At 38.0% G+C, this 72089-nt stretch overlaps 4 protein-coding genes across 5 annotated transcripts in view; 2 read left to right on the top strand and 2 right to left on the bottom strand.

The window, feature by feature from the left end:
* The first annotated feature begins 3484 nt into the window (after nucleotides 1–3484).
* Nucleotides 3485–5590, top strand: LOC128260267 (palmitoyl-protein thioesterase 1). The gene is made up of 4 exons (XM_052993086.1): nucleotides 3485–4125; nucleotides 4671–4820; nucleotides 4947–5073; nucleotides 5278–5590. The coding sequence occupies exons 1-4, from the start codon at nucleotides 3599–3601 to the stop codon at nucleotides 5398–5400; spliced, it is 927 nt and encodes a 308-aa protein (XP_052849046.1). The 5' UTR covers nucleotides 3485–3598; the 3' UTR covers nucleotides 5401–5590.
* LOC128260268 (carbonic anhydrase 2) lies at nucleotides 5534–14974 on the bottom strand. Its single transcript, XM_052993087.1, has 5 exons — nucleotides 14674–14974; nucleotides 7781–8183; nucleotides 6691–7203; nucleotides 6251–6387; nucleotides 5534–6190 (listed from the first exon to the last, which is right to left on the bottom strand). Exons 3-5 carry the CDS (start codon nucleotides 7163–7165, stop codon nucleotides 6050–6052), a joined length of 753 nt encoding a protein of 250 aa, XP_052849047.1. The 5' UTR covers nucleotides 7166–7203; nucleotides 7781–8183; nucleotides 14674–14974; the 3' UTR covers nucleotides 5534–6049.
* A 620-nt stretch (nucleotides 14975–15594) lies between these two features.
* Nucleotides 15595–20529, bottom strand: LOC128260266 (uncharacterized). Its single transcript, XM_052993084.1, has 4 exons — nucleotides 20137–20529; nucleotides 17277–19186; nucleotides 16531–16684; nucleotides 15595–16470 (listed from the first exon to the last, which is right to left on the bottom strand). The coding sequence occupies exons 1-4, from the start codon at nucleotides 20407–20409 to the stop codon at nucleotides 16276–16278; spliced, it is 2532 nt and encodes an 843-aa protein (XP_052849044.1). The 5' UTR covers nucleotides 20410–20529; the 3' UTR covers nucleotides 15595–16275.
* A 30886-nt stretch (nucleotides 20530–51415) lies between these two features.
* Nucleotides 51416–72089, top strand: part of LOC128260349 (homeotic protein ocelliless) — a 21017-nt gene continuing 343 nt past the window's right edge. Inside the window, exons 1-4 of one of the 2 annotated variants that reach the window (XM_052993281.1) lie at nucleotides 51416–51882; nucleotides 60606–60969; nucleotides 63320–63474; nucleotides 71112–72089. The exon at nucleotides 71112–72089 is cut by the window's right edge and continues 343 nt beyond it. In XM_052993281.1, coding sequence (XP_052849241.1) covers nucleotides 60789–60969; nucleotides 63320–63474; nucleotides 71112–72089 — 1314 coding nt within the window. In that variant the 5' untranslated portion in view covers nucleotides 51416–51882; nucleotides 60606–60788. The remainder of the gene's footprint in view (nucleotides 51883–60605; nucleotides 60970–63319; nucleotides 63475–71111) is intronic. The other variant, XM_052993282.1, reaches the window with a different exon arrangement.

A 72089-nucleotide genomic window follows, 5' to 3' on the forward strand; every position in this document is an offset into this window, starting at 1 on the left:
ATTTGATAATCTGAAAAAATTTTAACTGTGAATGCCATTCGATTGGAAATTTTATTACGAATTCAACGGTGTATGACATTCCACCATTTGACCATTATTTCCCAGGGTTTTGACACGAAAACCAAGTTTTTAATGTGTTTTTTGGGATTTTTGATGATTTTTCAAACAAAATTATTTCTGAAGAGTCTTTTTGTTGTAACTTTGCCAAAATAAGACCCAAAGTCAAAAGAGTTGCTATTTTGAACAGCTGGCAACCCATACCATCCATCCCTGATCGATTGAAAACAATTAATTTAGTTTTGACACAAAAACCGAATTTTGAAAAGCGTGTTTTTGAAAAATTAAGATATGTCCAATTTTTTGACTTTTTTGTAAGGGGGTACATCATCATTTTTTGCAGAAATTTTAAAATCTGAAAAAATTTTAACTGTGAATGCCATTCGATTGGAAATTTTATAACGAATTCAACGGTGTATGACATTCCACCATTTGACCATTATTTCCCAGGGTTTTGACACGAAAACCAAGTTTTTAATGTGTTTTTTTGGATTTTTGACGATTTTTCAAACAAAATTATTTCTTTTTGTTGTAACTTTGCCAAAATAAGACCCAAAGTGAAAATAGTTGCTATTTTGAACAGCTGGCAACCCATACCATCCATCCCTGATCGGTTGAAAACAATTAATTTTGTTTTGACACAAAAGACGAATTTTGAAAAGCGTGTTTTTGAAAAATTAAGATATGCCCAATTTTCTGACTTTTTTGTAAGGGGGTACATCATCATTTTTTGCAGAAATTTGAAAATCTGAAAAAATTTTAACTGTGAATGCCATTCGACTGGAAATTTTATTACGAATTCAACGGTGTATGACATTCCACCATTTGACCATTATTTCCCAGGGTTTTGACACGAAAATCAAGTTTTTTATGTGTTATTTGGGATTTTTGAGGATTTTTCAAACAAAATTATTTCCTTAGGGTCTTTTTGTTTTATCTTTGCCAAAATAAGACCCAAAGTCAAAAGAGTTTCTATTTTGAACAGCTGGCAACCCATACCATCCATCCCTGATCGGTTGAAAACAACTAATTTAGTTTTGACACAAAAACCGAATTTTGAAAAGCGTGTTTTTGGAAAATTAAGATATGTCCAATTTTCGGACTTTTTTGTAAGGGGGTACATCATCATTTTTTGCAGAAATTTCAAAATCTGAAAAAATTTTAACTGTGAATGCCATTCGACTGGAAATTTTATTACGAATTCAACGGTGTATGACATTCCACCATTTGACCATTATTTCCCAGGGTTTTGACACGAAAATCAAGTTTTTTATGTGTTATTTGGGATTTTTGAGGATTTTTCAAACAAAATTATTTCCTTAGAGTCTTTTTGTTTTAACTTTGCCAAAATAAGACCCAAAGTCAAAAGAGTTGCTATTTTGAACAGCTGGCAACCTATGCCGTTCATCCCTGATCGATTGAAAACAATTAATTTAGTTTTGACACAAAAACCGAATTTTGAAAAGCGTGTTTTTGAAAAATTAAGATATGTCCAATTTTTTGACTTTTTTGTAAGGGGGTACATCATCATTTTTTGCAGAAATTTGATAATCTGAAAAAATTTTAACTGTGAATGCCATTCGATTGGAAATTTTATTACGAATTCAACGGTGTATGACATTCCACCATTTGACCATTATTTCCCAGGGTTTTGACACGAAAACCAAGTTTTTAATGTGTTTTTTTGGGATTTTTGAGGATTTTTCAAACAAAATTATTTCTGAAGAGTCTTTTTGTTGTAACTTTGCCAAAATAAGACCCAAAGTCAAAAGAGTTGCTATTTTGAACAGCTGGCAACCCATACCATCCATCCCTGATCGATTGAAAACAATGAATTTTGTTTTGACACAAAAACCGAATTTTGAAAAGCGTGTTTTTGGAAAATTAAGATATGTCCAATTTTCTGACTTTTTTGTAAGGGGGTACATCATCATTTTTTGCAGAAATTTGAAAATCTGAAAAAATTTTAACTGTGAATGCCATTCGATTGGAAATTTTATAACGAATTCAACGGTGTATGACATTCCACCATTTGACCATTATTTCCCAGGGTTTTGACACGAAAACCAAGTTTTTAATGTGTTTTTTTGGATTTTTGACGATTTTTCAAACAAAATTATTTCTTTTTGTTGTAACTTTGCCAAAATAAGACCCAAAGTCAAAAGAGTTGCTATTTTGAACAGCTGGCAACCCATACCATCCATCCCTGATCGATTGAAAACAATGAATTTTGTTTTGACACAAAAACCGAATTTTGAAAAGCGTGTTTTTGAAAAATTAAGATATGTCCAATTTTCTGACTTTTTTGTAAGGGGGTACATCATCATTTTTTGCAGAAATTTGAAAATCTGAAAAAATTTTAACTGTGAATGCCATTCGATTGGAAATTTTATTACGAATTCAACGGTGTATGACATTCCAGCATTTGACCAATTTTTCCCAGGGTTTTGACACGAAAATAAAGTTTTTAATGTGTTTTTTTGGATTTTTGAAGATTTTTCAAACAAAATTATTTCTGAAGAGTCTTTTTGTTTTAACTTTGCCAAAATAAGACCCAAAGTCAAAAGAGTTGCTATTTTGAACAGCTGGCAACCCATACCATCCATCCCTGATCGATTGAAAACAATTAATTTAGTTTTGACACAAAAACCGAATTTTGAAAAGCGTGTTTTTGGAAAATTAAGATATGTCCAATTTTTTGACTTTTTTGTAAGGGGGTACATCATCATTTTTTGCAGAAATTTGAAAATCTGAAAAAATTTTAACTGTGAATGCCATTCGATTGGAAATTTGATTACGAATTCAACGGTGTATGACATTCCAGCATTTGACCAATTTTTCCCAGGGTTTTGACACGAAAATCAAGTTTTTTATGTGTTTTTTGGGATTTTTGAAGATTTTTCAAACAAAATTATTTCTGAAGAGTCTTTTTGTTTTAACTTTGCCAAAATAAGACCCAAAGTCAAAAGAGTTGCTATTTTGAACAGCTGGCAACCCATACCATCCATCCCTGATCGATTGAAAACAATTAATTTAGTTTTGACACAAAAACCGAAATTTGAAAAGCGTGTTTTTGGAAAATTAAGATATGTCCAATTTTTTGACTTTTTTGTAAGGGGGTACATCATCATTTTTTGGAGATATTTGAAAATCTGAAAAAATTTTAACTGTGAATGCCATTCGATTGGAAATTTTATTACGAATTCAACAGTGTATTGCCTTCCAACAATAAAAATATCGATATGAAAAATCTTGAAATCATTAATGTATATAATATTAAATAAAATATTAATTCTGCAAATAAATAAATAAATATTCAAGTACCTAGGCGGGGTTAAGTGCGGAAATTAGGTTAGTTTTTAGGTACAGTTAGCTAGGTACATGCTGACCAAAGTAGAGGAATACCCTCATTATTTTAGACAGCTGTTTATCCGCCACCGTCTCTTTTTGTTATTTCTTACAAACAGTCGATAACGCTTTCTTCTGCGATTAAACTAATTAATAATTGTTGTGTTTTCTTGCGGTCCATACACGTAGTACAATGTCCCTGTCCAGGACTTTAATACTACTGCTCCTGATCGGGCTGCTGGTCCTTCGCTACATCTGGTGGAAGCCGACGGCCGGCGGCACCAATCCGGATGTCCTGCCCACGGTCCTGTGGCACGGCATGGGCGACTCCTGCTGTGTGCCCTTAAGCCTGGGCGCAATTATGAAGCTGATCGTGGAGGAGACCAAGGGCGGCTACGTCCGCTCCATGGAGATCGGCGGCAATCCGGTGATTGACTGGCAGAGCGGCTTCTTCATCCATCCCAACGAGCAGGTGGAGTACGTCTGCAAGCAGCTGCTGCTGGACGAGCGCCTGGCCAAGGGATACAACGCCATTGGGTTCTCGCAGGGAGGCCAGTTCCTGCGAGCGGTGGCCCAGCGCTGTCCCACTCCACCGATGAGGACCCTCGTCACCCTGGGCGGACAGCATCAGGGCGTCTTCGGGCTGCCCATGTGCCTGACCCTCTCCAACAGCGCCTGCGAATACATCAGCCGCCTCCTCAACTCGGTGGCCTACTCAGAGTGAGTCCTGGTGCTCCTGAATATTCAGCACAAGTCCATTATCATCGGGGCTTAGGTGATTTCAGGTCTGTGATAATAGTAAGATACAGTGAGTTTCGAAAGATCCCTTATAAGATCTGATGCAATTATTGTTTCAGTTAGAGTGTGTAAGTTCTGGTGCCCAAAAATATTCAACATAAGACCACAATCGTGGGGAAAATATGATATCAGGTCTGTGATAATAGTAAGAGTCTATTAGTTATAAGGTCTCATATAAATATTGTATCATTTCTTTAAGAGTTCCTTTATCTTTCCGATTTCGATATTTAGAAGGATAAATTTTTATTTATTCATCTTTCTCGAATGTATTTCCAGCCATCAACAAGCGGGAGTCGGGTTTATAAAACAAAGAACCTTAAAAGCAGCTTAGGTCAGTAAAATTGTGGGGTGGCAGAATTTGAGTGTTCGGTTTCTTCACAAGTTGTTTATGCTACTCAAAATGTTTACTGGATATATGCATGTCTTCATCTCTTTCTAAACTGTGTTTTTCTCCCTTTTTCTTGCAGAATGACCCAACGTAATTTGGTGCAGGCCACCTACTGGCACGATCCGATAATGGAGAACCATTATCGTCTGGGCAGCACATTTCTAGCGGACATTAACAATGAGCTGTATCTCAACGAGTTCTACATAGAGAACCTCCATAAGTTGAAGAAGTAAATATAGACGAAAGTCCACTGGGTCCAAACTCTAAACTGGAAATATATTGAATTCCGAACCCTTACAGTTTTATTACTAATATACAAAACAATGCTAATATATATAAACATTTTGTCTTGCAGATTTGTGATGGTGAAGTTCCTGAACGACACCATTGTCCAGCCGAAAGAGTCCCAGTGGTTTCAATTCTACACCAGCGGGCAGGACAAAGTCATTCAGCCCTTAAACGAGAGTAAAGTCTTTCAAGATGTATGTAAATAATTAGTACTTCTTTTATATATACAACTGCAATTTGGTAAACTAATTATTCAGTGTTGTTATTTTACTAATTCTGCAAATGGCAAGACTTAAGATTTGCCTTTTAATATATAGACTTTTAAATTTTGATGTTCCCCAAAAAAAAATACCCTTTCACGTTCTAAATATATTTTCATATTTTCCTCCTCTCCACAGTTGCGCTTGATGAAGATGGAAAAGGAGGGAAAACTTGTTTTCCTTGGCGTTGAAGGTGATCACTTGGCCATTTCCAAGGCTTGGTTTATCAAAAACATAGTGCCTCTGCTACTCGAAAAATAAGATAATATGGGTCTCAAATTAAAAAAAAAAAAATATGTGATGTTCTATTTGACAAAGGAGGGATTATTACCTTCGATAAAGGCCAATGTTCCAGACTGAAACTCGCAACGAGCCCATGTTTTGATACAATACATTTACTTTTATACATGTTTAATTAGATATTTAATAAATTCAGTTGGGACATACAAAATGTGTTGGTTTGCTTTTCTCGCTTCTCTCGTTTTCTCGCTTTAACTGTGTAACTAATTAACTTAAACGTTAGAACTACGTCTCTTGTAGATGTCTTAAGTAGTTGTGCCCGATATTTCTCTGAAATATTCAATGCAAGGCAACCGCGTGTTCCGTCCGACTAAAATGATTCCATACACGTAACCATATGGTAATTACTCCGTATATATGTATATGTTTGTTAGTTATATATAACGCTATGTACATGAGGCAAATAACAAAAGCAACTTACAGACAACCATAGACAGATATAAGTTTACATATAGAAATAGTTTAGTTAGGATTCACATTTCACAGAGAATTGGGCGGAGGAAATTTTGTGGGCGGTAGGATGGAAAAGGAAAGGATACGAAGGAAAGGAGCGGCGCTGAGTTTAGAGTTTGAAGATAGGACCCCAGCCATATGCAATATGGCAAGCAGATCATAACTTGGACTTTGGATTGGTGTTGCGGGCGAAGAAGATCTCTGGGTCCTTGTGCGGACGCTGGATCTCGCGATAATTGTTGACTATCTTTTTGGACTCATCTTTGGGACACGATTGCAAATTGCGAAACACCTGAACCTGCAATATAATAGAGGAATAAGTTTATTTGAATTCAGTCCCAAGGGGATCCAAACTCACCTGGCCGCGCGACACGTATATGGGGGTGCGGTATATGATCCAGGTGACACTTTCAAAGTACGGCGCCGTTGTTAGAGAGCCCTTGTACGTGTAATAATGTTTGCTCAGCTCCTGCAGTCCTATCCACGATAGGCAATCTTAATAGAGGGATAGTAAAAATTCAATTACTTATTATTTGGTTAAAAGATTATGGCAGTTGGGGACTGTAAGCTGTCCATCTTTGAATCTTTACTTTCTTGCGGAATTTTGATATAATTAATCAAAATTCTTAAAGAAACATTCCTTTTTCGGCTATACAAGCGAAAATCAATGATTCGTTCTTTGAGTGGTTTTGAATGTAATTTGAAAGCAAAAAAATACTACAGATTTTTGAAAATTTAAATTAAAAGGAGGAAAGGATATGGCTGCATTCCCACAAGGCAGCGAAAGCTTAAACGCACCGGAATCCAACGACGCACTCGTGTGGATCTTCTGAACGATGCGGATGCCCTCGGTGATCTTCTTGAACTCCGGACAGTCCTTCTCGCCGCAGGCCTGGATGAAGAAGGCGACAACGGCCAGACCGTCGGGCTTGTTCTTGGCCTCCGCGAAGTCCTTGTACTTGGCGTTGTAGTGGACCGCGTGGGCCTCCATGGAGTACTTCATGCCCTCCAGTGTGTGCTCGCAGCCGGACTCGTCGCAGTCCGACCAGTGGAAGTGCAGCTGCTCGAACACGTACATGTCCGTGTCCAGGGCACCTCCGATAATGTATGGCTGCTGCTTTCGCTTGCTGAAAGTGACCATCGCGGAGGTGCCTGTGTTCTGGACCCGGGCCACGCCCACCGGCTCCCAGTGGCCGTGGTACTCCAGCGGATCCACATCGTCGATGTGCTCGATGGCACGGTTGCTGATCTCGATGGGGGATTGAACGGGCATTGCTATCTCTCGCTGATTCCTCCTGGGATTTAATTATGCTGAAAAGAGGAACAAAATAATCAAAATAATACAAATTTAAGGCATTTGATACATTTTTAGTTGACGATATTTAAATGAGATCAAAATCTTGGCTTTCTACTAAGCTAACACAACCCTAGATCAGGGAAATGTTTACTGGTTTTTGATAATTAAAATCAATACTCACAAATATTAATCGCATATCTTGTACAATTAATTGGTATATTCATTTGTTTCAAATGTAAGTTAATTTTAATTAATTGATCATTTAATTTTTAAAATTTTTCTTCATGAATAGTTTTGTACTTTTTGTTATGTTATCAAAACATATCTTTTAAAAATTATATGAGAAAAAAACATGTTTGAGAGATCCATTTGGCTTATAGGATCAAATAGGGAATCATGTGATAAATTTTGACTGTCAAAATGTAGCTTTTGTTTATACTTTAAAGAAAATCAAAATATTTATGTACTTATAATTCAATGCCTTATTATTGCTCTTGTGTTTATAATTATTTTTGAAAGATCAAAATGATATGATTGGAACATATGGATTTAAATTTTTGATCTCATTGTCATTGTCATCTGCATAGCCACCTTATTCCAGTTTTGAACTCCTAATCCTAACTCCTAGCACCGATTCTTAGCACCCGGATCCGTATCCGTATGCGCACCGATTCCGATTCCGATTCCGATTCCGACACCAATTGCAATTTTCCACCTCCTCCGACGACTCCCTATGTTATGTGTGCTGCGTCCAGGTATTTCTTCTTCCGGAGCTTGTAGACACGCCCGCGATCGTCGGCGCTGGCGTCCAAATGCTCGGCTGGTGACAGCAGCGCGGCTCGCGGCGGCGGCGGCGAAGTCGACGTCGTGGTGGCGACTGCTCCGCTGGGCGCTCGCGTCTCGGAAAAGTACTCTATGCCGGCGCCTCCAACGACCGACGCCTGCTCCTCCTCTTCAGATCCGCGGATTAGCTAAATCCGATTGGATTGGGCACCTGGAAGAGGTAGAGAAAATTCGATATTAGTCGAAAAGTTAAGCTTTACATTGATCGGCTTTGAAAGTGTTCAAAAGAGATTGCTCTACATTTTAGGAGGAATTGAAAATAGAGTAAGTCCGCGAGTTCTTGAGATTCTTATTGCAACTAAACAGAAATTAAAACAATAAAAGATATTTTGCAAGCTTTGGTTGTCTTATTTAAGCCCAGAACAAAAATATATATGCAAGAAGACTTGTTAAATTTACTATATAAACTCCTTATACCCATATAGAGTATATAAATTAAATTAAAATGCTTCATATTGCATTTATCCAGAAATAAAAAAAAAAAGAGAAAATGTTCAAGGAATTTTAGCTTTATTCGTGGTTATGGGGATAATCTCTAAACTTTACGCAGAACACAATTTTATACAATTTGTTAAAATGCTTAATAAACTTCGCTCGTAGTGTAAAGATTTCAAGGTCTTTTAGCTTTGAAGTTCCCTAAATTGCTTAATATTTTCAACACTTGCAATGTTGCTTGCCAACAGATCCATACATATATCAGCTGCTTGCCCTATTTATACGCTTGAAATATCTAGTAATATCGAGTTTCTAAAAGCGGTAATTTCCTGAATCGAGAGGGAAACGGGAGTCGGCAATTCAGGGCCACGGAATCAATTAAATGTTTAGCAATTTGCGTGCTGGGGATCCGCCCATCGCCTCCCACTGGAAAATTGACACCGCCGCAAATGCATTTTCCCCGCCCATCAACATTTGATTCACAATTACTGTAATTAAAGTGCGTTGGCCGCTGGCGGACATAGATGTGTCTTTATATTCAATGGTAACTTCTTCCTTTTCCACTGCTTAAATATTCTGGCTACTCAATAGTCCCCGCAAAGTTGTCACCCTTGTTTGCACAATTTTCCTCGTTATGAAGCAATTTTGATCTATTGATTTTCACTTTATTTCCACTTTTAATAAAACGAAATTGAAACGAGACTACGAATGGAAAAGGTTGGCGCAATTAAATATTGATTGGCAGGGAAATTCTTGCAATTGACGCAACAAAAAAGTGTTATAACATTAAAACAGGGCAACATATCCCCACAATCAGAAGGTCAAATATCTCGTTATTAATCTAATCAATTTGATTAGATTTAACGGCAGGATTGGAGAAGAACAAGTATTTAAAGATCATAATACATACTCAGTTTGTATGTTTTCTTGGCAGTTATAAAGTGAAATAATCATAAGCTAAATTGTCTAAATAACATTATATATGTTAAGTCTTATAAAAATCGTAAAAACCACTGAATTATACATACAAACAATTCAAATCTTAAATATAAAATTAAATATTTAAAACTAGTTTATATGATTCAAGTACCATACTAATTATAGTCTATAATAAACTAAATCGCCCATTGACGTCTGTAATTCCCATTAAGCATTAAATAACGCTGTCTTGGCTTTAAAGCCCTATATAAATAAGCAAAAATTCATTTCCAGGCAGGTGTCGAAAAGTAATTAAGATAAGAACTTGGAAACCTGGCACATAGGGTAAGAAAATTACACATTTAATAATAATTCACTGGTTTTGGGTCAATGACAGCTATTTTCTTTTTTTTGGCTTGCAACTTAAAGCTCACTTTATGTACTTGCTGATTGACTTTTGATTGGATCGAGTAGAAACCCAGACGAGAGGGCCATAAAGTAAATTATATTCCTATCGATTTATGAACCGCCTAATGCCAAATTAACACTAGTAATGTTTAATATTTGGCAACAATAAACCCAAATATGATTTTAATTGACAGTTTTATAATCCGCCAACCGACGCACTCAGAGATATAGCAGGTTGTAGTAGTAGTTGTAGGCAGACACACAGGTGCAAGTGTCAATAAGTCGAGCGGCAGACGTGTGATGGGGAGCTTATCGCCAACCGATAGGAACTCGAGCTATATATTTACGACAGACATAATGGGGCGGACTCAAATAAACGAATCGATCATAACGAAAGCATTTCCAGATAACTCCCATTCCCAATCCGATCCAAGGCTGGCCTAAAAACTTTCGGCCCCGATTCGATCCACTCAAAATGTGAACCAGAATCTTCCAGAACACTACTTGACTCAGCTGAAATTGGAATTTAAATTGCATTGGTCATTGGCCTTTTCACCACATAGAAGTGCGAAAAATATACATATGATAGCTTATCTTGTATATGATTACTTGACTCCAAATTTTGCTTTCGACGTCACGGATATATATTTCATACACACAACAAACTCTTTCCTCCGATCTCTATATTTTCTCACGTAATTTTTGATTTTGTGTGTGCCAAGATCGATCAGTAGTGGACAACAAACAGTTTTCAATTAAGGGGTTTCTTTCATATCTTATCAAGCATTTTTAATAGATTTTTACTCTTCTTTGGTCGTCAGATGATTCTATTATCTTAGTTAAGAACTTATTATTAGACCTACATTTAATTGGGCTTTCTAAAAAAGATTATTTTAGTTTAGCGCTGCATTTTATCTTAACTGTCCATTTGTTATTTAAGCGTTTCAGTTATATTTTAATGTGGCGTGCTAAGGCCATTTGATAACATCTTTTTTAACGATATGACATATAGGAGCACCTGATGTTATTGTCCTTATCTTATCCAAGATATATATGATGTTTTTGTATTTCTCTGACATCCATTTTCATTTATCTTGTATTTGTATGATATTTTTAACGAGACACAAGTGTCTACGAATCTTTTAAAACTTTTTAAACTGTTATAAAGCGTGATTTTTAAGCAATACGTTAAAGTTGTTAAATTATTACATGTTCAGATTTATTTTTGTTAATTTATTAAGTGGTTTTTTTAATCTTTAAATGAGTTTAAATCCATTTATAGCTGAGAGTATATGTAATGCAACTTTTGTTTTTGTTAATTTTAAGTTTATTTGAATTCATTCCAATTTATGAAACATTCATATCTATTTCATAGCTAAAATTTAATGTTTAGGCTTCTGTAGTTTTTAAATCCATTTAATAAATTGGCTATTTGTTTGTGCTTTTAATATTCTTTGATCCTTTTTTGCAAATTTCCATTTAATTTATCTTGGAATTTCTCAGTTTATCGCTATCCACACGTAGACGACAGGTACGACCTAAAATATGGCCAGATTATAAGTGGTTTATAGTTCGAGATACCTGCGCTTTCTTACCTTCCCAAATCGGGTTCCAAAGTCTGGCTCTCCTCCCGCTGCTGCAGTTAGACTGCTTACATGTCCGTTATCACACTCAACTTTTTTACTATCTGCATAAAATTACACGACTAATGGTGAGTAAACACACACACACACACACACACACATACGGATAATCGTATTTATAGACCGACCGGCCGGTATTTGTTATCATTATGATAGAATTTGCATAGAGTGGAGAGGATTTTTATTTTTTCGGCCATCGATAAGGTGGCAAGCGGATTGATTCGATGGGTGGAAAATTAACGGAGCCACATTCAAGTGCTGGACTGATTCAAGTGGCTTGAACACGTCAACGATGGCCTTGGAGGGGGTGCGATCTGGGCGCGGGATAAGGGGCGTGGCCGAGGGAGTGTTTGGAGTTTCTACCCAGATAAAAACGACATGACTGATTGTCATGTTTCCACTATCAAATGCCTTTTTGAGTTCCGATTCCAATCAAGTCTTGCAAATTAATTTTTTTGCGTTCAAACTTCGATAATGACATTGTGTCATAAAATAAATACAAATTCCCGACTCACATTTCTATCATCGATTTTAAAGAGCTAATTTTTAACCACTATCATAATCATTTTATTGTCATGTTCAAAAATGGAAACACATGAAGCAACTCATACATATGCGTATCCATGATTTATTAATTTATTATTAAGTTACATTTTAAAGCTTGTTTAGAATTTCCAAATTATAGGTGGACTATAAGTACAAACTTTATTTTTTATAAATTCTTGATAATAAATAAAATGTATAAACTTAAATTTAAATTGAATTTTGTGATATAATATGGATATTTTTTTCGCTGTGTAAATTCCCCTAATCGAGATAATGTTGAACCGAAAACGTCAGCAATTTCACTTAGTTGATATCGAATCGGGGCTTATCGCACCAGATGAACGACTTGTGCGTCCGGATCGGATCAATGTCTATGTCTGTGGGGTGGGCGTGTGGAATCAGCGGAATTTATGCAGTCGCAAGTGGCCGTGAAATGGGCATGTACTACATACATATAGTGAGCCGGCCAGACCGAAATACTCCGCAATAAATAAATGTAGTTAAGTAATTGCATTGACCGATGGCCCCAGTGAGTAAATAAGTCAACAAAACACCACACTTACTCAACGAAACACTTGAACATAGTCGCAATTTGGAAAAAAGATGGACCTCGCCATGAATTCAGAAGATTCCCACATGTGTTTAGGTAAAATACTCTTTAAAGCCACAATTTTTGGGCAGGAACAAAGCATTTAACTTATTTTTTAGAAAAAACAAGTTTAGGGAAGGGCGAAGCAATGGCGATCCACTCACAAAAATTAAAAATAATTTTGATAACTAAGCTAAGCCTGTGTTTTAGTCTAAAATTAAATGGAAGTCTCTTTCACCAATGAAAAACGTAGTTAAATTTGGATTTTTCTTTACTGTTAATTTGTTTGGATCTTTGGGTTTTGGGATTTTAAATTTCATTTTTAAGAGTGCTAGATTGCGGAACCAGAGTTTCTGGATCTCTGGTGGCGCACTTTTCCCAGCCACCTATGACCTCATCCATCCATCAAACGCGTTATCCACATGGCCGTCCAACTAGCATTATATATGGGCAAGTCAACTCTGACGAGGCGGCAGAAGGAGCAACAGGAGCAACAGCCAGCTATCGACCAAATAACAAATATCCTAACGACTCAAATCCACTGAAAGTCGGAGGAGGGAGTATATTTGGGTAGACAAGTGCGAAATATTGGAGTTGAAGTTCATTTTAGTTTGGGTAATTGTTTGGGAATACTTTTGCAGCAAATAACTTTTTGGTTTAATTAAATTCAGAATAATCTTCTTTTATTAAACAATCAATGCTTTTCGCAGAATTTTGTTTATTTATGTTTAAGTAATCCAAAATGTTATATTTGGTAGATCAAAATAAATTTCTGTTTTTAAATTTCGAAACTCTTCGAAAGAATCAAAAATTATATCTGTAATAAATATGATATACCTAAAGTTTATTGAAGTTTTTTTGCGCTTTAATATGGTTTTCTAATTTCCTTACAATTTATTTTTGGCATTTAAACATAAATGCATTTCTGAAGGCGTCTCAATTTGCAATTGATTTATTTTATTAACACACTGACACAAATAAAATATAAATAAACCACAAACAAAAAAAAAACAATAAAATCGGATCGTGAATACTCTCTTTTGGTTAAAGCTGGATTAATTATTCTCTTTTATAATTCCATTTAAAAACATGTTACATGATTTTTGAAGTCTTTATTATGATTCTAATAAAATATGTAAGAACATACATAAAAAAGAAATAAGGCAACACAAACCCAGATCACTCAAGTATACCATTTAATTTCATTAATGAAGGCGTTCCTTTTTTGGTATTGTTTAAGTTTATAAATTTGTTAAAAAAAAAGATTAAAAAATTAAATGGCCTAAATAATACTCTTTAAATTAGCTTCTGGGAACACTTTATTTTAAGTTTTGTGAATCTCATAAAAAAGTTTTTTTTTTGGAGAATAACTTTCAATTCTGCATCATTTGTGAGATTTTCTTTTTTTATAGATTGTTTACGTTTGTGCATGATTCTCCACCCAACAGATGGCGCTATTTCTCTTTTGTTTTCGGTTTCCGTTTATTGGCGCTTGTCACGCGACATTTATTATTGTATGTACTTTATTATTGCAGGGTATTTTAAGTTTAGTCACTGCATCAGCTGTTTTTTTTGCATTGGAATAGAAGCAGGAAAAGAAACAGCAAAAAAAAACGTAAAAAATGAAGTAAATCAATAAATTTGTTTTTTTTTTTTTGCCCCAAGTGCAGGGTCACACACACACACTCAAAGTTGACCTTCAAAGGGGAGAGAGGAGAGGGAGGAAGAGTGTGAAATTCACGTGAAAAATAGTGGGAGGGAGAGGGGTTGTAAAATTATGATTAACGGAATAGCAAATATAATATGTAATTATGGCGCTGTCTCGCTCGCTCTATGCCCACTCTATATGGTTTTTTGCCCTCTGCTCTGCTCATTCATTTGCATTTTTTTGTATTTTTGGGACGAGCGGCCGGCGTTGTTGCTTTTTTTTCCTTTTAAGTGTTTGTTTTTTTCCGTTGGCGGCGACAGACATTTTTAATAACTAACACACACACGTTCTCCTATTTTGCGCATGTTTGTGTGTGTGTGCGCGAGTGTGAAGAAGAGGAAGAGCGCGGAGTTTGGAAGTTTTTGTGTCATCTTATTTCGCTGACTTTATTTACCTGTTGATTGAGTTAGGCTTTTTTTAAACGGCCACCGCTTGCGATTTTCCAATCCGTTCGGCTAAATTAATTAGAAAACAATCGACATTGGCATTTATTTATGCTCGCAATTTCGCTTTTGCCGCACACCAACACACATTTACACACGCACTGCGCAAAAACAAGAACAAAAACCATGTACGAACCGTAAACACGAAAATTTAAAGCGAGTTTCGCAATTTCAGTACGTGAATTTCGATGCGCGCAGCGTGAATTGCGATTAGTAAATAAAAAAAATCATGCCTTACTGCTCGTTCAATTCAGTTCCGTTTGTTCTAGTTCCGAAGTTTATGCGTGCGCTATATCGCGACCAAGGTGTGGTTTTTCAAAAGTCTGCTTTCGGGATGTATGTACAGCATAATACGAAGGGGAAAGTAGTATAAATGGCTAAAATTTTCATAAAGTAGTGTTTTGGCTGCAATAAACTTTTCCCCCACAGCTTTAACTATATTCCAGAGTACTGAAATTCGCAAAATTGTGACGTGTACCCATTTTCTCACAGAAAGCACTAACGCATTCGATAAAATACCAATGAACAGGTTCCAGCGGAACGGAACTAGAATTTTAACTGAATTCAGGATTTTCAAATATGAATCCAAAAAGAATTTAAGTAAAATATAAACAAAAAATAGTTTGATTTATTAATTTAATTGCAGAAGAATCGGAAAACCTTTGAAGTTTAAAAAAAGTGCACTTGCAAGCCAATTTGTGTCATTTATGTATTTTCAGCAATACCACTAATCTCCAAGTAGCTTCACAGATACATACATATATGCATCCAAGAGGATCTTTAAGTAGTAGATAAATAAGTAACCGTTGTGGGATTTTTTTTGCCCTACCCTCCGTGACTCACAATATGATGCAATTGAGTTAATAAGCAAGTTAAGAAAATAAAATCTTTAATCATACAGTTTAGTATGCAATAAATATTCGTATCATAGTTGTTATATATGTATAAAATCAACATGGGTTCACATCTTTCGCTTGAGGTAAACGATTCTCGTAACAGTTTTGGTAATTTACATGGTTATGTACAGCAGTTGTAAAAATAATCGTAGTTGTTATGCAAATATATGAAATCACTGGAGGCGAAAAGTGTAATTTGGCCTTGGAAACTTTAGGTTAAATATCTGGTTTGGGCTTTCTCAAACACTTGTTTAATATTTGTTTCAATAATTATATGAGAAAAATAAAATAAAATGGGTATTTTAAAAGTTGAATATTTGTGGGTAAGAATATTTACTATTTTAAACTTATTATCTTCTCAGTTTGCATTTTCAGCTTGAAGAAATGCAAGAGAAATAAGGCTATATATTTGATCAAGCTGGTTTCCTTCGAAACCGGTACAATTTTTGAAAGGAAAATTGGTGATCTTTAAATAAGAATTTGAGACTCGTCGAACGCATGCCTAACCTTAAATATATCAACAAGACTATCATAACAAAATAATAACAACATGTTTAGAGTGGAAAAAAAAAGATCCAGTTAAAATAATATTTGACCCCTAGTTTCCAAGACTTTCTATCCACCCCTTCGATTTCTAGGCCGCACGTTGATCGGATGCTAGCTGGCCCGATTCTGGAGACGCGAGCACCTAGGACACGGATCGGCTTGGCTGCGACACCGACTCCGGATCTTCCAGCAGGCGTGATGGAAACAGGCTCCGCACCGATCGCACCGCTGGACTTTCCGCTGCCACGGATAGATGAGTTCGCCGCCCTTGCAGTGCTCGCAAAGGAAGGCACGACCCGTGCACAGCTGAAAAACAGGATCGACCATTACCATACTAATCGAAAACATCTCGATCTGACCACTCACCACGCAGTTGTGGACATGCTGTTCGCTCAGAGCGATCACCTCTTTGATGGAGCGATTCATGCTGCTGTTCTGGACGTCCACGAAATCGCACATGGACCACATGTCCGGATCCTGCGTGATGTGCACCGGAATGGCATTGAAAAACGACTGTTCTCTGCAAGTATAAAAGTAATTTTATTTAAATTCAAAAAGAAAAAGTGTACTTTTTTCAACATATATAAGGATTGCATATGTTTAAAGAGCTTTATCTTATATGCAGAGAAAAATGTAACACTACAAATGAATTTTGTATGTTTTATACACTTTGTTGTTTATTTAATTATGAGAAAACTTATTTATGGCATGCAAAAATAAAAGGAAAATACGAATACAAATCAAAAAACTAAGTCTATATTTTTTAAAGCTTTATCAATATGTAAAACAATTTTGTTATCTTTTAGTTTCTCATTTAATTATTAATGGCATATGTAAAAAAGGGAACCCTTGTATTTAAATCTAATAAAGCAAAGCACACATTTTGAAGAGGTTTATCAATATGTAAAAAATATTTAACAGTTTTGAAATAATTAATGTTATTTTGAATGTTTTATACCCTCAGTAATTTGCTTGTTTATGCCAATTCATTGTTATTCAATTCAAAATTCAAAATACATCTAATCTAATCACAAATCATATAAAATGAAATGAAATGAATGAGTACTGGATGGTTGCAATCCCTGCCACATGCCTCCCACCCTCCCGCTCACCTCGTTGCAAACCGACAGTTGGCAATGAATCCCTTGACCGCGTGCAACTGCAGCCGCTTCCTTCGGGCCTTGGCCAGCTCCTTGTGCTTGTACAGCTGGCCATTCAGATCGGGGACGTGGAACAGCGGAAAGGCGTACATCTGCTCGATGAGGCGGTAGGCAAAGGAGCAGACCGGATAGCAGCGGAAGTCCCAGGAGCGCAGGATGCGGGCTGGTATCGCCGATATCTGGTTGCGATGGCAGCCGGTGCACAGGTACTTGCCGAGGTAACTGCAGTAGCGAAAGTGCTGCTGCAGGTGCTTGGCCACCCGCATCCCGCAGCCGGCACAGCGGTGGTTCTGCTGCTGCAGCAGCTTGCCACGACTGTTCGCCGGATGTTCGGTGAATATGATCTGCTGGCGCGGCGGCGCCCAACTGGAGGTGCCCCGCGTCAGGCTGGCCTGCTCCTGATCCTGCTGCTTGGGCATGGGCAGCAGTTGCTGCGGCGCCTCCTGCTCGGAGACGAGCCATTTGAGGTGACCCAGTCGCGGCAATTGCTGCTCACTGAAGCGGGATATCAGCTGAAGACCCACCGCCTCGGCGCTATGATTCTGTACGCCGCCACCGCCGCCGCCGGGAATCTGCTCCACATAGGGCATGAGGTTGGGCTCCGAGGGATTTGTACTGGCGGCCGGTCCAACCGGTGGTCGGGCCAATCGGCGGCTCCACTTCACATGCTCTATGGCCGTGATGCAGGCCTCCGAAATCCGGAAGTGGGCGTTCTCTTTCTCAAGCTGCGTGTTGTTGTGCGTTTGCCGCGACATTTGCAGGAACGAGGCCAGCGATTGCTGGTCCATCTTGTCGCTGCTGCCCGGCGTAATGCTCACCGAGCTGGAGGCCGTTGTGGAGGTGGTGCTCGATCCCTGAATGTCCCAGGGCGCCGAGGACAGGCAGCTCCCGGTTGAGGAGGCAGCGGCCGCCTCGTCCAACATGCTGACGCCCTCGAAGAGCGTCGGTTGTCTGTTCTTCAGCTTTCGCCCGTTGACGGGCAGAAAGGTGTCCAGCATGCCGCCATCCCCGGTGGCATTCAGATGGTCCTCGCCCAGGCTGCGCTGGAACCAGCTGGTGTAGAGCGGCGGTGAGCCAAAGAAGCTGCCCAGATAGCTGCCCACCGATGCTCTGGGTGCTGCCGGCGGCACCTTCTTGTCCTGCTTGTCCTGCATCTCCTGCGGCAGCTGCTCTTGCGGCGTTTGATCGGTCCAGATCTTGATGTCGTCGCAGTTGATCAGCTGGATGCGCTTGGGACTGTCCTGCGACGAGCAGGAGCTGCTGGACGGGGCTGTCTCCAGGTAGTGCTGCCTCCTGCTCGAACTGCTGAACGTCTGACAGCGCCGCCTGGATGAGGTGCGCTCCTCCAGCTCCTCGTCCTCCGCACTGAGATTGGGCAGGCTCTTCAGGCGCCTGATAAAGCTGCGTTTCTGCAGCCGCTCCTCCGGTACAGCTTGCAACTTGGGTGAGATGCTAAAGTTCGGCTGCGAGCAGGTGCGTCGATGGCGCAGCTGATGCTTGACCTCCAGCTGGCCCAGCAGGCCACTCTGGTTCAGCTGGACGGCCGTGAGGCAGACGAACAAGGCGGTGGCGTCGCTGGAGCGTCGCAGAAAGGCCTCCGCGCTGGGATAGTAGAGCTCCATCAGCTCCGGATCGGAGACCAGCGTTTGCAGGCACTGCGACAGGCAGCGGGCGCCCAGGCAGCGTGTGGTCCACTCGCCTAGGAACTGCTCCACTCCGCCGGCCACCACTGAGGCACTTCCTCCCGAGGAGCCCCGATGACAGGGCTGGGCAGGCTTGGCCTGCGGATGCTGCTGATTGCCCGCACTCGCCAGCAGAAACTCAAAGTCGTCCGACAGTCGCTGAAGTTCCACGGGCTGCAGCTGATAAAGACGGAGAGTGAGGCGTTGCATAAATAAATAAATTATAAACACAATTGCTGATACAATTCGATTGCAAAACAATGGGGGAAGTCTAAGCAACAAGGGCAACGAATGGGTGATACCCTCTTGCTGCCTTTGGATTACTCATTTTAATTGGCTGGGACCTTTATAATGGTTATTAAAACTCGATATCATATCTGTCATATAGTTATGTTATGTTTATATTTAACTTAATTAAAATGCATTAAAAAAATCGAATAGGATCTATTTTACCTCTAATCTTTTCCACATTAAACAAAATATTTTAATATTAAATAATCTAATGTGTATTTATGGTTTCTTGGATTGCTTATATAATCGAATTACAATAACACAACTCTAAAATTTGTATTGATTTGTGCTTACTTGACTTTCTAGAAATCCAATTTTTTGTTTTAGAATAAATATTTTGAAAGTACAGTGTATGAAAATTGAGATGTGATAATATTATTCGCGTTTATTTTGCATGGGTGTGAGATTCTTGGGAAACTCATTGGTGACTCGTTTTTGATTGCTCTAAATATCTTTTACATTTATATTTATATAGCCCATATCACAACTGTTAAATACTGGGTATATAAAAGGCGATTAACGGGCAGGTATAAGTAACAATAGTTCAGAGAGTTTAAATGTATTATTATAATGGGAGTTTCTTCATATTTTGTATGTTTGATACGTACTATACTTTTAAATAAAGATAACTGACTTATTAAAAATGATATTTAGACCGGTTGATAAGCGTATCCATTAAAATAACACATTTATAAAACCTACTATTTGCATTATATTTATAAAACATAAAAAAAAAACAGCAATCTAAGTGATGATGAAAATGGTCATAGTTGTAGGGTGTGTGTGTGTGTGTGTTATTCTAAACGATTTAATTGATGTTTTTACGATGTATTACTAACCAGTCCGTGTTGCAGAATCCGGGTGCAACTTTGGGCCAATAGCTGCAGTCCGTCCGTCGATTTGGCCCGGAACCAGAAATTCGTGGATCTCCGCAAATCCGCCAGCAGGGAATTCCTCTCCAGCTGTTGTTGTTGCTGGCGCTGCTTCTGCTTCTGCTGCAGATTGTGATGCACTTCATCGTCAATTGCTGCGTCGCTAGCTGCGTCCACGGCGCCTTCTGCTGCTGCTGCTGCGTCTGCTGCGAAAGTGGACGGAGGCGGGGACGTGGCCATTGTCACAGCGGCGGGGGGCGTGGCTGTTGCATGTTAGCAGTGCGACTAAAATTGAAAATTCTGCGCTTGTTTTGGTTATTTTTAATACGTTTTTTTTTTGCGATTCTTGCACTGTGTGACCATTCGTTTGGGTGTGCGAAAATACCAAAGTGTCATACAAGATACTGAAAAACGATTCCGCAGCAAGAAAGTGACCAATAGGTGGCACTTTTAACAAAGTTTCAAACCACTGATATATCACAATGTATTTAACAATTTTTTATCTTTTATAACATTAGTTTTACAATATTTAATCTATGAAATTTCTAGTAAGGCTTGGAGAGTGCTAATAAGTTGCTGAAATTAAGTTCCTCTCTTAGGACTTATTCTAAATTTTGAGACATTTTGTTTGCTTACAATTTGATTAAATAGTTAATGAATTTTATAAATAATAATGTTTAATAGTCACACACTTCTTTTTCAGATGGCGCCACTAGGAAACCACTATTTAATAATGATAGGTTCGCAGGACAGTCGCCAGATGACGCCAGTGGTTGGCACCTGCTGTTCCCAGTATTAGCGTTAGTTGTGTGGGCGTTGCCTTCCACACACAATCCACACTTTTGATTGGCCCAAAATTTCTCTGGTCTGTGCGCAATGCAAATCGCGGATTTCAAAATGTCAAATCAATGGCCACGCCCCCAGGGTTTTGGGAACTGTTTCAACTCCTTTCTTTTTCGTCGACTGCGCTGCTTTTTCGGACCGCTCTTCTTCTTCTTTTTCTCCTTCTTCAACTTCTTCCTCCTGCTGTGTTTGTTTGTTTGTTTGTTTGTTTGTGCTTCGTTTGTCGTATAAGTGATGAGTCAATTAACCCAACATTCCTTTCCTGGAGGCCACATATTGCTTTAATTAAACAGACAAACAAAATTGCAGCAACAACAATTGCACTACTTTTGCCACCATTTTGTTGCTGTTGCTGTTGTTGTTTCTGCCATCGCCGCCCCCTTTCCACAAATTGTGACTTTTGCCAAATAAATATTTGCATTTATTTCCACACATAAGTACACAATTACACAAACACACGCACGCACACATGCAACCTTGAAACAAAAGCAAGATGTAGCATCGTACTGGGCTCTTAATTAAACTTTAATTACTTGTAATTAATAAAGTTGATTGATTTGCCGGCCATAAAATAAACGCACTTTATTTTTGCCTTTTTTTTTGTCTGGTAGTTGTATTGTGTTTTTCGCCCACACGTTGCCATGGAAGTAATGCACTTATAGATAATGAGTGAGTTTGCTATTTTTAGGTAATATTTTATTGGTTCAGGCTGGAAAATATTCGAGTGGTACGGCATTTCGCCCAAAAACCATATAGCTTTTAAGAGCTTAAATTTCCGATCTGTTGGTTGGGGCAGGACTTGTTCATTGCTTGTTATGAGAGAAGCTTAGTATTGTTTTTAAACGCTTTTACTACAATTTAAAACACAAAACTAGCAAACAAAAATACTTATTTTTTATATATGTAAGGTGAATGTAAGCCAATTGAATTGCCTAATAGGTGTTGTTATGCAAAAATGCCATTTTTTTTAATAAAACTAAGTGTTTATTATCAATTGTTTATTATCAATCAATTACTAAATAAATATATACTACGTATGTTTTAAGGTGCTAACACCCGATTCCCATTGTGAAAGCAATCCTTTTCTCGATTGTCTAGACATCTTTTCACATTCTTGCAATGAGATTCCCCAGCACTTTTCGAGATAAGCTCCTCTTTTCAGCAATTAAAATCCCTTGAGCCGGAATCATTCCGGTATCTTTCTGTAATTATTTCGATGTACCCAAAAAACCCCCCTTAAAATCTCCCTTTTCAAAATCCAAGGTGGCCCCCCGTGTGTATGCAGCAAATTTGCTTATTAGCTTATAAAAGTTTGTAAGCATTTTCAGGGATTTACTTGCTAAAAGCAGGAAGGAGCATTTCGGAAAGGATTAATTGAATTTTGTGTGGATTTTAGCAAGTAGAATTCTATAAGATAGTTTTTCTAAATGTGTTTTTTAATTATAAAAGGATATATTTGTTTGTTTTTCTTCATTTTATTTTATGATTTGATCAACATCTCAAAAAAATCTAAATAAAAAGCGGATGGTAAAATTGAAACAGTCTTAACCATTTTATAATGTTAGCTCAGCTAATAAATGTTATATAAGGGCATCTATTTCAATAATGGAACAATGAATGACTTGTTTAATAATGATATATTATTAACACGTTAAATCAGCTATCATTTCAGCTTATTTTTATTGATAAAACGAAGAGTTTGACATCAATTTGTGATGGCTTCCGTTTTGGGTTAATCTGAGCCAAATATTTGGACCTAAAGTGGCTCACTTCAGCCACTATTTGGCAGCCATAATTCTCCGGTTTTCCATCCAGACAAATTGCAGACTCGAGGGACACTCATTATCCCCCTTCCGCAAACATTTTGCTGTGACCATGATAATGATGATTGGATGGACAATGCCCGGAATGCGAACCGCAAAATATGCAGATTATAGGGATAGGGATAGGAATAGGAATAGGAATAGGGATATATACATATATATAGGGTCCTGGACGGGGCATGCAAATTGCTTCGGCCAAATGCAATAGAAAGGAAGCGAAACAAAGGCTACAAATCACATGTAGAAATAGAAACAGAAGCCGAGATATTCGCCTCCGCACAGTAGAACATTGACAATGGAGGACGAACAATGGGACAGATTCGAAAACATATTTAGCATGCAAAATGCAACAAACAAAAATACCAACTCTGGCATTTATAAAAACTGAGTAAAATTGGAATGGGAATGGGAATGGGAATCAGAATAGGAATAGGAATATCGCACTCAATAAAGGTTTTCCACTTGAATGTTTTTCGGGAAAAATACAATGGTTAAATAGAAAAACAAGGAAAACGGGAAAATGCCAAACAAATGGCAATGAAACGAAGCTGCAAAACGAATTTTCTCCCGTTTTTTTCTCTTTTGGTGGGTTGTATAAGCCGCAAACTTCAAATAAAGTGCGTTTCAAAAATGTAAATAATACCATTAGAAATCATCTAAAAAAAAATTCCATTACATGTTGATCATAGCTTCTAGATATTATAAATATTACATTAGTTCATATAAGATAACATATTACATTAGTTCGCTATAGAAGTGAAGTTAATGATAAAATGGCTTTTACTTATTCACAATGAAATCAAATAAACAAATTTATGATAATTTGATATTTTTATTATTTGGTTTTAAAATCAACGGCAAACAGCTTTAAAAAAGAGTACAACTTTTGTGACATTAAAAATCATCAATAATCTATTTCCTTAGGTCGTACAAACTACAGTTGCGAAACGCACTGTCGGCAACCTACAGATGCATAGGTACGGATTCGGATACATAGATGCAGATACATCTGCGCGACGCATCCACACTTGATCGACTTCTGACTTAACGCAGCTCGGGCGTTCAGAATGCAATTTAGCGAGCCTCGCAAAACAGAAAAACACAAACACAAAAAACGGAAAGATAAAGAAAATTGGGATATGAGAGGGCAATCGTCAAATAAATATGTGAGTGCCTCTCAAAGGTTCCGAGTCCTTTATTTTCCGCCCCGCCTCGCCAGTCGAAAGCGAATGTAAATAGAGGAGCTGAAGGACCAGCAACCAGACAAAGGCACAAAAAGAATGGAAAAAGATGAAAAATATGAAAAAGATGAACAAAATCGAGAGGCCCCGTCAAAGTCGAAGTCCTTTGAAGATATTTGATACAAATTGAAAGCGATGATCTGGAAACGTCGAGTTTCTGGAGATGCTATCTCCACAGCGACGACTGCCTCGATGATTGTTTATTTGAGGGAATTTAATTCGCCAGATCGATTGCGGTAGTTGATCTTTGGAACGTAATTTGTGCGATTTCCAAGGGTTCCATGCAGCTTCGATGGAATTGAATCGAGTTGAATCGAGTCGAATCGAGTTGCGTTGAGTTGAGTTGAGTTGAGTTAAGCTGCCCAAGCGAATGGAATCGTGGATGAATGAATTTGAATCAGAATGGGAATCAGAATCAGAAGCAGATTCAGAATCAGATTCAGAATCAGAATCAGAGAAGGTGGCAGCGGCATCCACGATTATGGATTCATTGATAGGAAACGAAGTTGTGAGAGTCGTGAATGAAAAAATACAAATATAAGTATGCCTACCGACAACGACTGATAAATAAGGGAAAATTTACTTTATAAAAAAATATTAAATCTATTTATAAGGCATTAAACCGCACAAACACATACATTTTATCAAAACACTACATAAAATTATAAGGCAAAAATTAATAAAACTTAATTCATAATTAAATAATTAAGAGGTAAATATTATTATCCAGTAACTGAAAATTAATTACAACTAAATAAGTCTCAAGAATCAGAAGAATTTTATTTTATAGCCCCCTTCACATTCCTTGTGCCAACTTCCTTTCCAAATAATATTTATGTGACTCCGATCAGGCATCACTAATACCAATAATGTGCCATCTGCGAGTCCTATTCCCGATTCTTTCCAACAAATGCCCCCTCCGAAAAGTGCACCTCTCATTTTTTATAACTTCCGCTCGTTGGCCGACAAAAAATTGCATTAGGAAAAATCATTTGGGCACGCATGTGTCCTGTGTCCTGTGTCCTGTGTGCTATGTCCTTTGACCCTCGCCCAACCCTCTTCCTCTAGGTTTTCCCTCGGACCCCCCCTCTGATTTTATTCGTTCCCGATTTGGTGTATCCCTTTGTTTTTTGCACGTCGCGAGCCACCCGCGACGAATTGCATTTTTCGGGTTCCTTGGTCAACTACCTTGACTTCCTCGCTTTTTCCCCTCTAAAGGATCCCTTTATCCTTCGTTCCCTCTCTTAGAGAAAAAACATACTCAGTTTGGAATTGGTATTACATAGTCCAAAGTTAAAGGATATAATTTGATATTGTTTAACGACGCTTTCATTTGTTTTACGTTTACAAAATCGGGTTATTCATGTACAAGATCCACATTTTTTAAAATGTATTAACACTTTATTTCTCCTATTAAATTTTCAGTTATAAAGTTTCACTTTAGGTTACGTTACTTGATTTGCTATTCTTACCACTCAATAACTCTAATAGTGCAACTATTGCTTACCTTTATAAGAGTAACTACTTTCCACATGTTTTTTTTTCTTTTTAAGCTGCTTTTGTTGTTAGTTCTGCTGATACCTTTCCTTAGCTTTCATTGTTGTTACAGTTAAAATTCAAAGAATCATGTTAAATAATAGCTTCTTTCTTTGAAATATTTATCTGTTTCATATTAATTTCAAAACATTTTATGGGGCTAAATGACATTATTGCTTTCTTAATCACTAAACTTTTTTTGGTTTTTTTTTAATGTTATATAATATGTCATTTTTTATGACTTATAATTGCTTAATTTTTGTTTATTTGTTCTTAGTTAGGTTTTTTTTTGTAAAGTAAGATATATGATAAAATAATAATAATAATTTATATACAATATTTGTGGACTCAAAAGTTTTTATTGTTTTTTGAACCATTAGGGCATTTTTTGTTACTAATTCGAAAGTAATATTTCATTCTTTGAGTTCTTTTTTTAACTTCTTACAATTAATTTGTTTCTCACCTTTTTTCATTTAATTTGTATATTTATACACATTTTGTACCATTTTTCTTGTCGTAATTGAAATGAAAACTCATTAAATTTATATCATATCATATGCATTTTTTTTTCTGTGTGGCCGTTGTTGCTGATTTAACGAGCGGAGAACGTAGGATATATAAGTATATATTTCTATATATATGTACGATTATAAATGTGTGTCCGCGGAGGACGACGACGACACTTAGTCTGGGCAGAGCGGCCATCATTTGGGATTAGTGTGAGTGTGAGTGTGAGTGTGTGTGGTATGTGTGGTGTGTGTGGTGTGTGTGTCCATGCGCGTGTGCGTTTGACCTTTTGCATCTGCCAGAGGTCGCAGATAGAGTGGGAGGGTATGGGGAAGGGGGAGGGGGGGGTTGGTGGGGAGGGGGTTTAACCGTGCTCGTTACGGAGTCACGCTCGTTGCTGGTGCTTCTTCTTCTTCTTCTTTAGCTCCGACTTCCATATAAATTAAGATCCCTAAATGCTGACAAAGGCCACTAATTCAATGGCAATAAAACGGATATTAAACACACATCGAACTCCGGCTACCGACGAAAGTCAGTCAACGGCAGGGACAAGGGTGGCAGGGGGTGTGATCTCTGATCACTGATCACCCCCCATGGCTGCCTTCCCCACCCCCTGTCCCTCTCCCTCTCCCCTTACACTGAAACAAAACAAAAATAATTCCTTATTTTTTCAGACACTTAATAACATATTTTTGTAGATAATATTTTATAGCAAATCATATAACCTTACAATCTAGAATATATCCATTACACATATGCAAATATTATAAAATCCACATTACATAGCCAATTTTTCTTAGTTTTCTTTCATAAACTCTATCAAAATTTGTTATTGTGTATCTTACTCTCTCCATTTCGCCTTGCATCGTTTGCATTAATGAATTAAAAATTGGTGACTTTGGAGGGGGTAATGGTAGCTATGGAAAAAATGCGTTCAACGGTTGCTTCTGCTTCTTCTTCTCGCTCCAACTGTTTTTTATATTTTTTTATGAAAGAAACTGAGAAATGTGGCAAGAAATCGTTAGGAAATACCCTGTATTTAGCTGACTTTGAGGGGGAATTGATAAGCTAAGATCAAAAGGTGCAGAATAAAAATAATTACTTTGTTTTATTAATTTGTTTATATATTATTTTCAAAGCATAATTTTTTTTTTAAATAAAATAATAACTTATATTTGTACTTTTTTTTGTGTAAAATTTGTTAAAAATATAAATAAAAATTAAAAAAAAAAAAAAAAACAAATATTCTATCTAAAATCCCACATCTATGTTAAATCCATAGGAATTTAATGGGTCGTATTGCCCTTTTTTTCCAGCTTCCCCATCACATTTTATGACCCACCGTTCGAACTGATCTCTAATTCATTTTTCTAATTTTCCAAATGTCCGAAAAAAAGGTGAACCGCAGTGTGTGGGGGTTATCGGAAATCGGAGGGGTGGGGTGGGGGAATGTCGATATCAGAGGGTCCGAGGCGAGTGGCGATCGATTCATTATGTGCGGTAATTTATGTGAAGCTGTCAACTGTGAACAATTGCGCGGCTGCAACTGGTCTTCCATCGCCCTTTAGTATTTTCCCCACTCATTTTCCACTTTTCCTGCCGATTGTGCTGCGTTCGTGTGTGTGTGTGTGTGTGTGTTGTGTGTTGTGTGTTGTGCCAAAGGTCACTCACATCGAATCAGGTGCATCCTCTCGACGGATCGGGCCTCATAAATTAGCCATTACCAACCAATTATCAAGGCAGCCGTGGACAAAAGGTTGGAAAACTCCGGGGGAAACCCCGGTAAAAGCGGGCGGGAAAACAGGAAGTTATCGCCTCTGTGTGTCACCGCTCTTTGTCCGCCCTCGATTGTTCCTTAAAGAGTCCCATTCCCCATCCAAATCCGAGTTTGAGTCCAAGGCAGTGTCCAAGTCCAAGTCCGGTAGCCGACTTTTTTTCCCAGTCCCTGGATTCTGCACAGCAATAAAATGTTATAAAAAACACATTATTTTGTTATCATCATAAATGTAACTATCCTAAAATTATTTTAAGGTTTTTCTGCCAAGTGCCCTAATTGTATACTATATAAAGCCATTTTCCGCTTTTAAAATTTATAATAAGAACTGTGTTTTCAAATAAAAAGGTAATTTATTTTCAATTTTAGCACATCGTTTTTTTCCAAGTTGCTTATTACAAAAGAGCTTGTATATTTTCTATTCAATCAAAATAATTATTTAATTAATACAAAGTTTTAATAACTAAACTATGTTCTTCTTTATAAATGCCTGAAATCAGTCTACCATTAGGTAGATTTTTGTTTATAAAATTAATTAAAATAACTTATTTTGTGGCTTGTTTTTCTCCGTGTAGCTACTGTGCGGTAAATGGTTTGATTCTTTGCGCAAAATGCGGCCAAAACATCGATGTCAGGAGCGGGATGGGAGGGAATCACAGGACTTCCTTGCGGAAGTTGACCGGATATTGGACAGTCCTTGATGCGATGGACGGGCCACCGAGATGAGCACTCACAGGTGGGTGGTCCGCAAGTCCAATTCCGCAGGATCTAACAGAATAATCACCGAGGAGTCAGTGGAGAACAACGAAATTATTAAAGGTGCCAACACAAACAGGGAACAAAAAGTTACAAAAGAAAAGTAAAGCAATTAATTACAAGTTTACTTTTAAAATATGTCAGCTTTTTCATTGAAAATCTAAATTTAATATTCGAAATAATTGTCAGTTTTCAACTATTAAGCTGAACTAGCTTGATTTAATCTATCCTAAATTAAAATTCTATTATTTTACAAATTGGTTGTTATTATGTTACCTTATATAGCATATGCTTAAAGAATAGATTATATATTTATTTTCACAATTTATATTTTCGAAAATTTCATTTAATTATAGACAGTTTATAAATAGCAATCGGAATCTTTGTCACTAAGCATACAATTAATATTGCCCAAAACGGCTCACAAAAACGTATTTAAAGGGCTAGTAAAATACATTTTAATTGATGGTTTTTCCATATTTTCCCAGCCTCTGAAACGATTTCCCAGATTTTTAGATCCCCGCCAGAAACCCATGTTCTGTGTCGTATGCACACCCCGTGACCCCGACCTCCCAGTTGCCATTAGGCAAATCAAAAATCATTAAACTTGACCGCATCCCCTCTCCAAATCAATCAAATTGGACAGAAGTAAAACAGATGCCGCAGTTTTCCCCGCCTTGGCTTCGTCTTGGCCAACCGACTACCGATTCTGGTGTGGTTACCAAGTTAAGGGCGACCAACGACCACCAAGGGCGCGGCTAAGCAAAAGTCCACCGGCGAATATATGGGGAATATTACGGGGAGGTGAAAATAAAGAAAAAAAACATATATCCACATATATATATTTAGTAGAGAAGAAGCCGGGGAAGCTGCAACCGGTCGCCGGTCCCGAGCTGTCTGCAGTTGGAACCTTTGATCGGGACCCCAACTTCAGGGATTTTCTCCGACTTTAACAACTCCGACTTCAGCTCGTGTGGCAAGTGTCTCGTTCTGGCCCTACACTGCGAGAAATTTAGGAATTTGAGTTGGTAAATATAACCACATTAAGATTTAAAGAGGCATAGCTCAAAGTTTATACACCCAAATACAAAATGATCTACAAAATGGTTAACAGTTAGGAAAAATGATTTAAAAGAAGAGCCTGGCACACATATTTTATGTCATTTTGCTCTGGGTATTCCATTTTCTATTACTATAATGAAAAAAAAAACGAACAGAGATTTGATTTTAGGGGAAAATATAATATATATAAAATATTTGATCAAAACTAGTATCAAGTATCTGCCGAAAAAAAAATCGAAATTATGTTTCTATAATTATTATAAAGTGTTAAAAATAATATGGTACATAGAAATTTGTGAGTTTAACAAATATATGTTTTATAATTTGTTTGTTTATTTCAATGTTTGAAAATTCAAAGGTTTCTAAGCGCAATGTCATTAACTTATAAATACAATGTTTTATAAGTTATTCTAATAACTTTTAGAGACTTCATTATTTTGTAATAGGTTCGTGATTGATTTAATTAATACTTTTTCTGCCTGTATTTTATTTGCCCATTCCCCTTGCCTCGCACGGATGCCATGCTGTGCCGCTTATTAATGACACACAATTTTTGTATCATTTACGGGTCACAATAATGTGGCCCGCTTTTCGATCGCTGCGTTTCACCAGCCCCAAAACTCCCAGCTTCCAGCTCCCAGCTTCCAGCTTCCAGCTCCCAGCTTCCAGCTCCCAGCACCCAGCATCCAACTCCTCATCTCGATTCCCGATTTTCAGTTCCCAATTCTCAGTTCTCGATTCTTGATACTCAGCCATACCCATTCCCTTCAGTTTTTGGGGCCTGCAGTGCACAGAAGCGCATTCTTTAAGCTCCCTGCCCGGCCATAATTTATTATGCGAGAAATCTTATTCACGTGACTTATTTGCTTCTGAATGCCGCCAGAAGAATCGAAATCAGCGGCGGACTCTGAATCTGAATCCGAGCCAGAAATCGTGGACAACTTGACCGGATGACTCACTGAGGGAATGGAACTGGACTGGATTGGACTGGTCTGGAGTAAACGAAAAAAGGGAAAAGGTAAAAGGGAAAAGGGAGCGACCCAGCTAGATAATGGCGGTCGCCTTGATGTGGGTCCAATTCCAATAACAATTTAGATCGCCACACACCCATCGAAATGATCCCGCGAATCCCATTGGGGGGCACAATCCACAGTCCACAGTTGGCAAAAAGTCCAAAAAAGAAATAGCATCAGGGATCACAAAGTTGGATAGGTAATTCGGTGGGGAAATGTGGGATATATAGAGAACTGCAGGATAACTGTGGGATATATATATGAAATAGAAGAACGTCATTATTTAATAGGTCAGAGATAAGTGAATTATAGGACGGGAAAATGTTTTTTGTATATATGCTGTCATAAAAAATGTATACACTATAAATAAATATGAATAGAAACCAATAATAAGATTTCTACGAAAATCGAATGTTTTATTACGAGTTCAACAAGGTATTGTATTCAATACAAATATTGAAGAAATATCGTGACTTTTCATTGAAAAATCAGGATTAGGACTTTTGGAAAACAGGCGAGCTTTTTTTGAGCCGTTTTGTAAAATTACTTTGGCTAAAATAAGCCGAAATGCTAAAAGACCAACTATTTTGTGTAGCTAATGACCTTGTCTAATCCATGTACATATTTCCATAAAGGGCGTCATAAAATTCGTTATCTTTGTAACTTCCCCTCACCTTTCGCATTTAATATTATTTTTCTCGCTTTGCCCTTGCGCTGTGCCTTAATTTATTTTCATCTGGGGCCGCGTGCGATTTTTATGCTCATTTTTGTCGAAGACATTTAATGATCGCATATATAATTTGAGGGAATGCGCATATGCATATGCGCAGCCGAGTCAGAGTCAGAGTCAGAGTCAGTCAGTCTGTCTCTGTCCGATTCGCTGCCATTATTGAAATGAGACTGTGCGGATCGGTGGCTCTTTGGATCTCTGGATCTTTGGATCTTTGGATCTTTGGTTCTTTGGGCACGAGGATCCGAGGATCCGAGGATCCGAGGGTCCTCGTATTCGGATGTGTGATGGAGCTGCGCGTTCATAATTTTATGGGAGCTGCTTCGGCAAATACACTCGCTAAATTTATGCACATTCCAGCCGACCCCCCGCTACCCATTACCATCGGTCGAGTTCCCCTTTGCCCCATCAAAACACAGCCAATTTGCATACCGAAAGGGAGAGGAGTTGGTCCTCCCAGTGGCGACATTTCAATACCCTCTGGCTTTGGAATCAAATGATTATATTTGTATATCATAAAAGTTAGATAAAGGCATTAAATATTTTATTAAAAATATGAATAATATACCAATTAAATAAAAATTAAATTAAATTAAAAATTTTATTTATCTATTTAGCTTATAAAATAAACTACTATTTTTTAATTATTTTTAAAATTTTAAATATAAAATAGGGCCAATTAACAAAACTCCAAAATTTGTTAAGGAACTCTTCTTTAATAATTACTTTATAGACAGTATTAAAGTAAGACTATTAATTCAATACCAAATAATATAGCCCCTATACTTTTAGTTTCGTTTCTATACTGAAGAGTCTAAAACTGAAGCCAAAAGTCATATTTTTAAGCCACATAAGTATTGTTTTCATACTTTCGTGGTATTAATTTAAGACTCATATTATTTAGATATTATACTTACCCAATACTTTAAAATTCTTTTAACAATAGTTTAGTTTCTATGAAAATTTTTTTATTTGGGTGTTTGCATGTGTATTTTTCAAAAACAAAGTTTGTGTTCTAAGCTCACAAATCCGTAATATTGAAAGATTGAAAGTTGCCAAAAATGGAATCCCCTCCACCAACATAAACAGGGTATTTCCCAGTATACCAGGTGCAGCGACGGATCCCCCGGCACTAAAAAGGAGCCGCTCGCTCAGTTGGAGCTCTTAACAAATTTGTTCGGGGCAACACGCCCAAAAAAATGGCAACAACAATCGTCCAGATCGCGAGGGAGATCCAATATGTTAACCCCTTCGTGACCCCCCGAACACTACCTTAACCCCCGCCTGTCCACTGGTTCTAATTACGAGCTCGTGTGCTGAGCTGCGTTTCGGTTTTTTTTTTCTGGATATTTTTTGTTATTTTTTTTTTTAATTTTCTGTGCTGCTGTTGTTGCTGGATTCGATCTGTTTCGTTACGCTTCTGGTTTTTGGTTTTCTTTTCACTTCTGCGCTGCGGTGACAACATGAAGAAGAGGCTGAGGCAAGACCAAACATCTGAAAGGCCGCAGCAACAACAAACAAGGGAAAAACAAGACGAGGAGAAAAAAAAATATATATATATAACAACAATGACAACGGCTTGGATAAGCTGGGTCAAATTAGGAAAAGAAAGGAAAAGGGGGCGGGAAAACGAGGGGGGTGGGGGTTTTTCGGTAGCCCGCCACTTGTAGGCGCGGCACTGATTGACCCCAAGATCTGCCTCTTTTTCCACACTTTTTCCCCATTCCGGATCCCATAACTTTTGACCAATATCCCCTGTCCCTTTTTCGGGTCTTATCTGACTTACGGTAGCTGCAACATCATTTTTACTCTTTAAGTGGCCAAGATTGAAGGATGTTCACTTTGGGTGTGGCCCAAAAGTTAATGGGGTAAACTCAGTAGAAAAACTCAGAAGAAAGTGGAAAAATTAATAGAGAAGGCAGTCGTTTATTCATCAAATATATGCGTCCCCGTTGCCAAATAATATTTTGTTTATATGTTAAAAAAAAACAACTTTATTTTAAGTTTAAAGCAATAAAATAATCAAAATGTCTGACATAAGTATACCCCATATTTTAAAAATAAAAAAGGAATGCACCAATAGTGTTGTAAATAAAAAATAATATACAAATTTTCAATGTAATTAGAAAAACACAAAGTTTAAATTGAAATAAATATAAGTTCAGTGTGCCATTGAAAATATTTTAATATTATTTAAAGATTAGTTATATAAGATTAATAAATAAATATGTTTATAAGATATTTTTACAATTTATATAAACACAAGCAAATAAAATACAAATCCAACACCTTAAAATGAGCACACTCCACACTAAAATATCGATTTCGAGATAGGCATTCTTGAGATCAGATTTACCTCCTCAAGAACTTGCGAATTATTCCCTTTGAGGAGGATGTGCCAAAAGTCAGGCCAATGTTTTCATCTGATCTTTGACCTCCCCCGAACACTCCTCGAAAACAATTTGAGATTCAGATTGCAGATCCCCTTTCAATTAGCCAGGGGCGTTGGCCAGGCTAATTGGGCGAAGATCAGAGCCAACTGATAGCCAAGGAAATTCGATCGCCGTTGAATTTCCCCTCGGAACATTAGCCCGCATATACAATGTGTACAAACATATGTATGGGAAAGATTCCTAAGCATTTTCCGGTAAATATAAGTGCAGGCAGATCAGCGACAACAATTCATCTCAATATGCCAAAGTCGCTTTCAACGAGCCCATTGTTTGGACATCGTGAAGAAAAGGAGAAAAGGGTCCCCCGAATCCCTGTAGAAAATGAAAAAGGGCAGACTTTGGGACGCCCGAAGACCCAATTTCCAGATCGAGAAGTTGCCGGCAGCTTAGCAGAAGAAAGGACGGGGGAAAAAGGCGAAAAGAGAAATGAGAAAGGAGAAAGGAGAGAAGCGGAGCAAGAATTAGAACAAGAGCTGTGGAAATCGAAAATGAACAATAGGGGAAGGATTATCCCGGCAATGATCAGCGGCCATAGAATGAAGACATCATCTTCCAAACAGTAGGCCAATTCTCACACCGAAAGAGATGGACTGAATCGCAAAGACAGAGATGGCAGATACACTGAAAACTAGTATTGTATTTGCCTTTTTTTGCTTGTTTATTTTCCTTTTAAGAAAATATCTATAATGTTTGATATATACAAAAAATAAACCTGAAATCCAACATAATATTAACGATTTTTAAAGGCCTTAGCATTTATTTTCCCACTTAAGGAAATATTTCAACATGAGCTCGGTACTAAAAAAAATTATTAACAAATTGTTTATAAAGTAAAACGTAACCTTATTGTGTTTGAACTAATTTATAAATAAGTCTATTTTGTTGCTTAGTGTAGAGGGTAAGGAATCGGTCTAGATTCGGGCTAACGTTGAACAACTTGTAGCGGAAAATGGAAAGGTTAAACAAAACAAAGGTCGAGCGTTGGGCAAGGAGGGTAGTGGAGGGTAGTGGAGGATGCTGATGAGGTGCAGTGGCAAGAGGGGGCGGGGTTGGACAGGTAACGTCGGTCGCCGATAAAAGAAAGTACAAATCAATTTCAAGTCGAGCAAAACAATTACTTACTCATATTGCGTTCACACATTGCACTGAGAAAATCGCATTTCAATGAGGAAAAAATTAGAACATGTTATTATTAATTTATTTTATTTAAAAAAACTAGCAACGAAAGTACAAAATAAATATTTTTATTTTATATTCTCACTAAAAATCATTTTCCAAAAAAATTCTTTTGCCTTTGAATAAAAAAATTAAGGTTAATTGTACAGCTCTTTAAATGAATACACAGTGGTTGTTCTTGGACATATATTTTTAAGATAACAAATTAAAAAAAAAGGTTTTTTTTTCAGTGCTCTTGTGTAGGCAGTCAGCATTGAAATTTGGTTCGGCTGGCTTCAATCTTCAGTCTCCAATCTGCAAACACAAATACTGTCAATCAAAAAAGGTTGCACAACTCAGAAAACATCGAAGCGGCGTTTTTTTAGCTGCAGATAAACGCCGTAAATCTGGAGAAACCCGTTGCACCGTTCTTGGCTTTCCAAGAATCCAGATATTCTATTATATACACCCATATAATATGTGTGTACCCACTCTCTCGGGCCATGGAAAATGTTTGGGAAATTTTCCCAGCTTTGACAACATTTTGATTTGATTTGATTCGATTTAACTTGCTCGCTGTGGAGGGACTTAACTGAAAACTGAATATGCTCCATAAGGCAATCTGTCCACTCGCCATTGTTCATTGTTGTTATATTCCAGTTGGTGTTTTGTCAGCATTGGGTTTTAAGCCGGAGAAATATAAAAAAAACGCTGATTGACAACGCTCATTGTTGAAGTGATGATGGTGTTGGGTTTTTCCGGGGAAAAGGGGGGAAAATCGGGGTCACCTGCCACCGAATTCGGGTCCGTGGGTTAAGTCGGCGACAAGAAATCAAAGAGACTGCAAATGTCGCCATCATCTGGAAAACTTTTCGTGTTCAACGCAATCAATCGGAAATGCTAGACTGGAAATGAGAATTTTACATTCCTTTAAGTCAAAATGTTTCAGTAAATGTAATCTTTACAAACAAACTTTAACTATTCAATGTGCGAGGATGGTTTAATGTATTGTAAAGCTTATTTTAACAGTATTATTATTAAAGGTACTTATTTTTACTCATCTAAAAAATGCATGTTTTTATATAAGATTTGAATAAAGTATTGTAAAATTGGAACTAAGTATGTAAAACGTTTTATTCCTTTTAAAGTTTTAAGTTAAAATATAAGCGCAGTAAACCAGGCACTTACATTATATATTTAAATTAAACCATTCAATAACACACAAGCCGCAAAAATGTTGCCAACCACGTTTGAAAAGTTTTTCACCCATTGAAACTTTTATGAAAATTGCGCATACGCCGCGTGTCCACCGCTGCTATCCCTTTCCATCGTCGCTCTGTCTCTTTCTGTAAAACGTTCAACTGTAAATAACGGCGGGGAAATTTTTCAATTCAAAATTCCAATTTCCAACAATAACACAAGACTCCAAGCCATCGAATTCGGTATCTACATATATTTGTTTCTGTTATATTCTGATTTTTTCGGCCTTTTTTGTTTTTTTTTTTTTGTTTGCAGAGGTATTGTGTAGGTATTTCCGGTGTGCGGCTATGGAGGAAATTTTTATGACGTCAACTCGCAGACAATGGCGATCGGCTTCACATAAAAAAGGAATGAAAATAGTAATAATAATAAAAGAAATGATTGAAGTCGAAACTTTAAAGTTTTCTTCTTTTTTCGGCCGCTTGCAATAAAAATGAGTTTTCGGACACAGAAATGCGGAATCGAATAAAAAAAAAAACGAAGTTCAGACTTCGCCTTATAGGTGCCACAGTGGTCATTTGAGAATCAAAACTTAAGCATATTATAGATTTATTTATTTCCTATATATTCCTTCATATTTATAATATATTTTTTATGACTTATATTTAAAAATATCTTATAAGTGTTAAAGATATTTAAATAATATTTTTAAATTTGGTATTTACTAAATATAGGGAGTATTTTAAATTTCATTAAATGTTAGCAAATCAATAGTATTGTACTTTTTTGGAAAAATTTTTTTATTAACTAGGCAAGAATGTTTGTAAGAAATTTCAGTTGTGCTTATTTTTTGGAGATCTGTTTATTTATTTGAAAAAAATATTTGAATATAACAAAAAATATGTTTGCCGCTTATTAATTCTATTTTTTTGCTAAATTGCCACCAACCACTGTTTATGTGTTTTATATATTGATGTCTGATTCTTGTTGTATTCCGTTTTGTATTTTGGCAATGAGCCTACAAATTGGCTTGCTTGTCTTGGGCCACATATGCATAATTAATTTTGTTTTATTTTTCTTTGACAATCCCCCCCTCATTTATTTTTCTATGCAAGCTTCCGAGCAGCTACAACAAAAAATGAATAACACAAAGCGATCCCTGCGACGCTGCCTTCCCTTTCTTCACCGAACCTTTTTCGCTGGGCTTTTTTGTTTAATAATGAGACGACATTTCGAACGCATAAAATCGTCATAATAATTTTTGATATATGAAGCAGCACAGGGCGATACCAGAGCGCTAATATCAAACGAATTCTTTTCAAGATAAAGCAGCGTACAACAACAACAGTGGCAGTGACAGTGGCAGTGGCAGTGGCAGTGGCAGTGGCAGAAGAAACCAAAGAGTCAACTCCAAGGTGATGCTCAAAATCAAGCTAAATATAAAATTTTGGAAAAATATAAAAATCTTTGGTTACACATAACACTGGTCGCTTACAACAGTGGTATAATCTCTTTGATCAGTTTACACTTACTCAAATAAGTTCCAATACAAAAATACTTTTTAAACTTTAAGAATGATTTTAATAGTAAACAATATCAATAGATAACAAATTTGTTAAAGTTGTGTTAAAGGATCACATTTTTTATAATTAGTTATTTATATCTATCCATTTCTTTCTTTTGTGCAATACTTTTTAATTTTGGTGAGCTTAAGTCAACTTACAATGTAATTTATCTCCAAAAATAAGCCAGATTTGGGGAGAAACAAGCCAACTGGACAGCACTTTTGGTCAGTTGGAAACTTGATTTTGTTTTTGTGGAGCGACAGTAGCTCAGTTGAAAATGGGTGGAGTACGAGGGGTTGGAGAGGGGGGACGGAGGGGGTTATATGGGAGGGGCAGACCGATGCTGACCAATTCTTATAAGAAAAGCCCCAAAAGACGCAAAAGGCAAGGCACATAAATAAATAAAACAGCCACAGAGAGTCAGAAAAATCGACAATAACAACAAGCGGAGGGGAATGGAAGAGGAAAAGGAAAGGGGAACTGCTGACGAACGGGAGTGGTGGGGCCAAAAGAAAAAAAAAGGAAAGAAAGAAAAAAGAAGAAGCATTAATCGTAACAATGTTATTAGTCGTACAACAGGGGATTAGGCTACCGATTCGTGCATCCAAGGAGATGGAGATGGGCACCCGGAGAACTTCGAACTCACTCCCTCCCCCAACCCCCACTATCCCCCTGTTTTTGGTCCACCTTTTTCACCACTTGGTGTTCGTCTTGCTGTCTTTCTCTCTCTCTCTCTCTCTCCCTCTCTCTCTGGTATTCTCCATCTACTCCTCTCGCACATACAACATGCCCCATTGTCCATCGTTGTTGTTGTTGTTGTTGCTTTTTGGGGCGGGTAACCTGCAGCTGCCATTCTGCTGCTTCTTCTTTACTCCCCTCTTCTTTTTCGAATGCTGCTTCTTCTTCGCGGCTTCTGATTTCTTCTGCTGATTCTTCCTCGTCTTCGGCTTGCGTTCTTTTTTGATACCCATTACATGGAAGTGCTTGGTATACGTTCACCATTTTTTTATAAGAAATAATTATTTTAAGTACTTAAAAATTAATTTGTATAAAACGGAGTGATATTTATTAAATATATTATTAATTTCTGTATTAACGCTATTTTTGTTTGTTCATTAATGGTGCATAACTTCCTAATACCTATTATTAAGCCTGATACGAAATTAAATATAAAAGTATGGGCTTAACGAGCAATATTTTTTTTACTAAAAATTGTCCGCCTTATATAAAATATAGTTAATTAAAACAATTTGACAACTTTCTTCGATTAGGCCCATATTTTGGATTTTCATAATTTAATAATTGTTTTATAAATTACAATTCAACTCGTTGGAACTGTTCAAATCTAGCATCATAATTATAATAATCTTTAAGTTCATTGTATGCAAGAACACTTTAATTAGGTATGCGACCTTTACAAGCTAATGCTATGTTATAAGCCCACTCACAGGGTACATCATAGTCGTGACAATATACATTTAATGCGATTCTGCTACCCTTTCCTCTCCCCCTCTCAGTTTGGGCGCGTTTTATGGACAATCTTATGGCGGTGATTAAATCATGTTGCACGGGGAATGATGCTGTTTGTGGGAGGGGATTGCAGGGGCTTGCAGGGTTGGTGTGTTAAGGGGGTGGACGGGTGTCTCTGTTTGTTATTCCACCAACGCCAGATGGGTCATGATTGTGATTGTGCGATAATTGCAAGTCACGGTGCGCAGAGTACCCTATACAAAATATTGAGTGGCACAATTTATTGTTGCTAATTTTATTTAAGGCGTCGTCATAAAGGGGTCCATAAATTACTATACAGCACTGACTACAAAAAAATATATTTATGAAAAGATGTAAGCAACATTCAGTGAAACTTTAATGTAAATGTCAAAAACAGTATTGAAAAAGTATATAACACTATTATCATATTAAAAATTGACATTGCAAATTGCCTTTGAAAATTTTAGCATTCCCGGCATTATTATGAAACTCAATTACCGCCCATCCGATGTTTTTAACTCCCACTTGATTTTATTACCCTCCGCTAGAATGTTGCGTCTGTTGTTCCCCTAATTGCATTAATTAAATGCAGCAGAAACTCATGAAAAAACCAAGGAGAAGCTGTGATTTCGAAGGAATTGCCCTCGCAAAGGAGATGCTTCTCCTTCTGTTCTTAACATTTTTTATGGTGGTCAGTTTACAACATTGTTGCTTGATGGCCCAAACAACTTTCACTGCATTCCCGGCGAACAAACAAATGAGTTATTCTCGACAGTGTCAGCCTGCAAACTTTAAGACCGAAAAACCTGAGTTCTTTAAAGAATATAGATCAATTTATAGTCCATTTTAATTTTTGTTTATTTTGGGAAAACTTTTACCTATTATACAAATAAGTACATAAATATTACAATATTTAAAATAAATTAACTCCCCTAAACAAATAAAAAATAAAGTTAATTTGAAAAGAAAAAATGAAAAATATAAAACCAGATAAATTAAGTTCTTTCGTTTACAAATTACTTCCACAATTTAAAACGAAAAAGAAACCACTTAATGAAGACCTCAAAAATCCCGCCGCCTGTCAACACGTAACACCCCTAAGGACCACGCCCATTTGCGAATCCGCAAAAACACTCATTGAAAACGACACAAAAAAAAAAAAAAATAAGAGCCTCGGGGGAAAATGGCATGGAAATCATGGATGGGCGACCACAGTGATCGAAGATGGTTATCGATTGGGAGGATCTGGGAAAGTGAGCAAAACAATGAAGGGAAACAAGGAGGAGTACTCGCCAAATTTGCCGAATAATAACACAAGGACCTCTTCGCTGCTTTAGATCCTGATCTGATCCTGGCCCCGAGCAAAGTTGCTCCTTTTTTTTGCAATAGCTATTTGCACATTGGGTTACCTTTGCTCTTGTCTCATTTTTATGGGTTTTTAATATACACAGAACCAAACCAGTTTTGTTTTGTTATTTATTTGGTAGTTTACAATATTTGATCGCAAAAAATAATATTAATAATACTTGGTTCTAAACAAAAACCTTATAATAAAAAATATAGATTTATAAAGCTAAAACAAGTTATAAAAATGTTTATTATTATTTCAGTAATCATTTACTGAACTTTGATTCTATAATGTTAAGAATATTGCTTATGATATTTAAGTTTTAACTTAAACCTCTTAAGGTTCGCATGCAATTGGCTCCCCTTAATTTCGATTTTTGGATCTGAAGACTCTTTTCTCAGTGTACCTCTCAGGACGTGCAAGCAAGCGTAATTAACGCGAGTCGAGTAGTTGAGGTGCAAAAAAGGTGTTAAGAGAAGAGGGAACGGGGATGACCGAGTTTTTAATTGAATGCATCTTAGCGTAAAAGGTGAAAACACTTTGCCTTCCCCTCTCGTCGCATTAAAAGCGAAAGACAAGAAATTCGCTGATAGTAAAATAAGGGGAATAAAATATTATAAACGGTGATAAACTGTGAATAGGGAATAGTTTTACATGGTTAAACGAATGTAGGTCAAATTTAAAATATATTGTTTAAGTTTTTAATTTATTCAAACCGCATACATTAAAATTTCTATAAGTTTTAAATTAAATTGTTTTCCGTTAAGCTTACTTGCCATTCTCCATATTTCATAACAAAATTAGTCAAAAAATTGAAATCTCTGTTTTATTCACATGTATTAAATAATGTTCAAAAAGAGTTTATAAAAGTTATGCATATATTTTAGTTTTTCGTTGCGATATATTTATAAAAATTATAACAGCACGTTAACTTTAATATAAAATTATTATGGACTTACATGAAGCTTCAAAAATATCATATATTTGTTAGCTTAGGGAAATTGTTTTTCCAAGAGAAGCCATTCTATTATCGTGTATTTTCGACCGATTTTCAAGATATCGCATCGGTTTCTGTATGGGTTAGGCGGAAAGTTGTTGCTTTAAAAGGGAAACCCTAGTCAAGCCCCCATACATCACCCTCATTTTCCCGCTTTTCCCCATTTTCCCACCCCCTCCCATCGTTCATCGTCGACTAGCTTGTGGCCTGTTTGCTTCGCTTGCTTGCCAATTTCCACTTTTCCGGTTTTAAGCTCTTACCAACACACCCACAAACTCACAGGTACACACATGACTGGCGCTCAGCTTTCCACTCATCCCCTTTTTCCTCCCCCCACCCCACGCTTTTCCAACCCCCTTTCATGACCATCCCTTTGGCTCATTTTCCATTCTCTTATGCATTTTTCATCATTGCCGCGAGTTAACAAAAGTTCTGTAAGTAACTTTAACCAACTGTTAATGGTGCTTTTAATTCTGAGACGCGAGTCCTTCATCCTTTGAAAACAATAGGTACAAAAATATATCTATGTAGGGATTACAGGTCAAAATATGAAATATTATAGGAGATTGACAAACAAATTTGTGTAAAAGTTTACACACACTTTTTGTTACTATAGTAGATCAATTTTTATGTAACTGAGCCTAAGATCAAATTTTGAAGAAAAATAACTTGAAATAATAACAAATAAAAATTTTAAGATATTAAATTTAATATTAATAAGTGTTGGGTTTTAATAGTTAAAAAGAATAATAAATATTGTCTTAAAAACATTTTTATAAGCTTAATCCTGTCAGTAAATTTGGTAATCGGTATTTATAAAGATAATTGAACAAAAGATCGAAGTGCCCACATATTTCCCAGATTCAAGCGAAGAATGTGAAAGTAATTGGAAAATTAAGCAGCATCGCAATGATGTATGGCAGTTACGATCACATGATGGATTTGCTTATCCTTGGAACCGTGTAAATAGCAACTGTAAACATTATGGCCTGTTAAGCACACCTCGCTTGATTAACTGCAAATTGCTGGCCAAACATCAACCGAAATCAACGCCAAATTTATGGGTCTCTATACCCCCCAACTGTACCCCCTATAAACATAAAAAACTTTTCGCATCATCCCAAAACGAACTGAGGAGGTGAAAGAAAATAATAAAAAACCATGAGAATCTTCATCGAAGCGTGCAACAATTAAGTTTTTCCCAACAAAAGCCAAAAAAAAAAAAAAAATATGATTTTCATTAATAAACGTTGGGAAAGAGGAAAAACAAAGGAGGCTGGGGGAAAATCAACCCAAAAAAAAAAAACAAAACAAAAAAATAAATCAGCTAAAACCGGAGGAGGCCGCAGATTGTCGCTTGTCTCTGGTTTCTCGCTGTTTGATCGACAGTCTCCACTCCATCTTTGTGATCCGAGTCCGAGTCCGCATCCGAGTCCGAGTCCAAGTCCGAATCTTCCAGCTCTCTCTCTCTCTCTCCATCTGTATACACCCGTCTCTTTCCCCAGCCCCTATGCCCCTCTCTTTCGCGGACGACGACGACCGTTCATCATATACCCTTCAGTCCATTTAACACGTTTCTGACACTAATCCTGCCTTGATGAAACTAATTTTTTTCCTCGCTCGCTTGTTTTTTTCCCTCGTATTTTCCATGTGCCATGGCCCCCGGTACCCGTAACCCCGTAACCCCCAAATACCCGATGAGCCCCACCCCCCGTTCACTACCTGCCCAAGCAGCCAGTTGATTTATTTCAGCGTGCGCTGCTGGTGATCTCCGATGCTTAGACAAAGTATATGGCTATATAAACTATATACTAAACCGGGCAGGCACTGCTACAAAAAATATCCTAACATTCGGAGCAATTAGGCTTTCTAAACAAGACTTATAATTGTATCAATAAATTGAATTGGAAAATAAATCGCCAAGGATATCAAATAAAATTTATTTGTAATATTTTCATTTTTCCAATCATATTTAAATGTTCAATTAAAAAAAAATAGTTTTTCTATTTTATTTGTTGAAAATATCGTTTAAAAAACATTTCCTTTAGTTCTAATTCAATTTGGAAAAAAAACAAAATATTAGTTTTAGACGTGTGATATAAATATATTAATGTAGAAATTCATTTATTGTAATAAAAGTAACGTCCTTGAGGTTGGGTTTGATATTTGCTGTCTTTAGCCTTCTTAATCAAACTATATTAATAATTGCGATTTAATTTTCTTGGCACCCATTTTTGTGAGTGCACATTGTGACTGACAGCCGACGTGTTTTCATTGCCGCAGCTTCTGCTTGGGCTCATCGCATCTCTTATTTTTTCTCAACGCAACTCAACTCAACTGAAGTGAACTGAACTTGACTGGGGAAGTCGGGATGTCTCGGGGACCCGGAGATAAAGTCGGGAGATTGGGAGAATCGGAGATTCGGAGACAGGGAATGAGACTGGGCTGAGATGGCTTGCTGTGATATGTATGGCTATATCTCTGGCATGATCTTGCCACAAATTAGTTTGGTTAGCTGCCGTTGCCATTGCCGGTTTCCATGGCCTGCTCTAAATGTGGCACCGAAGTCCTCGCGTCTCTGTTTATTTTCTGAGTTCGTTCTTTTCCTGATCTTGTTCATGGTTCTTCCTTTTTCTTTTGCCCCATACCATCCTCCGATGCCCTGTCAATCATTGAAATGTTTGCGGACCCGATCTCAAAGTCGAACTCAAAAGTCGAAGCGTGGTTAAAGCGACTTCAAGTCCGGTTCGGTTTGGTTCGTCTTCTGTTACCACTTTTCGCCTGGGGTATGCTGTCTTAATAACTAAGCTACTTTAACTGACACTGACTAACATTGATATATTGTAAAGCCCTTTGGATAGAAATTGAATTTTCTCGGCACTTAATTAACAAACATTTAAGCCATTTAAATAACATTTAATGCAAAAGCATCGAATACATATTTCCAATATAGATCACTTTTGAAAGGAAAAGGCTCATATTTATTTATTTAAGTATTTTTGGAGAACTGTTAGTTGGTCAGCATATTTAATAATATTTTTAAAAGTAGGCAAATAGTACCCACCGACAAATTGCAACTAAATTTTCACATTATCGAAGTCATTTAAAACAAATATCTTAGTTATGATGTCCAAAATAAATATGGTTTGTAAATAATTTGATATACTTTGATCAAATCAACGAGTTTTAATATGCACTTATTAATATTTAATTAAAATTTAGTTTATCATTACTCCTTATAAAAAGTGTTTACTTACAAACTAATGAAGTAATACTCCGAGGTATCATTCAGTCGAAAATCTCAAATTTTCCGTTCGGTTTCAGGCTCTTCTTCGGACACTGCAATGTCATGCTTCATTTCCTGGGTTGTCAATTTGTCTGGCCGTGGTCGTTGCTGATCGGCAGCGAGTGAAAATCAAATGAATTATCGCTTAAATGCCAGCAAATGATCAAAACAGCAGGTGTACGGGCGGGCCAAAGGAGTGGGGGTCCTGTTGGAAGGGGGTTGGGTTGCCAAGGCTACTCTGGGTATATATGGCACAGCTTAAGGTCTTACAACATCATCTGGCCTAACGACCAAAAAATCAGAAGTCGCAAATCAGGAATCAGAAATCATGAATCCGAAATCCGGAATCCGGAATCAGAAATGAGAAACCAACCCTCGCCAAGTTTTGATTTCGTTTGTGATTCCGTTTCGGATGCCAAGTGGATTGAGATAACTTAATTGCCGCGAAGGGGAAGGCGGTCTTCCCTGCCTCCCCCCCAAAAAAGAAAAAGTTCAAGGGGTAAAAACGTAAATCTCATTATCGATAACGCGATAATCGCCTGATAATCGGCCATGTTATCATCATCATCATCATCATGGGGCGGCGGCGTCTTCGGCCCTTTGACATCAGGTCTTCTGGCCCTTTTCGCCTTTCCGAAAGGGGTTTTTCCGGCGAAATCCGTGCGCATCATAAACTCATAATCACCTAGGCACAAAGGGGTTCGGAATATGGGCTTATTTTCCCGGGTTTACTTTGCGGATAGGTCAGGTCCTCGAGGTCTTCGAAAGCAGGTCACTTTGCCGGTCAGGTTGATTTGCATCTGTGGATGCTTCACCAACAATATTATCCGCAATTTTAGATGCCCTGCTCATTGTTTAATCCTTTTATATGGTGCACCCTCAAGTGTTACATTATTTTTAAAACTTGTATTTTTGAGTCTCTGGTAAGTTATGATCAATGTCAAGCATCGTTAAATTCATCATAAAATATTCGATTATATGGCATTCACAGATAATAATGTTTACAATTTGCACGTTAAAACAAAAAAATTCTTAAACAATTGACAAATTCCAAAAAAAAAAACAGAAAACACTTTTAAAAATAGGTTTTTGTAAAAAAATAAAGGCCAAAAGTTGGAATGCCAAACATACAATTTTAAATCGAGTGGCATTCACAGCTTAAATTGCTTAAAATTTGCTGGTTTTCCCTTATGAAAAATGAAAAAATTTAAGAAAAATGAGTTGTTAAAAATCATTTAATTGACCGCACAAAAAATGATAGCCAAATGTTGGTCAAATTAAAACTAACAAATTAAAATGTAGAATTTGACTCTAGACCCCGATTTTTTAACATTAAAAGTTTTGGGAGAACGTTGTAACCTAAAATCGAATTTTTCTTTTTGTGATTGTAAAGCTCTTAGCCTTTTTAGATTCTAAGGTCCATTCGCCAATTTACAATATTTATATATATTATAATACCTCTCTTTAATCTTAGTAGAGAAAATACAAAAAAAATAGTAGTTTTCTTGTCAATCATTAACCAATTTCATCTCGACCTGCTGCTGAAGTTTTCCATATGGGTCAGGTTGATCTGGACCTTCTGGTCTCGGGTCTTGACCAGCAGGTCAGAAGAGTCCTGCCGCAGGACACTGGGACACTTCACAGGTCGGTTTGGGCCGTGGCCCCGGTCGAGATTAAGTTCCGTCTGTCTGTCCCCCGCATTTGTATTGTTTCCGCGCTCTGGGACAACAATGAAGGCGATTAAAGGCGTTTATCCTGCTAACCGCAGCGCGGTGCTCGGCGGTCCATGTCCACGACCAGGTCCAGGTCGAGGTGCAGGTCCTGGTCCATCCTTTTGGCATGCGGTTAATCCTTTGGCTATGTCGCACGCGAGGCGAGGCGAGGTGAGGTGAGGTTAGGTTAGGGCAGAAAAAGACGAAGGAAGACCGTCTCCCGCACAGGTACTCAAGGCATTACCCAAAACTTGTGCAGCTTACGCGAAAGTCCTTTGCCCGAAACCAGGCTACGGAAGAGTCCTGGTCATGCACTGACAGAAAAAAATATACTTTAGGGCTTGGAAGTAAATAAAATAAAAATAAAAATTAAAGTTACACATACAATCTGCTGTCAGGATGATTAAACAAACAGATTGGAAACAATGAAGTGTAAAAATCCCAATAGTATTTTAATACAAAAAATCCTAGCAACGAATTTTTTAATATATATATTGAATATATAAATATTTCATAAACAAAATGTTTACTTTTTAAACATTTTTGATTTGTCCTTTTGTGATTTAAATATTTATTTAAATCACTTCAATATTTTCGGCTCAAATTGTTCCCTATTTTCTGGCAGTGTAGGCGGAGTCCTTGTCCCGCCAGTTGGTCCTTGCCACTTGGTCCTGCGTCGTGTGCGCGGCCACTTTGCGGTTGCGAGCGCTTAACCGCATCATAAAACCATCAGCGAACATAAAGGCAAGCCATTATAATCATCAGGCCACGCACAGCGAATAAACCTTGGGAATTAAGACTCGGATCTGGGATCTCGGATCTCTAGTCTTTAGTCTCGAAACTCAAAACTCGAAACTCGAATTTCGAATCTCGAGACCCTCCCCGCTGGGCTCTACCGCCTACCTGGCCCTCCCTCCAGATGCGTTGATCCTGCGGCTCGCCTTAATGAAACTGGGAAAAATGCAATGAAACGACGGCAAATCCCCGGGATCTGGACTGGATCCGCTGCACTTGCCACACAACAAACTGATCGGGAACCTCTCGCCCTTTCGTGCTTCTGGTTTTGCGCCGCGTCTCCGATCTCTGATCTCTTGACATTTATATTAATTTAAAGTGTTTTCAGCTCGGATTAGAATGATCGCTGTATTTGTGTGTGATACTCTTCGTGTTGATGAATAAATTTGCAAATATACCGCCAATTAAAAACATATTGAAATTTCTTTATGAACTCTACTAAACATTGTAGATCATTTGGTTTTTGATTTTAACCTGATCATTAACATGAGTTTTTAAGCATTATACAAGTATGTTTCTTATTTTAAATTCACAAATATCTAAACAAATCTCTCTTCAAATTGATTGTGAAGGTAAGTTTCATGTGCTTAAACGCTGAAACAAAAGCCTTAGTGCCAACAATAGAATATTAATACGTGATTATCTGGAAATGGGTAAATTAACAATAGAAGTCCTACTATAAAAACCCTTCTCCCGGAACATCACTTCTTGCACTTGGATGGTCTGCTGCCAAGCAACGAGCTCATTTAATCAGACAATTTATGCCACGTCCACGCACCCACCTTATTATAATAATAGTGACACGCCCCTTTTTCCCGGCGATTTTAGATCCCCCCTACAAGCCGAAAGCCCCTTCTGAAGACAATAAAACACAACGGCTGAGGCTAATGAAATGTACTTGCTCGAAAGGACCCTCCCAACACAGTAAATAAATTGTTAAATATATTGGAGATATAAATTAGTGGGTACTTTTTTAGTAGGTTATCAATGGTCATAATCAATGACAAATGGAAATATTTTTATTTCTTCAAATTAAAAATCAAAGATTTTTGTATTTAAATTAATTTATAACTTTCACTGAACTCTTCTTTTATAATTAAACATTTTATGGAACCTTAATTTTTTGAGAGGCTTTTACTTTGCGATATAAGATTAAGGTATTAAATGTTTGTACTAGTAACATCGAATCAAAAATATTTTTAAGATGTTTTTAAACCAATTTAATTGTAAGATTTTATCGATTTATTAAATGTTTTTTTTTTTCATTAGCACTCGCTAAAACACACAAAAAGATGCATTATGCATATATGCTCTTCCCGATCTTCCGCTGTATAGAAAACCAAGTAAAAGTTTATATTATTTATTTATTTCATTTGAATAATTAACCCAATTTCGTTCAGTGCATGCTACATGCCACGCGCCTACGACACAGGCTAATGAATGTGCTGGGCAATAAAAAATCAGCCAAACGAATTGTCGTTAATCAGCCAGCAAAAAAATGCGAAAAAATGGTGAACAAAATATGGGGGGAAGAAATCTGGAAAATAGGAGAAAAAAGCAAGGCAAGTTGGTTGCGTTTCTAGTTGGAAACCTGAACACCCACACATAACGCTCCCCTCAAGACCCCCTAAAACCAGCAAAAACCCCCTTTAACCCATGGAGCAATCAAAACTGTCACCTATGAAAAATGTTTTGGGGCAAATGGCGGCGAACTTTTCGCGGCTGGCGACTCGCAAAAAAGGGAGAAAATAAAAAATGATGGCAAAAGTACACCCACGTGTACATATGTGCATTCAACTTTGAGTGTTCTCATTTTCAAATCGGTTTTTTACTTGCCTCGTACTTTTGTTTGCTTTAATTAAGGATTTGATTCGCTGGCGTTGAAAAAGTAAAAATACAAAGATACATAATGTGTTGGTAGATACATTTTTTTTTAACAGAAACAGTTAAATCCATATAGGTGTTAAATGTCAGAAAAGATATTTTTAAAATCATGTTATAAATAAGTTACAAAGCTACAAAGACATAATTAAAAATCAGTAAGTATGAATAAAAATTTTAATACATAGAATATTTGTATTTGTTTCGAGTCAAATATTATGTACGGTTTATAATTTAATGTACTTTGTTGATACTTTTTATAAACTTAGATTATTATATTTATTAAATAAATCAAAATGATTTTTACGGATCAAAATAAACTTCTTTTTTTTAGGTTAACACTTTTAAAGTTAAATTTCTTAACAAAATACGGGCGAAACAGCAAAAATGTTCTAAATAACTTTATCATTAACCCCACGTATTCCTTTTAAAAACAATGTGTGTTAACATATATTTTTTAAATTCCTGGATTTGCGTTGCACCGAAACTTTTCCATTTCCATGCCCTGACTGCTTTTCTGAGATTTACTCAAAAAACATTTTAAAGATTTTCGCAACGTTTTTGATGGAAATGAATTTTGGTTTTTTTATTCCTGATTCTCCACAAAATTTCCCAGATCTGTCTGTTGTTGTTGGGGCCCCAATTTGTGCGCTAAGCTTTCCCCTCGAAGGGTAATTGCCTCATGTTTCATCTACACATCAATTAGCCGCAACAATTTAATTTGCCGGCCTGGAAATGGGAAAAGTGCGAGAGGAAAAAAATAGCAATTTCAACAAGAAAATCCATAAAATATTTGTGCAACATTTTCTCGCCCCAAACGCTGTGGGTGCGAGCGGGAGGGCGAACCAACTGTCGTCAGCTATTTCAAATTGTCATAAAAATTTGATAAGGTTTTTCCACTGGTCCCCCCACATTTCTCCCAAAACCCCCAATTTTTTTCTGCGTCAGCTACAAAGCAAAAATAAAAAAACACAAATTGGGCAAAAAAAGTTTTGGTCGCTTTGGTTATCATTTACAGCTATGCTGTGAGTAGGGATTCACTTTTCAGAAATAAATAACTGCTTTTCTTTTTGATCTCCAATTAACTTAGACAAACAATAGCCATAATAATGTTAAAAAAAAATGGTTTTAAAATGTACATACATATGTAAATAGTTTAACATAGTAAAGTGTTTCTTTAATCCCAACACACACCTTTTTGATTTCTGAGCCCAGTTTGTGAATTCTTGTTAAAATTAAAGACATCTTGATTTTCAATTCTTTTCGCCACGTTTTGCGTAAATGATAATTGAACAATGTGGCCGCCCATTGGGAAGACAGAGAGGGCGCGTGCTAAGTTTGAGTGGCTCCCTCTCCCACTCCCTTCGTTTGTTTTGTTTGCGTTGTGCTTGTGTGTGCATGACAATTTGCGTCGCAGATGAAGAAGAAGTAGTAGTAGAAGAAGAAGCAACGGTACTGACCAGCGTCCTTTAAACGCCCGCTTGCCACCCCCTTTTTTCCTTATCTTTTGCTGTTAGCTAACAAATTTTTGCGTTGTTTTCGCTGCCTTGTCGTTTTCATTAAAATTTCATTGCAGCCGCGCAAAAATACGAAGGTACCTTGTTTTTTATGTCTATTTTTTTGTTCCTCCTCTTCGTTTTGTGGCAACAAAGTTGTTGAACTGAATTTTTTTGGGGTGTGGTTCCACACTCAAGCGCACACACACATGGACGAGCAGCAACAACATAGAGGTAAATACAGCTGCTCGAACAGGGGTCGTAAGGTGGTCTCGCTCTGACAAGGGCCTCGGGCCAAGCGAGAGTGACAGAGATGCCGAGAGAGAGAGTAAGTGACTGGTAGCGAACTGCGGCTATCTCGTTCTCTCGCCTGGGCGAGTTCCCAGCAGCCATTGCTAAAAGCAGACACTCGCTCTCTCGCTCTCGCTCACACCACCAGTTGTTTGTTTGCTTTTTTTTTTGCGGACCCTGGTCGAACGACTTTTGCTCTGCCCGCCCGCTGCCCGCTGCTCGCTGCGCTGCTGCCGCCGCTGCCGTCGTCCGTGGAAGGTGTACCGCAATTCATTTCCAGAGTAACTTTCGTGCCGCTCGGGTTGTTTTTGTGCGTCGTCCGTCGCTCAGTCTCGCCCAGTCGCTTATTCGCCCCGTTCGCCGCTCGTTCGATCGCTCTCGCTACTCGCCGCGTTCGCCGCATTAGGCCAACAACAACAATCAGTTCGCCGTCGCCAAAACAAACAAATCGAAAACATCAAAAAGATCTATAGCCAACAAAGCTATAGGCTATTGAGAAACAAAAAGTCAGAGAAATACTAAGTCAGAGGTAAATACCTCTCGGATATATCCAAGTGCCAGTGACGAGAATCTGTTTTTTTACCGTGTTGCCAGTGCCAAACAATAAACATCGCATAAACAAACAAATCTCTGGAATACCATATATACATATACCCATGCTATAGCTATATAGTATATAGTATAGCTGGATCTGAAAACAAGTCGCCATTGGAATACAGCATCGTTTCGCTTCTCGTTTTGTTTGTGTTTTTTTTTCGGTGAGTGCGATCCGCCGATATCGAGAAATCGGTAGAAATCTATATATTCCGCGGAAAGGAATGTGGATCGAAAAAATAAGCACGGATTAACTGGGAAATCGGTAGAATTAAGTTGTCAATGGGGGCACGAAAGGATGCGAATATCTTAGACAATTTTAACAAAATTTATGATCTTGATGTTAACCCAGAACTATGTTTATGTTTTATTTTATGTTTTTATTTCCGTTCACCTTTCAATCTCATACATTTGATAGTACCAAACTATGTATTTATTACCGATTTATTTCAAGACTTTGTCACATAATCATATATAAAGCAAACGGCCTTATTTTTGTTATCCCTAATCTTTAACGATTTCCGGGCATGATTTTGTTTATTAAAATTGAACTATTATTTACTCCCGTTTAACTTACATTATGAGTTATTATGTTTTAGGATCTACATAGTTGGCAGGGTTTAGGCGTAAAATAGTTAAAACTTAAAATAGTGTCAAAGATCTATTAAATTTTAAACTTCATAGAAGATAAACCTTCTTTAAAATGTAGTCTTAATAATTCGTTTTTATTTCTGTTCTATTAATCTTAAAGTCACATGTTATCCTGAAAGAGATTATGTTTATTTCGGCTAGACTAAGACGTCCATGCTTAGGGACATTTGTATGCTTAAAATTGATTGAACTCTTAAAGATTCTTTGAAGCTTTCCAAGTTCTATATAAGCTTAAAATTGTTCCATCAAGCTACAAAATAAATAAAATCTTAAGAAACTCCTTCATTAAGCTTTACTTTCATTACATCTTTACTATCCAAAATCGCAATAGAGCCCATTGAGTCTGGGGACTCTCTCAAGGAACAAGAGATTTATCTTAAATAATTGTATGCCGGCAAATTGAAGTCTTCAGTTTTGTTTTAGTTCTTTAAACTATTCGTTATAACCTGGAGGCAATTAATCGGGTTTGGATCAGGAAATTCCGCCTATGACTAATGTCCGCATCGTAATGTGAGAAAATGCGTGATTCGAGAGATTCGTTATGATTTTCATAATTTTAATGGGCATATTAAGGCCGCCTCCCCTAATTAGGCAAAACAAAAAAAAGCAAGCCCGACAATATCGATACGAGGAATGTGATATAGAAAAGGCTACCAAATGATAGAGGCAACGTCGAAGAAACCCTAAGAAAACCAATATTAGATACAATAGAGGCTAGCCGACGGACCCGTTCAGGTCGCATTATTCACACATATTCCCCACATCTCCCCGATCGGATCGTCTAATTTCAAAGCGGCGGCTATAAATTAAAATATCTGAATAAAACGTTGACTCCTCGCCGCTGCTGCTGGCTACCTTGTTGTTCTGTTTTATTATTAATTTGCATATGGTTTTCTAACAAAGAGCAACAGAAATTAATATGCAAGTCGATTCATATTTCTCCCTGTTGCCGATCTTTCTCCATCCGAATTAGAGTTGAGTTTGGATTGGGATTCGGATTCGGACTGGGATTGAGATTGTGATTGTGATTGTGGAGTGTGGAGTTTGCGGGGATCTCTTGGGATCTATTGGGTCTCACCCACGCCTGATTGCCGGCCCAGCCTAGATCCCCTCAATACCTCAATGCCTCAATGTCCCAATGCCAATTCATTCATTCACAACATCCGCCCAGCGTTGTGAATTGAAAGTCGTCGAGATCGCGTCGCGACACATTTGATACCTTATCGCGTATATCCCCCAGCGAATGAGTGAATTTCGCTCTAGTCTGCACTGTTAAAAATGCGAACTGATTTCAATTTCTCAGATTTATGACGGCAACCCCATTATTAATGTTAGTTTATATTATTTCAATTTCAATAGTAAACAACATTTTCTTTTTATTATTCTATTAAAAAAAGGGTTTAAACTTGAATAAAAACCTTAGTTTATATACAATAAATTTTTTTTAAAGGACAAGTGTTCCTTAAAACTAAATGAATGATATTTAATTAAAATTTGACTGATTCCTAGAATTTATGAAAAAATATCATGTTGGTTATTAATGAATAGGCCTTAAATTGTATTCAGGTTTGTTGTTAATTTTAGAAAAGCTTGTACTTTAAAACTTATATTTTGGATGGTGATTAAAGCTCGAAATGTCAGTAGTTCCTAAATTATTCCATATTTTAAAGTCTATTTTGGGTAGAAGCCCAATAGTTTGTAGATCTTTTCGCTCACTGTGAAACGGTATCCATTGTTCCGCTTCCATAGCACGCCCCAATCTTTCGGTTCGACTTCGACTTTGACTTCGACTTCGACTTCGACTTCGACTTTGAGTCGAACTCCCACACACTTGGCCTGGGTATAGATAGGTAAGGTATACTCATACCTGGGAGATCGGGTGTTGCCTTTTTTTGTCGTCATCTTTTGTCAATCTCTTTTGGCGTCGCCTCGCCTTAAGTGAGGTTTCATTTCGTTTCATTTTATTTCATTTCATTTCATCTCGCCTGGCTTCGTGGCGTTTCTTGGACTCACATTTTTTTCAATTTTTTTTTTTTACCAATTATTTGTATTATTAATTTTTATCTCTCTTCACTCTTTGCTCATTACGCGATACTGGTGCTGTTGTTGCTGTTCGCTTCTCAAATTTCGTTGACAAAGCCATTTAAATAGAAATCACTCAGACGGTGGTTTTATTTTTTTTTTTGGGTTCCATTTCCAGTTTCGACTTATCAAGATCACATTGACAATGCGTCAAATAATAAGGTTTTTCTAGCCACAGTTGTTGTTGTGACCCGACTGGAGCTCTTTACTCTATTAGACTATTATTGATTTATTTTTTTCTGTTTTTTTTATTTTGGTCCACTGTCCATGATGCAATCATTTGTTCGCGGCAACTACAATAACCAAAACAACCAGCGCAATTCATTCAATATATTTTTCAAACATATCTATGGGTATTTTTTTTGTTATTTTGAAGTCTTTTTTTGAATGGTATTGTGGGAAGAGGCAGAGAAAATGATGTAAAGCCAGAAATTTGTTGAATTAAAAGCAATTTTATGGAAATTTATTGGGTTTTGCTTGTCAGGAACTTGGCTTGTGAATGAAAAAATACATACAAAAGACATTGAACAGGTTATGACTGAAAAGAACATAACAAGAAGCGTCTATTTTAAAATTTGTTCATGACTTTAAAAAAGCACTTATTAACACCTAACGTTAGAAAAATATTATTTTAATATTACCCAATATAGTATATAAATAATCATGCTATTGAGATGTGGTGAAAGATATCGTCAAATACCAATAGGGAAATACATATTCTGAAGAATACCCCAAGGATCATCAGTTTTTTATATAAAACAAATGTAAACGTCTGATTATGCAATTAAAATTCTTTTTTTCTACGTTTAACTTGATTTATTTTCTGCTAATCTCAAAGCCCTGTCAAATCGTTCATTGTTGACTTAATGGGAAAGCAATTAAGAAACCGCAAAAGCAATTTGCTTGCTAATAAATTAAGCATAGAATATCTGTTTTAAGTGTAACAGGCATTCAACTGTTCAGCTTTTAAGGGAGTAGTTTTTTTTTTTGCACTCCCCGATTCTCGGAGAAATAAAAGTCGGTGGAGATTATGCTTAATCTATAGGCGATAGATTACTTTGATTGAGCAATCTGCCTCGTATCTGTTAATTACACCAACGGCCGTCTGCTCATGTGTCAATTCGATTAGGTAAATAATAAATAATTTGCCGTGCGATAAGCGAAAATACAGAAACTAATTAAAAATGTGGGCAAGTGGAAAAGTTGTCGCAGCGCCACAAACAGTTAGTCGTCGTCGTCGTCGTCGTCGTCGTCGTAGTCGTAGTCGTTGTCATCTGATTTCTAGGCCATATATATGTACGAATGGGATATACTATACTATACATAGAAGAAACCCGGCTTTTAATGCCTCTTAAACTTGTCAAATCTTCACACTTTTTCAATTATTTGGCACGTTGCTTAATTAAACTTCAGGCAACGTCAACGTCAAAGTCAGTAGCTGGAATCCACATCAACAGCCCCATCATAATCGCGATCCTCCAGCGGCGGCAAGGTTGCAGTTGCAGTTTTGCCGTTTCGCCGTTTTGCCGTTTTGCAGCTTTGCACTTTTCACCAAAGCCAGCTGGAATAAATAAATATAATTTTATGCGAAAATTGCAAATTTAAATGTCAAAATGCATTTGCGTAGAAATGGCAGAAGTAGCAGCGACTAGCTGCGCGTTTTTCCTACCCGTTTTCTTTCTTTCCATTTTCTTTTTTTTTTTTTTTCACCATCGTTTTCGTTTTTGGGACGTGACTGCCGCAGTTTGCTACTACCACTATTCCAGCCACTTCTCGTTCTTTGTTGCATTTATTAAGTTGCATTATTGCCAAAGAGACAGACAGGCAGACAGGCTTATTATGCTAGGCCAGCACAAGCAGCAGCAGCAACAGCAGCAGCAGCGTCAGAAACTTGGACTTGTGCCTTTTGGACCGTCTACTTGGAAGTCCGAGCCAGGCCAAAACACATATACACCATGCGGCACACACGTCACACACACCACATAGCATGCATTGCTATATTCCAGTAGCCGCGACTCAATGTAAATGAGCCTGAGAAATGCATTTTTCATCTGCCACCTCTCTCGGCTTCAGTGCCTCCATCTCTTTCGCTGCCATAACGCGTTATCCACATAGACTGCAACTTATATGAAACTTACACTGGCTAGCAGGAACTGCAAATGGAAAACATGATACTATTATTTGTTTAGTGTTTATTATCTTCCTTTACAATTTGCGTGCCTCAAAATGAACTCACATTGTCGATTCTACAAAGTATAATCACAATAAAAAATAAAAAGCACTAGTTAGTGTTTAAATTCAAATAAACTTTAAATTAACAAAGTTAACTGCATTGTTAAACAAATCATTACATCATCATAAAACTTGTTAAATCAAATAGTAACGGACTTTTATCAGTACAAATTTTTTAAATATTTAATATATATTTTTTGTAAGGCAAATATTAACAGATATTAATCAGTAAACATGGAACTATAACAATATTGAAACTATATATGTTTTAGTTTTCCGTGAAATTCAAAACATTAATACTTATAATAACTAAACAAGCATGGTGATTTTTGTTTAGTATCAAGATAGAAAACTATGCAATACATATACAAGAATCATTAAATAAAATGTCATAGTCTTAGGTCTTATTAAGTTGTGAGGAATTACTATTTTATGGGTAAAGTAGCACTATTCTTTCTTTTAAAGGCCACAAATCATTTTAAAGTAAGATAAAGAAAACATGGCTAGTATTTTTGGCAATGAATTGACAAATGGAGTTTCGAAAACGCAACCTAATTTAATCTTTACTGCTGGTCAGTGTGGAAAATGTGCAGTACGCCCGGGCATATTAAGTTGTTATGGGGCTTGTTAAGGCAGCTAATAACTGCGACTACCAGCGACTACCAGCGACTACTTGATTCTACGGGGACTGACAGGTTAGCACTCCTGACAGCTGCACACAGTGGCCCCAAAGTTGAGCGCCGCTGACTGACTAACTTAAATATAGAAATAGCCACTGATGCACGGCATTTGGCATTAGTCAGAGCCGAATGCGGACCAAAAGTTATGCAAAGTCCGGGCCATTAATCATGTGGCAAACCGAGATCGAGATGCCAGCGATCCATTCCCATGGCCCAGATGAACAGTAGCCAAGTGGCAGTTCGATTTCTTTTCGACTTCTCGACTTTCCCAGGGACCGTCAGCGTCAGCAGCATCATCAGCGAACCAAAACACTTGGATGTGCGGGTTTATATAGGGTTTCCCCTTCTCCATCGCCATCTACATCTGCTAAGCCCCAAAATCTTACGGTAGCTTTCGGTGGCATCTTCAATTCGTGGCTGGATTTTTTGTTTTCCTCCCGGCTGTTTACCCAACAAATATTATTTTGACCGTAATTACGCGCGCGGACAAACGAATTGAAATTTGGTGTGTACGGCGCAAATTGAAACCGAGAGTGAAAATCGTAGACTTTGAAAAGCCAGCCAGCCAGCGATTCTGGCAAATCAGAAAATTAGAAAATCAGAAAAACTCGAGTATCCGAAAATCAGAAATTGCCGAATGGAATTTATAATGAAAGTGTCGGCCGTCGTACGTGATATATGTTCAGCCCAAATGATTTTGTCTCGACTCGTTTCGGCCTCACAATGGGTCTCTTAAAAAAAAAAAAAAAATAAAAAAGAAAAAGAGTGCCAGCGGGGCCTTCTTGTTTTGTTTTTTATTTTGCTCTTTTTGCCATTTACCATGATTTTTCATAATCAGCGAGGGCGGAAGAAGGCCAAGGGGGCGAAAATGTCTAGAAAATCACGTAGAGCCCGATCGCCATTCCCGGGTTGTCTCCGAAAATGTGTCACATTCGCTTTTTGACAGATGCTGAGAGTTCGTCGGTTTGTTTTTTTACAGACACATCTTTTTTTTTCTCCTTTCGATCGTTTGTGAAATTTTTGTTAATGGAAGTTGGTTGGCAGAGTCATGGGAACTTTAAATGACATACGAAATAAAGATGATATACTAAAAACCTAAGTTAAAGTTAAAAAAATAATAATTTTCTACGTTATTTGATGAGCTAAGCTTTCTTTTAGTTTCAATTTCAATAATTTGTGTTTGCTAATCAAAGTGATCAATTTATTACTTAATGGTTTTCATATTGATAAGAAAAATATGAGGAAAAAAAAATTGGTTTCACGTTTAATAAGATTTTAATATATATTTTGATATTTATTATAAAATATTATTATTGTGTTATAGATAATGAAGTACACGACGCTTTAATTTTTATTTGATATGAAAATATGTTTAAGGTCTATTACGAAATTTAACTCTTTAGAGCAAGTCCTTACATAAATGTTATTTTTGTTTGCAGCGAAAGAGGTGCTAGACTTATAGAATTGTATAATTATGTAGTGGGATTGAATCGGTTGATATGCCTTAATCAACTTTCCAACTTAACCTTAGCCAACTATCAATTACGGCTTTGGTTCCAATCAGCTTCCGTTTAGTTGGATTCCGAAGATGAGCAGCGAACCCTCCCTGGATGGGATAATTTGGTTGAAGGAGAATCCTTTATCGCCATATCTATATGCCCTGGCCCTCGAATTGAAGCCAGATGTGTTATTAATTTGCGTGTGCGCGTGAGCATGTAATTTGGGAATTCGGAGGGCAGGAACAGGGTCTGTCAACGCACCATATCGGGTGCTATATCAGGGTCGGGTTTTGGTTTTGGTTTTGGTTTTGGTTTCGGTTTCGGTGCACACACGCTTTTTGTTTTTCATATATTTTTGTATTTTTGTATATTCGCATTTCGGGATCTGGATGTTTTTGCGGCTGCATTTTGAGGACAGAAATGCATTGAGCCATGAAAACGACATGACAAAACAAAACAAATTTTACATATACTCATCGCATGTGTGGATATATCTCCCCATCTCATGGCGATGTGACAAATAGTTCTCTATTCGGTTTTCGGTTTCAAAACAAAGCGAGGTGTTCGTGCTAATTCCGCAATTACAACCTTACTGTTTGTATTTGTGTCCTTTTTTCAACTATCTGAACTGGACTGGACTGGACTGGACTTTCTTTCCTACTTTCTCAAATAGTGCTAATTTTCTTCGCACGAAAACTGCCGAAAGTATATAGAAATATCTCACAAAGGGAATTTAATCCAGGCTAGTTGTCTCTTTCTGGGCTTAATCTTAATGCCCATTGTCCTGGATCAGGCGTTGTCCTGCCCCGTAGATATTATATATGTATATCTTTGCCTGTGTGTGACCGTTTTTAGTAAGTGTCTGAAATAATCCTGCGGCTAAGCGCAGATCAAAGATCTTTAAACCGCACGATAAGCCCGAACGCAACTTCGGATCTTTTCGGGTTGGGTTCGGTATTCGGTATACGGTATACGGTATAGGGTATAAGGTATATGGTATATGGTATATGGGATTCAGGACCCTGTCTTGGAGGCGGTTGGGTAATCTTCCCGGTTGTGTGCGTTCGTTGCCCAGATTAGAAGTTTTTACATCATAGGCAAACCTCGGGATTAAGCCCAAGGAACGATCGTGAGTGGGCGAGACAGATAGAGCTCCGCGATGCAAGATAGCCCGAAGATCGGCCTTATAAGTCTCGGTTCTGTTTGCTCTTGGTCTTAGAGTGTAATTGGAACTCGTGGCAAGAGCTTAACCCACAACAAACAAGCAACTTATCCTCCGTCTTTGCGGAACAGACCAGTGAGTTTCACAGATAATTGGCGAATTGTGAGTGATTTTGTGGCATTAAGTGTGTGTTTCGCACGGATTTTCATATCTCTTGGGGGCACTTTCGACGAGTAATAATTGTTTGCAAATCACTGTTTGCTAGGAAAAAACAGTTTATAACAAATTCATATAGATTTGGGAAGCATTAAGCTGATAAATAGTTTAATAGTTAAAATATTCTTAATTACCTGATAAGTAACTTTAAAGTAATAACTTAACTGCCTTCTATAATATTTGTATGATAACAGGGAGTTAGACATACATAATCAGGATCAAAGTGACCATGCGTTTATTCTCATATTGAATAATCCGAAAAGATTTTCTCAAATAAATTTAAACAGTACAAGTGTAGTTGCCCTCATATAAAGGTGTGTGAAACTTAACAAATATTGAATACAAAATGTGATGATATCTTGCAGATCCGATCGGAAGCACTTAGAGCGGATTCACCGGCGATCATCGACCAGAGCGGAATACCAGAGTGAGCTTGTTGGCCCGAACCAGCCATTGAGACACGGAATATAGAGTACATAGACTATAGGAGCCTGAGGCCAGTGGAGACACACAGCTTCAACGTGGCGCTGCACTCGACCGAGGCCTTGATGGCGGCGGGCTTCCTCAAGTCGGGCGATCTGGGCCCCCATCCGCACAGCTACGGGGGTCCGCATCCGCACCACTCGGTGCCGCACGGACCCCTTCCGCCGGGCATGCCCATGCCCTCGCTGGGGCCCTTCGGCCTCCCACATGGACTGGAGGCCGTCGGGTTCTCCCAAGGTATGTGGGGTAAATATCGCATCGACAATTTTGGTATACCATATGTGCACATGCACTACACGTAAGCAAACCAGATCGCTCAAATGTGCTGAAAGTTGGGCAGACAAAATGCCAAAGACATTGCCTACACTGACGGAAAACTTTACCCACTCTTGGTTAGTTGCAAAAAAAAAAGAAGACATTTTTAATTTCTTGTGCTCAATTAAAGGGCATATTAGTTAGTTGGTTTTTTAGGAGTGATCAACAAACGTTTTACGTTACGCATCAAAAAAGTTTTAAAGCAGAGAACAAACATCCCTATCATTTAGACAATTTCGTTTATTTTAAAAATTCTTGTGATCAATTTATTGGATTTATTTGTATACAAATTAGATAGATGGTTCTTTAGTGAGCCTTAATAATATTAACAACCGTTTTCTTGTGTATTTCAACGCCATTAGAAGTCAAGAACATATTTTGTTTTTTTTTGGCACATTTTCATCAAATAATAATAGTGATTATAAAGATGGCTAGCCTATTTTTCGCACTGTACAGTCGGGCTTCCTCTTCGTTTTGCTGCCTTTCAATGTCAGTTCGCATCGATATTGCATCATTATCAGTTAAATTGTCAAAATGAATAATGAGCTTCGGGCAGTTTCGGAGACTCGGGTCTCCTCTCCGACTTTATCTTCCAGTTTTCAGCTTTAGATTCGGCTTTTCGGTTCCAGTTTTCGCTTCGCTCGGTGACGCTGCAAATGACAAACAAAACCTGACAAAAATCACAAAAAATTGGCTACAAAATGCCAACAAAAGACTCTGCCAAAGCAGCACAGACAAAATTATTGAACAGCCAAAAGAGAAGAAAAATAAATCGGAAAAAAAGGAAAAATGATAAAAAGAAAACAAAAACTTCATACTCGTAATCAATTTTTGTATATATATTTTTTTTGCGCCTTGCGTTGTATATGTTTTTTTTTTGCTGTTGTAATAAGCCAAGTAATTGACAGAATTTTAGCTTGTTATATAAGTAAGTTGTGATCACGATAAAGATGTAATAAAATGACAAAGGGCAAAACGAGGTGGAAAAATACGGAAAAGAAAGCCAGTATGAGACGAAAAAGAAGAGCTTATAATTAACAACAAATAGTTTTTTTTTGCATAAAAAAATATACCAAGTAATTGCCAACCAAAATCAGTTTGAGTTTTAATAGTAAAATTAAGAATATTAAAATAAATGCTTTTTAACTTACTAAAGAAGCCAATCGAGATTAATTATCTTGCCCTTAATTAGTTAAAAGCCAAATGTTTCTAGTCAAACCTTGAACTATTTTGCCGGACTACAAGCCCAAAAAAACGAGACCTTCCTGGAAATCCCATAAATTAGCCATAAAAAAAACATGAACAGTAAAAAAATATTTGAAAGAAGTCATAAATTTATAGGTGCAGTTAATTAAACGACAAAGCTCTCTCCATAAAGCCAAGGCGAAAATCAAAATATTAAGTATCCCAAAAAAAGCACAAACAATTAATTGTGTGGATATAAAGAAATAAACCAAGTTGGCAACCATTTTGAAAGCGAAAACGATACGAAACGAAAACTGAAACGAAAACTGAAACAAAAACAGAAACAGAAACAGGCACATAAACGAAATGCGGCAGCTGCAAAATGAAGTGAAGTTTTTTATTCAATTTATAAATTCATGACCAAAATGACTAACTCATTAATTTTTGATAGAGCCAGAAAGGGAGGGCGTCTGTCGGGGCGAGCGAGAGGTCGATAGTCGGGGTGTATTTGGGATAAAAAAAAAATATAAATAGGGAGTGGGCCGATGGTAAAGACTCGATGTTTCGGCTTTCCGAGGGTGAGCGACAGAGAGAGCTGACAAAGCAAACAATGCGGCGGCTTAGTACGCACTCACACACACACACATAGATACATTACACAGATACAAGCACACGCAGACACACACACGAACACTATATTCCCTATATGGAACATTATGTACCGACAAAAAAGGGAGTCGAGTTTTTGGGGCGGCTGCTGCACGGGGGTTGGTTCCTTTGCCAGTCCTTTTTTCTTTTAGGGGTTGGCCGTCGCTATTTTTCGGGGGTTGCTATATCACACACACACAAACACACACACACACAATCTTACGCCGACACAGTCTCACACTCGTACACACCGACAGCCAGCAAAATAACGGTTACTGCCGAAAATATTACTGGGAAAAGTCACGACACACATGGCGTATACTTAATCTGGCCCCCTGCCAATCGCAACTTTCAGCACATTCGGTTAGGCACTCAGTTTTCTTTACGAACTCCTTTATCTAACATTATTTTCGTATTTTCTCCCCTTTATGCGATCTAATTTATCCAGGCGTTAACACACGAAAACAGCGTCGCGAACGCACCACATTCACACGCGCCCAATTGGACGTTTTGGAAGCACTTTTTGGCAAGACCCGTTACCCGGACATTTTCATGCGCGAAGAAGTGGCCCTCAAGATCAATCTGCCCGAATCCAGAGTACAGGTAAGATCCTCTCATAACTCAGACATATAGCTTGCGATTGATATGAAATTTGGCAGAAACGAAGTCAAGAGTTTAAGGAAGTATTGTGTGTGGTTTCACTAAAATTGATCAGGTGGTTTGCTTTATATCAGTTTTTATTTAAAGATAAAAAAAAAATATTTGACTGGATAAACAAAATCCTTATTTTATAAAGGTTTATATATTGAAACTAGACATCCAACTAAAGGGTTATAGAACGTGAGAATTAACTTAATAAGAGAATTTTCTAATGTTTGGTTTGGTAATAGTATAAATAGTGGTAGCCAGAGCTTCAGTTACTTAAGATAGTTAAGTGCAAAGTTTCAAGTATTGGTATTATAATAAGCGAAACAAAACCACAACTTATTGATTCTCAAAGTAACTCAAAAATCCCCTTTCTTACCCCCCAAAAGAGTGCGTTAATTTCTGGCCATATCGCATTTCACTTTAACATCTCTCCGCCCCCAAAGGCAAATACAAACACTTGCTAACCTGCTAACTCGTTTTTCGACTTCGAAAGCCTCAGTGCCTTGGGCACACGCCCATTACCCGCACATGTGAGCTTTTTAACCCACAAAAACTCGCACAGATACACTTGTATAGTTGGTTTAATTAGGCGAAATGCCCTCGAAAAGTGCCGGCAAATCCGTCGGCGGCCGAAGGAAATCCATAAAACAAACAAATTACAACAGCTCGGAACAGATTGTTGGCGCGGATATTATTATGGCCAGGATGTGGGGGTGGGTCCATATACACATATGGAGCGCACAGATTTGATGACTTCCAATGCAAATAGAGACAGGCAGTTCGTCCAGCCATTTCCACTTCCATTTTCCGTTTCGAGATGTCTTCCCCTTTTGGAGAAAACGCGACGGCGAAGGGCGAAATAAATTTCCGTATTTGCCGAAAGTATTTGCGGGGTATGACAAGTCACCCCTCCAGGATATTGGATAGGAAATAAAAGCGTAACTGAAGTTTGCTCAAGGCATTAGTCGAGCATAATTTGCGCTAATTTCTAGCGTCAGCCAGATGAGCACGATGACAGCAAATTGTACAACTCAATTTCGGGCGAATAAAGCGACGAAGGGAATCTCTTTATTCCACTCTGTCTGTTTATTTAGGTGTCCACGATCGGGCCTAAGCAAACAAATTCCCTAGCGCCGTTGGCCCAAAAACTGGCAAATGGCCCAAAAACGATCTCTCCTCGTCGGCTTCCGGTTGCTGGAAAAACTGTCATCTCCTTTTTGGTAATTTCTTGGGCAAACACAGCCGCAACATCGATCGTTTTGGAAACTGCAATGAAAACATACAGACGGAACAGAAAAATAAACATTATTGGCAACTACATAGATCTATCGATTTGTTTGCTTTGCTTGCCCTCGCTTTGTTCGCCGTTGCCTTTGTCCGTGTAATTTAAGGACGTGACATTGCAGGGTCAAAAGCAGTAGTCGCAACCAAACTGAATATGAAGGCTTTTTTTTAGGAAAAGAATGAATCACATTTGACCTAGAAGTTTGAAAAATATGTAATATTATTAAGGTTAACAGTTAGCTTTAAAACACACAAAAAGTAGATAGGGACATTAGGAACTCCAGAGAACTAAAGCAACATACAGTCAGAAACATAAAGAATAATCAGTAAAGTACCTCTAATACTAAATCGAAGTAGTTATGAACATAATAAAGAAGTAATCTTATGAAAAGCCAAAAAAGTGGATAGGGACATTAGGAATAAGCAAAGTTTAAGGAACCGAAAAAGGCAACAAGTAGAATATGCGCACTTTAAAAATCAGACAGATGACTAATACCATAGTGTTCAAGACTAAAGAAAAATACAACTTTTTAAACTAAGGATACAGAGCAGGCTTACAAATACAGCCGCAGAAATGGGGAAAAACGCAGTTAAAAACAAGCTGACTTTAAAGAACTGGCCGGAAAAAAAGCAACAGCGACCAAGGAAGCCCCTGCAGTGGCCGGCTCGGAATGAAAAACGACACGTTCTATTCCACGGGGGCAGAGAATGAATGGCAATGAATGGTAGCGACAGAAAGACAGAAAGACAGAAATACAGAAAGAGTGCTGCAGCAAGGACACCTTGCACATGTCCCATGAATCGACTTCCCCCCACTTTCCTCGCATTGTTGGTGTTGTTTCCTTTTCAAAGTTACGTTTTTTACACAATCGATTCCAGTAATGCACACCGGAGAAAGGAAGTAATGGTGCAGGAGGGGGTGTAGCTGGGAATTGACATTTGTATAGATTTTCCACATGTCTCTTTTCCTTCGATAGTTTCGTGCCTTGTTGTCTCTCTGGCTTGGCTGCTTTTTGAAATGGTTTTTAGACCGAGACAAGCACAGTGGTATCAAAAGTTGAGTTTAGAAATAGCTTAATCAACAATATATAGAGATGGTTTCATCGGGGCCTACAATGTCTTAAATGTCTTCACATCATTATAATAATTACAAAATTTCTTTGCAATATTTAGCTTTCTTGCCTTATTTCCTTTTTTAAATTGGTTTTCTCTAGCTTAGCATTAAAACTTTACCCCACTTTGACCCACTGTACCTGTCTTCAGAGTGACGCAACATGTCGATGCATCCACTGAAATGTGTACATGTATGTGCGCTCTTATAAAAACACACCCACACTTGCCCACGTATCAGATTACAGCCAGGAAAACTAGGAAAAACCTTACAAAACCCCAAACGACTGAAACTGCGAATGGAAATGGCGAAAAAGTGGGGAAAGAAGAGCAGCAGAAAGAAAACACGCTTCGTTTGCATGTTACAAGGCGTCTGGCTTTTGGTTTTCGTTTTGGCTTTTGGTTCGGGGTTCGGGGTTCGGGCATTGGGGATTGGGGATTGGGGATTGAGGATTGAGGATCCAATGGTCTGGGGTTTCGTGTTTAGCACTGCAAGGAAGCCAAGCAACTCAATTAGCCAGAGGAAAAACTAGACTGCCGGCGGGTTGGGGTAGAGTGTTGATGTGTTGAACTATCCAAACTTACACGAAAGAGTTACTCACAAGTGGCTAGCTCAAAGAAAGTGGTAACAAAAATCAGAGAGAATATTCCCTTATAATAAGAATAAGAATTCAATAAATGAAATATCATTTACCTTTAAACTGCCACCCATATAAAGAGGTCACAGAGCAATAGACCACCTCCAAAGGATCAAATCATCTTTATAATATTGCCATTGAGTCTTCGCAGCAGGAACCCCATTTAGAGGTCACCACGTTGTCAGTGGAACAGAAAATCATTCCACATAAATAATCATTACCCCCAAAGGAGGGGAATCTCTGAATTCAAAACGGAACCAAAATCAGAATCAGAATCCGAATACGAATCGAAATCAGAATCAGAATCCCCGCAACGAAATCGGAGTCATAATCAGGAGGCCGGGGGCTTAGGCCTGGTAAATATTAATTGAATGATAGGCATCTTTATGGCCCAGTAGCGAGTAGCGAACGAGATCCCGGGGTGGGTCGATGCTGGATTCTGGATTCCGAATCCTGGGCTCTGAGCTCTGAATTCTCGATGCCAAGTGAGAGGGCGTTGATTGCAACCAATACAAATAACGTAATAATTTTACGCAGCTTATCTGCACCAGAACAGAGCAAACATTTACGCCCAAATGTTTTCATTCGCCGTCCGAGGGTGCGGATTGGGTTTTTTGGTCGGTGGTCGTGGGTCGTGGGTCGGGGGTTTCGGGGTTCAGGCTTCAGGATTCGTGGGGCGGACGGCTGCCATCGCTGACAGTCATAAATCACAGGGAAACCAGCAGCAGAAACAGCAGAAACGGCAGAAACGGCAGCATCCCAGTAGGCAGCACCCCTAATAACCGAGCTCACAGACACTGTGCACTTAAAAAAAAATCAAGGGGAATATCTTTGGCACTTTCTATGGCCCTTATCGCAAATGGTGACATTACATTTTACACAATACAGTAGTTCAAAGATTCAAGTTTCTTGGTTTACTATAAAAAATTTTAATAAACATCTGATTGCTTGAATTCAAATAGACTTCCAAAGTCGATATGGGTCGAGGTTGATATATCACTTTTTTGCATAGAACTTATCATTAAACATGAACTTTAATTTGTGTTTTTTTTTTTTCCAAAATTTGAATGTATAATATTTTTTCTTTGTATATTTTGTTTGTCAAGATAAAATATTGTTTCGTATAACAAAGTCATAGGGCAAGTGAATAGAGTTATTATAATTGTAAGGTGTTTTAAAAAGTTTTTTTTTTTTAAATAGGAATAAGATGGAAAACAACTTCATAAAACGTATCATAAGCATCACATATCATATCTCCGATGGGACTTGGTTCTTATATCGACTTTTTGCATGGTGTATTTAGCTACCCCTTCTTTTTGCTCCCTCTTTCTCCTCCCCCTCCCCCTTCTCCTTCACCATCTCCCTTTGTCACCTCGGATTCCAGATATATTCGCCTCGTTTTCAGCTGTTCTTCGTTGGTGGTTGGAAAACCAGAAAGAGACGACAGCTAGCGGTGCGAGAGAGATAGCGACAGAGCGCACCTAAACTTAGCCAACTCTTTTTTCTATACGTTTTCCATTTTCCCTTTTTTCCTTTGTTGCAAAAGGATTTGTCTGCAGCGCAAAACGAGGGGAGCGAGTAGAAGAGCCGCAGAAGGGAAAACTTTGCCGCACAGCTGTTTTATAAAATTAATTTTCCCATTGCGGATTAACAATTTCCACTCTTTTCCGCTCGCACACTTCCCTCATCATTCCCATTTGCGCGAAAGAGAGCCTCCGACACGCATATATGGGGCTTAGAAAGAGACGGGGCGAGCGCCGGGATTTATGCATAATTTTCAATTTGTTAATGCAATGTGAAAAATTATATGTGTGTTTAGTAAAAGGCAAAGCTAAAAGTCAGTCTGGGATCAAGTTAATGAGAAATAGAGGAAAAACGATATTAGACTGCTATACTCATTAATTAAAAATCTAAAAAAATGTAGTGGAACAACAGTTTAATTTTACTTCCCCACTTTCATGCCTAAAATTATTCGTGATCATTTAAAATCTTACAAAAAATCTTTTTAAAACAATTTTTAAATGAATTGAGTCGAAATAACATCTTTCTGTTTTCTTTTAAATTACAAATACAAAAATAAAAAGAGCCTTCATTTTACATTTTTTTTTTCGAGAAAATACATTTTATTTTTTTTAAGTTTTACAAAAACATATTTTAAAACACCAACAAAAATTTAAAAAATGTGCCGTGACCAAGAATACTTAAGGAATGTGTATGGAAAATTTGGGGAAATTTTCTAGCACCGAAAGCCCGGAAATTCCCACAGCCTCAACATTTTTGCCTCAAGTGTTTGCCTTAGTCAAGTGTCCCTCTCACTTTACTGGGTGTTTGCGTTTATTTGTTTATTTGTCAGGCGTGGGCGTGAAAATGGGCGTGTGCCGATGGCCAGCGGCTGCAATTTTCCCACATCAATTAGATTGCCCGGCGAGCAATGAATAAATTATGCGGGGGTGTTGCGGGATAGATGGGATATATGGTATAGGGCGGAATGGGATCTCTGGACCCACAACAAGTGCAAAAAGTCACGCGCCGTTGTGCGGGCAAATAGAGAGAGGAAAAGTTACATCAACAGCCGGCGGCGGCCAAAAAATTGACTCGATTATATTGTCACACGGAATCACTCCCCATTCCGCCCACAAAATTGCCGGGGAAACCCACCGATAACCACCCACTTGTCAGGGCCTTGGGCGGAAAACGCATCCCTTTTTGGACCGGAGACAGGAGGACAACAATAAACAGCCCATAAAGCGGCACACTCGAGCGCAAGGAATTCACTTAGCCTTGTTTGTTATGCTTAAGGGGCTGCAAACAATCCGCTAAGTGCCAGTTCAGGCGATTCGACTGTTTTGCAGCTAGAATTAGGTATTTTATAGCCAGAAATTTGACAATTTTCGATTATTTTAGACCATAATTCTAAAAACTAGCAACTATTTTAAGCATGATTGGGCATGGTACAAGTTAAATAATCCAAAAAAAGTAAATAATTTGCTTTTGGAAGTAATGTTTAGCAAATGACCTAGAGTTTTTGAAAACATGCTTCAAAAGTTTGGCAACTCTGGTCAATAGAATCAAATCAGGACAGAAGTAAGAATGTTGTTCCTTAACAGATGAATCAGAAAAAGTATTTTATGCAATTACTATATATACCAACTAAATTTCAGTACTCCAAAACTCTGGCAACCCTGGTCGTCACAAATCAAATCAAAGCACAAGCAGTTCTGCTCGCCAAGCAGTCGAAAAGCAAAAGCAAAAGCAGGGAAAAGCAGTCAGCCAGCTTGCATGGCAAATGTTATTTCAGTGATTTGTTGTTTGGGGATGGTGTTGCTTGCTAATGGCTTGTGCTTTGGTAAACAGCTGAATTTATTACCGCTCCCCCCACTCAAGCCGCCCACCCATTTTCTCGTATTTCCCTCCCCCTTTTTGAAGTTAACACTTGCCACGCGGCTGCGGCCACTCGAGCATTTCATTGCCGCTTTCTTCTTTTTTTTTCCCATTTTGATGGGGAGTATGAGGGCGAACCTTGCCGAAAAAAAAGGGGGGGAGGACCCAGAAAAAAAGAGCATTAAACAAGGCGTATCAAATTTCATTATTCGTCAGCACAACGCTGCTGATGCCAACCCCCTCGAAACTCGAAATTCAATTTCAATTTTCAATTCCATTTTGCATTCGTAAATCCCCCTTTGTGACTTGACTTCGCCCGCTCTGATTTCCTATTCCATTTTCTTTGATTCCGTTTAATGAACTGCTCGCAAATTTCATAATAATATTGACAACACTAAGCTTGGGAATTTTTGCAAATTTTAGCAGAAATTTAGACAACATTTGGCAATGTTTAAAAACGCTCTGATTTGATTTGTCCTCCTAATGAACTTCAAAGGAAACTGAGGGTGGGCCCAACTTCAAAGCGTTTTCTTTTTTAAATTGTTGGCTCGTTTGCGGTTTTACCTTGTTTTTCGATTTTCCGCAGGGGGAAAGAGGAGCTTCACAATTTGTAGACACATGATTTGCTTGAATAGCCACGAATTTGTTGTATCGCCATTCAGTTTATGGTCGATTGATTTTACCGCGTCTTATGGGGGCCACAAATTTACAGTGTACTCGTTGCAAATAAATGCGGAGTATTTTGCTGTCAAGTGAAAAATGAAAAATGAAGGATTCGGTAAATTATAGAATATTAGAATGGGTTAAATATGTATCTTCTAAAAATCTTAAAATTGTTCATGTGCCAAATCACACACACATATTTAACTTTAAAATCACGCATTCTTTAATAAATTTGTGTACACGTCTTTAAAATTATCCTTAAAATATTATTATAATTGCGATTAGTTTATTTTTTCTACTCCCCTCAAAACATAATTTATAAATTGACAAGGCACCAAGGCCGTTTATATACCCTTAAAAAGCAATCAAAACTTAAATCATATTTTTTAAATTGAATAGAAAACTAAGCGGTTACCCCTTTAAAGTTCCAAGACTAGGTTGCTAAGCAATCGCAACAGCCCCAAAATATTTTATAATTTACACCAACTAACTTGTAGTTTTCCATCCATTTTGCAGGTGTGGTTCAAGAATCGTCGCGCCAAGTGCCGCCAGCAGTTGCAACAGCAGCAGCAGTCGAACAGTTTGAGCAGCTCGAAGAACGCCAGCGGCGGTGGCAGTGGCGGCGGCAGTTGTGGCAGCTCCTCGGCCAATAGTCGCAGCAACAATGGCAGCAGCGGCAACAGCAACAACAGCAACTCGCAGGGCAACAACAACAAGTCGAGCCAAAAGCAGGGTAACTCACAGTCGAGCGGATCCTCCGGAGGCGGCGGCGGCGGTGGCAATGGGAATAACAACAACAATTCGGCGGCAGCGGCGGCCAGTGCAGCGGCAGCGGTGGCAGCGGCCCAGTCGATTAAGAGTGCCCACCACAGTTCCTTCTTGAGCGCCGCCGCGGCGGCAGCGTCCAATCAGTCGGCCCAAAGCAGCAACAACAACAACAACAACAACGGTAACAACAACCAGCAGCAAGGCGGCAACTCGACGCCCAACAGCAGCGGCAGTGGCAGCGGTGCGGGCGGACACCTGTCGGCGGCGGCGGCAGCGGCGGCCCTCAATGTGACCGCCGCCCATCAGAACTCCTCGCCACTGTTGCCCACGCCGGCCACATCGGTGAGTCCGGTGAGCATTGTCTGCAAAAAGGAGCACTTGTCTGGCGGATACGGGGGCTCTGGTGGCGGCGTTGGTGGCCCCTCCTCCGGTGGCCTCAATTTGGGCGTGGGCGTTGGTGTGGGCGTGGGCGTTGGCGGCGTCGGTGGCGTGGGCGTGTCACAGGACCTACTCCGCTCACCGTACGACCAACTGAAAGATGCTGGCGGTGACATTGGCGCCGGGGTGCATCATCATCACAGCATTTATGGATCGGCGGCGGGCAGCAATCCGCGCTTGTTGCAGCCCGGCGGCAACATCACACCGATGGACAGCAGCAGCAGCATCACCACCCCATCGCCGCCCATCACACCCATGTCGCCGCAGTCGGCGGCCGCAGCGGCCCAT

This window comes from Drosophila gunungcola, assembly GCF_025200985.1.
Source record: "Drosophila gunungcola strain Sukarami chromosome X unlocalized genomic scaffold, Dgunungcola_SK_2 000021F, whole genome shotgun sequence".
Taxonomy (NCBI): domain Eukaryota; kingdom Metazoa; phylum Arthropoda; class Insecta; order Diptera; family Drosophilidae; genus Drosophila; species Drosophila gunungcola.

What these genes read in the sequence shown, in the direction of transcription:
- LOC128260267 (XM_052993086.1), top strand. Translation starts at nt 3,599, where the DNA reads ATGTCCCTGTCCAGGACTTTAATACTACTGCTCCTGATCGGGCTGCTG. An exon ending in AACCTCCATAAGTTGAAGAA is followed by an intron (nt 4,821 to 4,946) that starts GTAAATATAGAC and finishes TTTGTCTTGCAG; the next exon opens with ATTTGTGATGGTGAAGTTCC. An exon ending in AGAGTAAAGTCTTTCAAGAT is followed by an intron (nt 5,074 to 5,277) that starts GTATGTAAATAA and finishes TCCTCTCCACAG; the next exon opens with TTGCGCTTGATGAAGATGGA.
- LOC128260266 (XM_052993084.1), bottom strand. Translation starts at nt 20,409, where the DNA reads ATGGCCACGTCCCCGCCTCCGTCCACTTTCGCAGCAGACGCAGCAGCA. An exon ending in GGATTCTGCAACACGGACTG is followed by an intron (nt 19,187 to 20,136) that starts GTTAGTAATACA and finishes CGTCTTTATCAG; the next exon opens with CTGCAGCCCGTGGAACTTCA. An exon ending in AGCATGTCCACAACTGCGTG is followed by an intron (nt 16,471 to 16,530) that starts GTGAGTGGTCAG and finishes CCTGTTTTTCAG; the next exon opens with CTGTGCACGGGTCGTGCCTT.
- LOC128260268 (XM_052993087.1), bottom strand. Translation starts at nt 7,165, where the DNA reads ATGCCCGTTCAATCCCCCATCGAGATCAGCAACCGTGCCATCGAGCAC. An exon ending in GAGTGCGTCGTTGGATTCCG is followed by an intron (nt 6,388 to 6,690) that starts GTGCGTTTAAGC and finishes CCCTCTATTAAG; the next exon opens with ATTGCCTATCGTGGATAGGA. An exon ending in TATACGTGTCGCGCGGCCAG is followed by an intron (nt 6,191 to 6,250) that starts GTGAGTTTGGAT and finishes ATTATATTGCAG; the next exon opens with GTTCAGGTGTTTCGCAATTT.